We start from the raw sequence: 72,089 nt of genomic DNA, 5'->3' as shown, positions 1-72,089 counted from the left end.
GCTTGAGCTTCACAGAGGAGTTGGAAACTGCACCAGGGGAAGAGCAGGGACTCCCTGTATCTGCCTTATGCCAGGGAAGCAAGGGCTCATAAATTTTCCTTTCTCCATCAGACTGCTGTAGTGGGATGGCCATGTGTATGCAGTACTAAACGAGAGAGCAGCCGCTGCCTTGCTAGTGAGTGCCTTTTTCCAGGAGTCAGCAGGCAGAGGAGGAGGGTTAAGTTACCAAAGCTGCAGCCCGAGGCTCTGCCTAGGATCTCACGTCTCACCAAGGGCTTGAAGCAGGACTTTGTCTTCACAGCTGTGAACCTGTTTGCTTCCCCAGGTGCTTGCAACTGCTCCTGTCCTGCTCCTGTAACCACTGAGGGCACCTGTGGAAGCTGCAGTGTTTTGTGGAAGGGCATGACCAGCTGGGAGTGCAACAGCCATGCTGGCCTGGGCACTGGTAAGAGGCAGAGCATCTGGGTGCTGCTGGGTAGGCCAGGGACCAGACAAGGCCTGGCAGTGTGTGTCCAGGGTTGACTTGGCAGAGCATCTTTGCTCCAAAAGGGCTGGGGGCACCACTCTGGCTTATCCTGCCCCAGGCCTGCCCTTGTCTCTCCCTTTTTCCCTATACAGCCTCTAGTGCCAGCTCAGAGCTTTGTGGCCCCAGCACTGCAAGCTGGTCAGGATCAGAGCAGTCTCAGATCTGGTACCCCAGCACCAGCAGCATGGTGGCATCAGTGCAGTCTCTCAGCACTCTGGCACTGATGACCAGCACCACCAGCACTGGCATATCAGGGTCCTCCTGTTGCTCCCTGCTGCTTTAGGGCAGACTCTGCTTGAGCTCCCCTTACCCCTGCATCCAGAACCACTCCTGGTTGAAAAGCTGGGTTCAAAATCCCTACAGCAGGTCCAAGTAGACATAACGAGCTGTGCACCAGCACCAAGTGCTGAGAGCAGCAGCCCTAGCCAGGTGATGCTGGGGCCATCCCACAGCTCACTGGTACCAGAAGCCAGCAGTCCCAGGACTGGGAGGAGGGTGGCATTGAGGTCCTCCTGTGGCTTTCTGCCAGTGGAGACCAGCAGCCCCAGAATGGTGGCCATGCAGCATCAGGGCTGTCACACAGCTCCCTGGCACCAGATAACAGCATTCCTGGCAATGCAGCATCAGAGCTGTCCCATGGCTCCCCAGTGCTTGAGAGCAGCAGCTTCTCTAGCCCTCTTGGTCCCAAGTGGATACGAGTCTGCTTTCCCTTGCAACATTGGGCCCAAAATCCTTAGAGCCAGGTTGGATGCCACTGTGGGACCAGCTCTGCACCCTTCTTGAGTGCTGATCCTGATACCCCTCCACTAACACAATAAAATTGGCTGGTAATCTCTCTGCTGGAAGATTTCATGCTCATTTGTTGGCTTCCTCCTCCTCCCACACTTTCTCCAGGGGTAGCATTTGGAGCTGGGCCCAGACAGTTGTCTGCTCTCCAGGAGTTGGCAGCACCTTCCCCAGATCTCCCTCCTGGTGGGCTAGCCTTGGCCAGCTGCCCAGTGCTATGGCTGTGTGCTTCAGACCTCATGGGCTTTGTAGTCTGCTCTGTTTCCCCTGGGGAAGTTCACACCCACCTCCAGGACCGGGGGTCTCTGACCCTGCTGCTGGGATTGTGGTCTGGAACGGCCCAGTTGGCACCACCACCATCTCCTGGCAGTGTGGGCAGTGCCTGCCCACCAGGCATGGCCTCTTGTGCCTCAACCCCCAAAATCTCACACCCTGGCCCCAGCGTTGGCCTTCATGCAGGTGTGAGAAGGATACATCTGCTGCTGCTGCTTTGGATGGATGGGCTGAATGATCTCTGCTTGAAGTCAGGGGCTCCCCCATGCTGGGAGATTCAGCAGAGCCTTCCTGGGGGATGCTGCCCTGGCCATGGAGAAGGCTGGCGGGAGCCCCTAAGGCCACCACAGGAGCCTGCCAATCCATCTTGAGGGCCAGGGACCCGCGGTTTGCAGCACCCGGCACTCCCTGCCTCTCAGCTGCTGGCCCATGCTCACTGGCAAAGGAGGTCAAGGGCACCCTGTCACGCTGCTGTGAGCTCTGCCACGTCTGCCCTGTGCAGGCGGGCCAGTGCTAGCAGTGGGTTTCCTTGGGGAGAAGGAAAATTTTCATTGATGTAAAATGGCTGCATATATACTGGCCAGATTGCTTCTAAGGCTAGACAGGGCACAGAGTGCACTGACAGTCCTCACCCACACCAGGCTCACCTGGGGCTCATGTGCTCTGCCCATGGCCCTTAGTTTTTGTCAGGGCTGTGTTCCGGGTGTACCTGCTTCCAGCTGTGGTACAGCTGTGGATGTGTCTGACCACAGACCAACACCCCAGCCTGCCCTTGTGACCGCGATCCTGCTCAGCCATGGCCCTGCCCAGATATTCCCTGGGCTGTGTTGGACCTTAGTTCCCCCAGCAGGTCTGATCCTAAAGCCCATTCACACACTGCTGGCCTTGCTTGGCCTCTGTCCAAGGTTTGGTCAAGCACCAAACCCAGAGAGCAAAACAGGAGCTGTGATAATTATCCTTGGGCTACAAGGGATACTGACTTTAGCAGCCCTGTAATTCCCTACAGACTACATTGTCCAGCCTACATTTTTCTGCACAGGTATTATCCAAGTTGTCTCATGGAGCTGCAGTGTGCCCCATGGAGCAGCATTGACTTCTCTTTGTACCTTGCTTCTCTCCCTTCCAATTGGGCAATCACAATCATGGGCACAGTCTTTCACAATTCTCACTGATGTTGATAATACGAACTTTTAGCATTTACTCTTAAAATAATAACAAGAATATCAGCTGTTTCCATGTTGTGCACAGAATTACATGTGGGAAGAATGAACCAGGAAGATAAGGTGAAGAGAGACAACCTTGTAAAGGAATACCTGAAATAGATACCAAGTCATTTTCAGCTGTACTACTTAACTTTAGTGAGAAATGCAAAGCAGTTTTGGCACCAGCTCCAAAGATTATGCAGTAGTTGTACTAAACAAGTATTAATTAGAAAAAAGCCCAAAGCACTTACACATATATTTACATGTTCTCTCATTACCACATCGATTCCTAGCAGTGCTAAGGCCTGCAAGGAAATTACAAACATTCAAGATTTGCTTCTGTTTTTTAATTCCCAACAGAGTTACTCAGTAGCATAAAGGATGGAATAACTGTTTATTCAGCATACTGTTTTCTACTCATTTTATAGAAATTGTAAATAGGAAATGTTATAAAACTTTTTATTGATTTTTTTTTCCTGCTTTCTCTGCTCCACAACTGATGTAAATAATTATATGGCAGAGTGTGCAGAACAGTAAAGGAATGCACAGACTGTACATCTGGGGTTTTAATAATGCTGTTAAGTATAGCGTGTTGGGAGCACAAATTCTGAACCAAACTTCCAAGTTCACTGGAAAACACACATTTTTTTTAAAAGTCCATTCACGTTTCATACTAAATATTGGCTGCCTTCCTCATGCAGGCATTACAGGAATTTTATGGATTTTTTTTAGAAACAAACTGTTTCTTTAAACTTAAGGGAATACAGGTGCAGAATGTGTGTCCAGGTCCTGTAGCAAATAAATTTAATGGTACTCTGAATAACTGGTTCAACCTGAACTCTGATTATGTGAAGGAACAGTATCAACATTACACTACAGTACTGATTTGAGTCACTGTATTGTTATTGAAATAACAAAAAAAACCCCAAAACTCTTTAACCTTTGATGTAGTTGCATGTTCCATCTGGACATGCATATTCTCATCTGGAAAGCTGGCTCCTTAATCCATGAGGGTTTAACCTCAGCTGGTTTAGTGATCCACTCTATTGCTTTATTTCTTATTGTTAGTTTGCATCCAGCATCTGGAGATAAGGAAAATTAGAATCAAATACACTGAACGATTCTATTGACTTTTTTTTTTTTCTTTTTTTTCCCGCCCCCCTGGCAAACTGTCATAAAAAGAGTTGCAAAACTGAACTGGTAGAAGTCCAGGAAACAGAAAGGAAATGAAAAGCTGGAATTGCCATTCTGTCTGTCTTGTACTTTTGGCCAGCCTTATGCTGAGTTGCAATGACTATAGCTATACTCAGACTAGGTTTGCACCAAACAGATCAGGAGCTGTAGGAAGTAGAGCAGTCTCTTCTGTGGGAATGAGGATATTTTGGCAGCATATATCTGAGTAAAGCAGCTTAAAACATGGACATAGCTGCTTGAAATTTTAATCAGAAAAGCTTCTTGACAAAAAAATTACAGTAGTTTAAATAAGATGAGTTTCTCAAGCAGCACTGCTTTCCCACATAAAGGAGAATTTTTCTCCCTGCAAAAAGCGAAACATCTCAAAATGACACCACAGTTCCTCAGCAGGCTCTTCAGGTCCTCGCCATCCTGTATTCATTGAACCATTCTGGTGTATAATTTCATTATATCTGGCATCCCTTGAGAGCTCGGTGCTGCACCGCAGCACCCAGAGTAGGTCAGCAGCTGTGGTGTGTCAGGGAACACATGGGACAAAGAATCCAGCCTGTAGCAGTCAACAGGGTAACATTTCGCAATCGAAATGTGTGACTTCCATCTAATTATTTCTTTTCATTTAAATATTTTGTCTTGAAAAACTTTTTTTTCAGTTTTTTTTTGGCCAAACATCAGCAAAAAAAGGTTAACAAGCTTGCCTCTGGAAGCCTCCCTGAATATAAAAGGCACTTTAAATCTTCTAGAAGAGAATCCTGAAGTGGGGTTCCCCCACAGACTCAAATGGAAGTTCTGGCACAGAACTACCGGATAGAATTCTTATATCTACTTTAGTCTTGTCCAATACTTCTCTTTGTTGATATGTATCAACATCTGTTGCCATATTTTTTCAGGATTTGAAGAAGGAAAAATATTTATCAAGAAAGGTATATAATGAGATAGTTCATCTAATAGTTTTAAATAGCAAATAACACAGTGCAGTAGCAAAAAGCGATTATTCTCCATTATTTGTCTGGGCTAATTTTTTCTTATATAAATCTGCATGTGCAAAAAATGACCCTGCAGATCTGCACCCACCTTTACTTTGAACCTAGATGCGTATTTGGAACAAGGTAGAGATTGCTTCTGAATGATTAATGCAGCAGTAAACTGGAATCCATAAACTAGAATTTACAGTTTCAGCATCACTGCCTTAGAGAAAGAACTTTCTTATTGCTGCTTTTCTCTTGTGGTTAAGGTTCATCCTACTCTGAAAATAAAACAGCGATATTTTTTTTTCATAAATCAGTGGAAACAGGTTTATCTTTGTGATCAGCCCTCAGCTTTGCCATACTATGACTCTTTTCCTGCAATGCAGCATTATGCAGTAGTAGAAGGGGGAAGTGTCTGAGAGAGATATAGGAGCAAAGTCATCACTGCCCATATCAAAGACATGGAAGAGTCAGACTAAGTCTAGTCCATCTGTTCAAAGCATAAACCACGAAAAAATAACACTCCATGCAAGTGTTTATGGTATATTGTCCAGCCTTCTCTCAAGGCCTATGTGTGTAACTGCAAGCAAAATTACATTCATTATACATTTCCAAATAACTACCATGCTGCACGTAGAATAATATTAATTTACAGATTTTCAGAATAAGAATAAGCTTTTATTTTCTTCCTAGAAGGTGGCAGAAAACCATCAGAAAATTAGATTAGATATATGAATAACATACAGCTGAACCAAACTCCTGAACCCAGCTAACTGCAATATATGATAATTTTTTTAATCCAGGTATGAACATCCCATGACTCGGCAACACTATTTCTAGATATACCAAGTGATATATTTCCCAGAAGATAAATCCCAGCTGTATTAACTAAATCTAACAATAATAAATTGTCCAAATCTTTCAGAATATTTCACAGAAAGCAAAGCATGTGTAGCTCTCTCTGGCAGTAAGGATGTTGTTTTATGAAGGAAACTGAGGGTCCTCTGCTCCTGACAGTTTCAGAGTATCCCTCAAAGGCAACCAGAAGTTCTAGAAAAAAAACAGCGATCATCAAACTTTTGAGCACCATGCTGCCTGTGAAGGAGACATCCCTGTTTCTCAATCTATAAAGTTACTGCAGGTTAAGGGCACTGTGTTCTGAACAAAGCTATCCAAGCACAGATTTTAAGTGTTTTCATTAACTCTCTTAATGATCACACTTTTTGTTAGTTCATGTAACTCTACTGAGTATCCCAAGGTGCACAAGCTCCTTACTTAAGCCAACACAGCTGCACCCATGCAAACTCACTGTTGTAGACAATATAGCAACATAAAGAGGCTTCCATTTCTGCCTTAGTAACTTGTTCTCAATGTTCATATTCCTTGGGAATGCCTTCATATTCCTTAATCATGGACTGGACTGTAACACTCTGCCTTACTGGGAAAATTACTTATATGGCCTTGGGCCTGCTTCTTACCTCCCAAATAGATCTGCAGTTAAATTTTCACTCAGTCCCGCAAAACCTCTAAGTGTTTATGAGAAAGCAGTGAGACTGGATCATCATCTGTTAGTTTATCCCCATTTTACTTACTGTTTAAAATCTTCCTGTTATGAGACATTCAAACCTGTTCTAACTGCTGGTCTGAGTAGCCCAGCCAGGCACAGGACTTCATCAGTTGCTGTTCTGAAGCAGATGAGGGTGGCTCCAAGTCAGGCTGTGTTTTAGTCAACAGGATTATTCTGTTAAATAGTGCTAAATAGTTCTTTGAGGAAACCGAAGGATTGAAGGTGTTTTGATTTCTTTTTTTCCTTGAAAGCCATAATTTTAATCACATAGATTCATTTTACTGAATAAGCCCTTCCCTCCCCTCTTCTCCCTAGCTATTTCATTGCAAGAGAACTGCAAACCAGGTACATCCCTGGAAGAAGCAGAGAGCAGCACAATCTCCTTGCTAACCTAACACAAAGAGTTACATGGCAAAAAGTCACCAACGTAGCACAAACTGAATATCTGATTTTGTGTGCCTGGAAAATGTAAGAAGATGCTAACAAGCAACAACCTTCATCTCACACAGTCCCCTTCCTATTCTCTAAGAGATGCAGATCAGGTTTTCATCAGGTACCGATCTCTTAAAGCTCATTCTTTTTCTCCTAGCAGGCCATTTTGGAGTATTTCTGATGGAGAGCAAGCATGAATATCAAATTACACTGAATAAGTTCTCCTAACCCTCCAGATTTCTTCACTGTGGTTGTCCCTCCAACCTATCTTAGCCTTACAGGCTGGTGCTGTGTTCCTGACTAAGCTATTCCCATGAAAACTGATGAGACAGCTCAAGGATTAGGAAGATGAAGGGTACTAAAGTCCAGCTTTGAAGGAAGCATGACTTACCATAAGATTCTTTCTCTGTTAGCACATGAATAATATATCTGAAATCCATGCAGAATAGGAGTTTTTTGGCATCCTGATTAATGGATGACATAAAATATAAAGACATAGAATAATAAAACAGTATGATTAAAAAAAAAAATTAAATAATGTTAATAACTTGAGGAATGCCTGTTAATTTTTTCCCCATTTCTCTGAAGAAAGCAGGGAGTTGAGACAGCAGTTACTCTAAACCTTCCCAACCCAACCACCTCATCAGCCCATGTTGCACTGCCAAATGTGTGTGCCTCATTTCATTTCTGTGAGTAGTTGATAATAAGGCCCTTTCAGTTTTCTTTTAAACTCTATCCAAGCAGGAGCAAAAATAATCTTAATCTTCTTAATCAAGAAAGCCAAGTCACACATTTCAGCTGTCAAATTAAGACAGAGAAGCAGCCCTGTTGTCACACCTCCTGCTCTCAGGAAAGGGAAAAACAGATTACTTTAGAACAGGCTCTTTTAGATCTTAATACTGAACAGAGTTCCTCCAAAATAACTGATCACTTCAGCAAACAGATCAACATATGAGGCCCAAGCATTTACTAGCAGACAATGTCAGAATATACACTTAAATTACTGAGTTTTTAGTTTTCAGTAAGGAGTTATTTTTGGGAAAATGCCCCCAGCAATGAACAAAAAATTAAAGCAAACCTCCAAGTATCCAGACTTAACAAAAAGCAGCCCCTTGGACATATCATAAGCAAAGACCTACACATTAAAGCACAGTCTTTAAGTACACAACTTCCTTTTAACAGTAGTCATCAGTTCCCACTGCAGGCTATGATGCTAGAGCCTGAAAGACAAGCTGTACAGCTTCCCCAGAAGAGGGACTAGTTTGCATCTTTGCATGAGGGTAGGCATATGAAGGGTATGTTGAGAGGGAAGAACATGTCTGCACAGAAAGTAGCACCCACTCCCAGGGAAACAACTCCTGTCTGAAGTGAGTAGTAAGACTGTTTTAGTTTGGACACCAACTCTAACACATATTCTTCCAATATAGTTAAAAACAATAGTACCCAGTTGCCTTTAGACTGGAAATACAACAAGCCTTCCTTTCCTTACCACATTGGCTGTTAAATTTCACAGCAACTAGAAAAGAAAACAAATTAAACAACTAGAACCACATGGATGCTGTAATAGAGGTAACATGCAGATGTTTTTTATTTTGTGAGGCAGTGTCACGAAATACATGTATGTTTACATTTGGCACACAAAATTAATTACTGACACCAAAGCCATGTGGTTCTCAGCACCAAGCAAGAACATCTAACACTTTCCCTTGAAAATCAGTAAGGATTGATCATCCTTCTTAGCCTGGATTCACTATAGAAGCAGTATTGGGGGGCTGATTATTAAAAAAAAAAAAGCAAAAAAAAAGCACCTCATACCAGCTATCTGAAATGGTGACCTTCCCTCTGGCCCCTCCCTTGCTGGAAATTGTCATCTTACAAGCTACCCTTTCAACATATAAGAACTCTTTGTGAATGTCCTGAGCTGCTTTTTCGAGCTGTATTGTGCTCCTGGACTTTGGCAAGCTGAAGGTTGCTGATTGCTTTCAGAAGCAGTGATACGTGAAGACTTGATCCAGCAGAACAGAAGTGAAGAGTGGATGCTGGCAGGCCTGAGCTGGTGGGAATCAAGCTCACTAGCCCCTGCGGGCTCTGCAGTCAGGGTAGTGTGCTGGCATGTCCCACATTGCGTGTGAGTGCGCACAGCGATGACCCCAGTAAGTGCTAGCTACAGTTTTTTGCTGTTTCTGTCCTCATAAATAAGAAGGTCTGCAAATAGCAAGCATGTCCAACTGTGCTGGTCACAAAATGGCCACAGCAACCTTTTACCAGGAATTATTTCTCTTCCTGAAGGAGTCTGAAGAGCTAATTCTGGACTAGTACTCTGCTACACCAAGGGTTTTAAGCTCACAAGCCCTGGCCTGTAGATGTGGAGAGATCACAACCATGGGTTTGTAGGATTCTGTTATATGCAAGGACATGGAACCTTTACCTTCTACATTTCTTGACTTGATTACAGATAGCAGAAAAATCACCACAAACAAGTATGAAATTGCCACAGAAATTGCCACTAACAAATATACCTATGATTAATAAAAGTAATATGAATGAATCTATATAAAGCTATTAAAAGTTACTATCAGCAATCAATAATACAGTATCAATCAACAGCATGGTATCAATCAATAATAACATCAGTCAGTATTGTAGTACAACCAATAACAGCAGCAGCCAAACAGCTACATACTATTACAAATTAATATAGCTTATCATTAATGAAACAAACTTGTCAACAGTAGAACAGCAGCTGTATTTATGATAGATTACTTATATGACTATCTATAATATCAATATCCCCTGAGTTAGACAGTTTTCAGAAGGAGTCAAACCATCCCAAAAGGGGCCAACAAAGAGATCCCAGAGGGAGACCAACTATCCACAAACGAGGGGAGGATAGACTGAGCCAGTAAGACAGCAGGTGGAGTCCTACTTCCAAAATGATCCACATCACAGACTCTGGTTTCAGCCAGGTGTCCCTGAGGAGAGCCCAAAAGCTCTTTGAAAGTTCATGTGGGATTCACCATGGAAGTTCTCAGAGAGAGAGAACGTATATTTTGGATTTAAAAAACTAAATTATGTCCTTTTTTTATCATAGAGATATAAGAGGTAGTAGGACATTGAGCAGCCAGTAGATGCTGTTAAGTTTTTCTGTTTTTCACCTGTAGCAGCCAACAGATGATGATATTTTCTGTTCCTTCAGAGCAATTTTTTTTCAGAGTGTTTTCCACTTTCTCAGATGATAAGCTGCCATTACAGTCCCTTGTTTTCTGCTTATCAGGGCTGTCTGTTGGTGTCTCTAGTTTCTAGGAACTCCATCTGCACTTCAAAAAGAGCAGCTGCACTTTTCAAGGATGTTTTTATTATGGGTCACATGCCTAGTTCCCAGGTTTGCAGTTCCAGGCCAGCAGCCCTTTCTGTCAGTATTTTTGTGCAGACATCTTTTGTTCAGTAATTTCCCCTCCTAACCAGACTGCCTTTATGGCTGCTGACATCACTACCTAAATAGGTTATTTTTAATAATCAGTAACATGCTAAATATACAAGATTTAGCTCCCAGGTCAACAGCAAATTCAGTAGAAAAGTAGCTAAAAGGTTAAATCTCAGGCTAAATTCTCCAAGTAAGGAAGATGAAAACAAAAGAGGGGCATACAGAGAAACATCTGATAAGCAGGGCTAGGCAAAAATCTTCTTTCAGAAATGCCAGAATTCCAACAAAATGTCTATGAAATGTTCTGACTAGTTCCACCACTACGTGCTGTGGAGTTGCTACAGTTTTCTATCCCACAAAAATTAAGCATGTGCAGAGTCTCCAAGAACTTGTCGATGCCTGTACTTTATTTGATATTGTAAAGCTAAACCAGATGTGCAAATGAGGGCAACCAGGAGCAAGGGATCCCTCTGAATTAATGAGCGTTCTAATCTTGAGATCCCATGAGCATTACCTTTCCCTTCCACTTGGCCCACTGAGCATTCAGGACAGCAGCTATGGCCACTGTGCAGCACCCTTCTCTGGGCCAATCTGTCGAGCAAAAAAATGCATATCCACCAAGTGTCATCCACAGTGGTTTGATATGCACTTATGTATCAGTTTCTGTTAAATTATATTTTGTTTAGCAGAGATGAAAAGACAGCACTGCTGATAACACAGCAAGGGGAAAAGTCACAGGTACTTGGAAAAAAAGAGGAATCTGTATTTGTTAAAAATGAAAAGAAAATGCTGAAATGTGTGACTTGCATCAAATACACTTGTCACTGTTTTCCATCTGGACATTGAGCCATTGACCACTACCCTCTGGACGTGACCATCCAGCCAGTTCCTTATCCACTGAGAAGTCCACCCATCAAACCCATATCTCTCTAGTGAAAGCCACTAGGTTGGTAAGGCAGGATTTGCCCCTGGTCAAGCCATGCTGGCTGTCCTGGATCACCTCCTTGTCCTCCACATGCTTTAGCATGTCTTCTAGGAGGATCTGTTCCATGATCTTCCGAGGCACAGAGGTGAGGCTGATAAGTCGGCAGTTCCCAGGGTCCTCCTTTCTACTCTTTTAAAATATAGGCATAACATGTCCTTTCTTCCAATCACCAGGGACTTCACCTGACTGCCATGACTTTTCAAATATCATGGACAGTGGTTTGGCAACTATATCTGCCAATTCCTTCAGGACTCTGGGATGTATCTCGTCAGGTCCCATGGACTTGTATATCTTCAGGTTCTTCAGATGCTCATCTGACCAAGGAGATCACATCTCCTTGGAGGAAAACAGTGTTTCTATAAATTACAGAACCTTTACATGTCATCCCTTTCACGAAACTGCTGCATCTCCCAGAGTTGTTTTGATACTTGCAGTCACATTCAAATTCTGAATTCATAAGGCATTCTGTTTCTGGCAGTGAGATAAAGGAAGTTGTGGTCTAACGGTTTCAAGTCCCAAAGACTCAGGGCTGAGGCTGAATTCTGTTTTTTTCCAGTCCCACATACCACTACTCAACATCAACATACATTCCCAACACGGGTTTTGTGAGGGTAAACCACACGCAAATTATGTCTGGCAAGCTGCAGAGTGTCAGAGAAATGACACAATATGAACTCTCGTGCCAACTATCATTTTCTTTATCGGTGTGGACTAAAGACAGTCTCAAGAAATATAAGACCATGATTCCAGTTCTGTGAGGTGCCCCCGCACAGGGTGTTTGCTTGAGAGATGAGAAACCAGTGTCTGAACATCAATTTTGTAAGAACCTTTCTGTGTAATTGTGGCTAAGACACTTCCCTGTGTCTCAGTTCCTCTGCTGTTCCTACCTGAACCATGAGAAGAACATCCCACCCCACTTTCCTTGGATGTGATGAGTCATGTACTACAGTTACTGAAGCAATTTATGTATCTTATATTGTAACAGACCAGCTGATACACTGACTCTAATCTTAGGCTGACTAAAGATAATGGTTTATCCTTAGATAAGCTTAAAATAGCTGAGTACATACTAGCCAGATTGTTAAGTGATTTTTTATTTTTTTTTAAAGTAGACCTTTCTGTGAGAAACAAATGCAAAGGTAGACTGAAGGAGGCAGAGGCATGATATCATCAAGTCATAGGTTTTGTGGGTGTTCAGCTGGTTGCTTAGAGGTTTTTGACACATTCAGCAGCGTTGGTGAAACACCAGACTTGAGTGGCAAAGAAGGAATTGCTCATTCTATGGTCTAGGGCACTGACTGGCTGAAAGGGCACTAGGAAACCCTTCTAAAGCACTGCTACAAACCAATTACGAATGGAAGTTACATCTGGTACAAGAAGGGAGCAACAAGAACCACAGAGAAACTTGCACCTGTGCTCAATGGGCACTGCTTGTAGAACACCATTGCAGCTGTGTCCTGTCATAACCAAACACTGTGCCTAGCAAAATCCTCCTGCCCACCTGGCTATGCATACCATGGTGTCTGAGATGTGGCAGCCCAGTGAGCTGGCAAGGCAGATGCTACTTTAGCCTGGAGAAGAGAAGGCTGAGGAGACCTCATAGGGGCCTTCCAGTACCTGAAGGGGCTACAGGAAAGCTGGGGAGGGACTTTTTACCAGGGTGTGTAGTGATAGGACAAGGGGTAATGGTTTTAAGAGCATTTGCATAAGGCTGTCTGGCCTGCCCAAGTGGATGTGTATCCCACTATCTTCTTCTGCAAGATGCAGAGAGGGGCATTCCTCTTACCTTAATGATCAGTTGAACTCAGAGGGCATATCTATTGCTAGGGATACACACACTTGCTTTTCAAATCACTTAGTCACAGTCTGAAAAGGCTGGGGCTGCTCTAATCAGTGTCACCAGGGATTATATTTAGCTGATTAGTAATCTACTTATTATAACTTTAAACCCACTGAAGCTATTGATTGAACTTCAGGTTCATATGGGAAAAAATATCCCCCCTTGCCAATGGTATTCCTTTGATAAAGGTGGCAAGAAGATTAAATGCACTGATTTTGATGCAGCCACCTTAACAAATAACACTAGATTAAAATGTAAATACAGAAACTATTTCTATTGTACTTGCTGTTTTTTAGCACAAAGAGAATAATATCCATTTACACTAGTCATAAGCCAATTTGAATGACAGAGGCATTCCAGAAGTTAAGAGGGTAATATAGAATTAAATGAGAACTCTAGTGAAAGTGATCCAGATCTGATCTTGCTTTAATAAGGCTGCTCAATTTTACAGGCACCGTCCATTTAAGAAGAAAAACAAAACAAAACATAAGGTTACTAAAGGCTTCTAATATTTAATTCTGTGAATTCCCATCTGTGATCATGCTATTACTGGACAGCCTCATGATGGAGAAATGTTGTGGTCAGTAGCAGTGACGAGTGAGCAGCTAGGATCCAACTGAGAGAAGAGGAAGGTGGGTGAAGTGTTGTGAGGGATGCAGGTCATCTAGTAACCAGCTTCCACTCTTAGAAATGTGATCCAACACTTGCCTTTTCTTGGGAATGCTTCAGAAGGACAGAACCACAGACTTCACCTCCTTGCTAGGACTGAACAGGGGCTGCAGTCTAGCATGGCTGCTCACTGTTTGACAACACAGCTTAAGCATCTCCAGCCTCCCACTGGAGGAGCAGGGAGCCATCCATCCTCACTGTTTTAATGCAGCAGCAGCAAAGTGATGAGATGTTTCTCCTTATTTGTGGTGCTTTTATCATAGGAGTCACGCTGAACTGAGATTTATCCTTTTTTGGTTTTCAAAGAGCAGAAATGCTTCCTTACCCAGCAACTACAACTCCAGGGCTTCCAAACACTGAAGCCAAGAGAAGGATCATCAGCCATGGAGCCCCTGTAAGGCTGCTCCAAATGAGAATAAATGTGGGAGTATTGAATGAATGGTGAAAGCTTTTGTGGTCCATGAAAAAAGCAGCTGCAAGCAGGCATGGGATGGATTTTTCAGGGTCATGTGTAAGATGCACAGATCTATCAGCTTTTCAGTATGTATTTACCAGTAGCCTCAGCTAGAGACTCAGTAACCTGGCAGCACAGCACAAAGGAGAGGGGTGAAGTGATCCTACTGGGAGTAGCATTGATAAAACAAACAAAAAAAAGGAATGCTTTCACAGCAGTCAGCTGTAGTGTTGGTACATGACTGCTTCATCAAGTGCTTGTATTCAGGTTTCCCTTTTAAAGTTTCAGTCTGTTCCTCAGACCCTGCAGAGTTTAACTAGGTAACTATCCTCTCTCCTTTAAGAACAAATCAAAAGCAACAGGATGGCCAACAATGTGTTGTAAAAGTACACAGTGCTGTAAACACTTTGATCCCCCAACAGCAGTGGTTATTACAATTTGTCAAAAAAGATGCCTTTAAATTGAATGAGAAAGTTAAAAATAAACAACCAATGTGCTTGCTACCTACAATAAGCACGTTTGTGTGCTGAACTGACAGGAAGATAATCTCTAAGAGTAGGATGAGTAAAGAACATGGGTCCCATAGGTAATACTTGTACTAAGTTCCTGGGCATGCTATACTCATATCGAGAGGAGGGAAACCTAACACAAAATCTTATGTCTACATATATTGGCTAGGAGAGAAATGCTACTTGTCAGTGTCTGAAATGCCATCACTCCAGGGCTGAGCTCCAGCAGCAAGCATCCCTGTTAATTTGGGATCCAGGGACTGGATAAATATTAATTGCTGATAAAGGTTCACTCTTAAAAATAGCAGTAGAACAATGCTCTTTTTGTGTACTGGGACTCCCCAACTAATATGAAGGGGCTCTGCTGGAAAGCAATCAGGCTGATCTGACCAGAACCAGCTCAGAGAACAGAAACAATACTTAATGTTAGCTTTGTTTCATTTCCACTGGGCACAAGGGAACAGATGCTCCTCAGTTCCCGTTTCTACCTCCCTTTCAAAGTAGGATGGAGAGAATAGGATGGAGAGAACAGATGACACCTGCTATGTCACATCCCTCAACCTGCTTCCCTCTGTCCTGTGAAGGAGTGCAGAATTCAGGAGTGAGAAACTCAGCTATGCACCTCCATCCTTTTGTCTCTTTCTTCCTTTCCCTCCGCTATGCTAAGGGAGAAGCAGGAAAGCTGTTGATGTTTCTCCAGCTAACACTCCCTGTGTCAGTAGGGAAGAATGCAGAAAAAAAAAAAGGAACCCAGTCCTTGAGCAAATGCTTAAGTCTGTGGCTGTAGGTCAAGTCCTGCAGTGGGTTCTGCTCCCAACTCGCAACCTCTCAACAACCTCTCGCACCTAACAACCACCTGTATAACATCCAGCAGGAATCCAGGATCTTTCATCAGAGCCCAGGTTTTCCACTTAAGGCCATCATATAAAAAATAGACACAACCATCACATTCCTATCTAGTGTCTCTTCCCACCTGTCTTCAAAGTGTCTGCCAGAGATGTGCATCACAGGGGTTCCCAGCTCTGCACTGCCTGCAGTGCCTGGAGGATCAATGGCAGTCTTGCTCCTGAACTGGAAGGAACCTCTACTTCTCAGCATGAGCACACACAGAGTCAAAGCACCTACTCCACAAGACAAACACAATTCTGGATTATGGATTTAGTCCTAAATTCTTCAGTAAGGTATGAGAATTCAAATTTTCTGTTTGCAATGTACTGCTTAAGTGAGTGTTCCTGGGCTTTAGACCCAACCTCAGTGAAGTCTTGTGTATTGGCGGAAAGCTGGCACAAACATCTACAGCACCTTCACAGAAAACTTAAAAACTGAGTTTATTCACAAAATCTTTATTGAACTGAATAGTTCAAAATCAATAACAACAGTGAAGGCTCCTTAAGTTTAGTTGTTTATATTAATTTATACTCTTTCCAAACGCGGATAAGGTGTTTTAGAGTGAATGGTATTGAAGATGACTATGGGTCATACAGCATTCTGCCTGGTTTCTACCTGCCAGCAAACCCTAGGAGACTTTCCTTTGATTAGTTTGTTGTTGTCGCTTTTTGTTTAGGAAAAGAAAGAAAAAAAACCAAAAGTAAGACATTTCCAAGGCTACTTATCAGTGGTAAGAGCTACTCACAGGCCTAGTGAAATGACAATTCAATCATTGCAAGGATAAGAACATATAAGGTCCTTTTTATCCTGCTTTATGCTAAAATAGGGATGTATTTTGTCTAAATAGTAGGATCGCACACATTTTCATGTTTGGAAGTTTACTCAAAAATAGTATGCAAGTACTTTTAAAACACTACAGCTTGAAACAACACATGAGAGAAACAATCTGCAGGCCTATCATGCACAAGGGGTATCACAAGGTTCTGATGGACAACAGGGAAAGTACAGATTATCAGAAATTACATGATTGTTGTAATTAAAAATAGTAAAACAATTACATTACAGGAAATACTAAAAGTACAGTAACCTTTGCAGTCTGTAGATTCTGTGAGAAGAATGGGTTTAGTGCTGTATTAGTTATTACTGAAACTCAAACAGTAGTAGCTCCTTAATCTACAGTGGCACTGTATATGCATGTCAAGATTCACCGTTTGAGTTGTACTGGTCATTGAGACAGGTAACATTCAATAAAGTTGAGATAAAACATCAGCTATCAGAAGAACAAATGTATAAAATTCCCTGAAAAATTGCAGAGAAGTCAAGAGTGGCTCCTAATACCAGATAATGCAAGAGAGGAAATGTGTTTGCCCTAGAGCGTGGCAGTGTCCACCAGCGGAGCGCCTACGTTGTACTTACTCTCACAAGAATCCCCAGCCTGTCTGTCTGTCATGGGGGTTAGTTTTAAGTCCAGACAGAACTGTTCCAGCCCATTCCTGGCAAAGACTTCTGAACTGCTCTGGAAAATGTCTCCCTTTTCACAGCAATAATGCACCAGGAGCTCAGAATCTTGTGTGAACGTACATCCAAATAGTTTACAGAGGATAAAAATACACCCAACATTCATGAAGGTTTTATTCCCCACCTTTTCCCCTCAATGTGAAGGCTACTTTGCTCTTGTCCCCTTCCCGCCTCCCCCTCACCCCCTCAAATAAGAAGATGCAATCAAGGAGAAATTTATTTTGAACCAGTTCTGCAAAACAGTTCAACAATGCCATACTTTATAAAAATACTTAGTTACATAATTAAACTTATTACTATTTATATAAAAAGTGTGAATGTGAATTTTAAACTCTGTTAGGGTAAGAACCACATCAAGGTCTTCAGGTGAAACAAATAAATTTTCATAAACATACAAACTCTTTTGGAGAAGTCTTATAATACACAACCATTTACAATGAACACGCTCATTAAGTTAGTGTTTTATTCCTTTACTATACAAGTGTTATTACAATGAACTGTTCCATTCAGTAATTAAAAATCCAAACAATGCCAGTTTCATTTTTGGCATTTTTTGTTATAACTGTATTAATACATAAACTCGTATGATTGTGTTATTAATTTTAAAATATTTAGAAAAATTAAAATGCCATTGTATTTTTTGGGTTTTTTGATTATTTTTTGTGTGTTTTTTTGTTCTGCTTTTATTTTTCTTACATAAAGCCCTTTTAAAATTTGATAACCGCAGATGTACAGGTGATGAGCAATGATGAAGGAAAATGAGAAATGATGGCACTGTTTTCACAAAGATCTGTTTGGTAGTTGGATTCGATGTAGTGTAAACCCATGAAGAATGTTAAGTTTAGTACCAGAATTGTATGACCAGCTTTTCTGAAATTCAATTGTTGGATAGCTTTACAATGATAACATGAATTCCAACCTGGTAGCTAAGTTAAGAATTTAGTGTTTCAAAATTAAAGTACATAAGCTTGATCAGAAATTCAAGAACCTCATGCAAATTGTTGAGTAAAAGACATGGATGTTATTGCTTGATATGTCAGTAGCCAAAGAAAAGAAATCTGGATGTAGTGTCAGCTGGGCTGAGTACCAGCAAATTTCAATGTCACTATATTTGGACAATATTAAATATATTTTATCCCTTTAGTTTTTAAACTTTCACATTTTCTTTTATGTTTAGTTAAATAATTCTGTAGGTAGGGCAGAAGTGGGAAGAGCAACTGTGTGTAAGTGTGTCTTAATAGTCAAGAAAAGCAAAAGTGCAATCAAATCCCTGAACTAGTGGTGACAACTAGCATTTGTGGCACCTATCCTTGTTAACACCTATAAGCCACATACAACAGTACCAAACCTGTCTCTGAAAAAGGACTAAGAAGTGGCCATTTACCAGCTTCAGCCTTGCTTTCCTGGTGAGCTTTGTTCAGGTAGTCTTCCCATACAAAACCTCACAGTGGGATTGGAGCTTAAAAGATTAAGGGCTTTCCCCCCTGATTGTATTACATAGCTTCAAGTTCAAATATCATCATACTTTATCAACACAATTTTGTAAAATATTACCTCATTTTCTAGTTACTTTCATTATTCTTAATTAGCTATGCAGAAAGAAAAAAAGAAAAATCTCTCATGCTACTTTCCAGTTATATTAATACAAAGATTAACACAGTGCATTATGCTCTCTAATTTCACTATTGAGGTCTATCATTTACATCATTTGTCGTTCACTGTTCCAATTTTCTCTTTTAACCTGCCTACCCTAATTAAGTCCATGCAAGAGGAAGCTTAAAAATCGAGACTATAAATCAAATACAGTTGTACCATCTGGTTTTTTGGAGGTGTGGGGGGGCACACATATGTAATATATAACACAGAGGTTTTACAGAACTGGAATAGAATTGCTTGGTCCCACAAAATTCTTCTGCTTTAAAAATGTGTTAGCCCAAGGTCATTAATTCCAGACAACCTCCTCTTTAGTAGAATGATTATCAAATGTTGGAAAAAGAAAGGATTTGAAACATGTTTTTTCGGCTATTGTTCACACCAATGCTCATTTTCCACCCCGTATTTTCAGTAAGCTTCCTTTGGACCCTGAAAATAAGTTGGGAAAGAGATAAAAAAAAACAACCAAACATGTCATTGGTAATTAGATTATAACACTTTAAAAGTGGTTTTGTGCAATTGCATTAGGAAATTCCAGTTTGCCATTAAGAGCATGCAAAGTAGCGAAGATTTTCTTTCCTTTGATTCCTTATGGACATCAGGAATTCTTTGCAAGTCTTTTACATTTGGCAGATTTGTGCATGTTATATAGACTGTTGGCTTATAAATTGTCTCCAGGCTGGTACTGTGGTTCTGTAGCTGTAAAGTAGTCCTCCAAGAAAGACTGTATATATTCAAATGTTGGTCTCTCGTCAGGGTCCTTCTTCCAACACAGTTTCATTAACTCATGGAGAGACTCTGGACAGCCTTGTGGGCAAGGCATCCTATATCCACGCTCCACTTGCTCCAGAACTTCCCGATTCACCATCCCTAAAAGGAAAGCATGTTAGCTCTGAATGATATTATGCAAAGAGCAGTTTCTCCAAACTTTTTCAAGTATCTCCAGCCGCAATGCACATCAATCTACCATGACAGAACCTTTAATGAACACACTTTATAATTAATGATTTTTTTACATTTTGCATTAAATATGCTTCCTGAAAATTATTTCATTATACTGGTAATTCCTCAGTACCTGATCCTTCTTCCATTTATACACTTTCTCATTTGTATACTTTCCCACTGCCTTGGGCCTGGCTTTTCAAATGGACACTCAAGCACAAGTACCTTCTGCTTGCCTTAGGTTCCATTCAAGGACCACTTAATTTGAAACAAGGCCAAGAAAAGACATTTTCTACCTTACAGAACTGCCTCACAAATTCCAGTCACAGAAAATATCTGACAAAAAATGTTACACATCTTTAGTTTCAAAAACTGGTCTAGCATGTTCACTCTACTGATACACACTGTAGCCTTGGAAAATGTCAAAAGTGTAACTCTCAGGGACAGATAGAAGAACCTAAGGATAACCACTAATCTGAAATGAATTATCAGTCACATTTACAAATGCTGTTAGCTTAGAACACTTAAATGTATATATATAATAGTTAGTCTGTAAATGAAACAAAGTAGCTTTGTGAACAAAGCAACCAGTGAAGTGTGACTAAGTTTTTGCCTCTGCTCGTCAACTGTAGGCTCAGGATGAAGGCAAAAAGTACAAAAGGTAACTTCAAAAGCACAGAATACAACAAAGAAAAGAAAAATTGATTACATTTTTCCCTTACCTGGATATGGCACTCTCCCCTTTGTTACCAGCTCTGTCAGTAAAATTCCAAATGACCACACATCTGACTTGATTGTAAACCGACCATACAACGCTGCTTCTGGAGCAGTCCATTTAATTGGAAACTTAGCCCCTACAAACATTGGAAGGACAGATCATTTTCCCTTGCTTGTGCATAATTTGGGTACACTTAGAAATATTTTTAAAAGACTACTGCATGACAAAATGTTTACATTTTGCTTTGTTGACAAAATTTGAGGTAGTTTAGTATTTGAAGATTTCAAACTGGAAACTGGTTTCGAAGTAGACGGTAACTACCAGTTACAATTTTTGGAAGCTGCTAAGATATCAAGGATTCTTAAGTATGCTTAAAAAAGTGGGATGACCTTCAGAATCTGATGAGCAACCTCTCTAGAATCTCAGCTCTCCTCTAACTGCAGCAGATTTTACTTACCTACTCCCCCCCAAGTAACCCAAATTTTTTTCAAAACACAACTGAGTTGCCAGATAATTTTGAACATTAAGAAGTTCACTAAAATGGCACTGAGGCAAGGGGACACCTAAACATAGCTGTGAGAGCACATTTATATGCCTAATCTTTATTCATGCAGACAGACTACACAGACACATTCTGATAAATGTAGCAGTTCTAAGTAATTTGAAGTTAACTGGTTTTATTTATTCAGGAAATAAATTGGTCTTACCTTGTCTTGCAGTGTACTCATTGTCCTCTATTAACCTTGCTAAACCAAAGTCTGCTATTTTGCACACAAGATTGTCTCCTACAAGAATGTTAGCTGCCCGGAGATCCCTGTGGATGTAGTTCATTCTTTCAATGTAAGCCATGCCATCAGCAATCTTTAAAAATAAAGTTTTATTAAAGATTATTTTTCATGACTATATACATTTCTCCCGAGCATTAAACTATACCCCTTTATTTTTGCTCCATTCTCATTGTGTAAGTTTGGGAAGCATAGCACAGGTATAGAGCATAGCAAGAGCTTGCGGCAGCACTGATTAGAGCATGTCTGGCCAATTGGGAACTAGGCTGTTGCTTTTTGTCAAATTACAAACCTACAACAGAAGATGTTAAGACAGAACAGCATCAAATATCTGGAGCATTCAATATTTACATGTAGTTGATATCCGATAGTTTTAAATCTCTTCTCTAAGTACAAAATACAGTTTTCTTGGTTTATACAATGTACCTGAGCAGCCATGTCCACCAGCTGTGGGAGTTTTAGGTACTTCCCTTCTCCTTCTTTAAGGAAATCTAGCAAGCTGCCTGTAAAAGATGACATATTTTTTGGAAGAAAAAAAGGAAAAAAGCCCAAAACATTAATTTGACCTGAAAAAATGAATGGGATTTTTTTTTTTCCTAGACACTGACTTACACACTCATCTCCCCAAATCTACTTTTGGAAACTTGCCATGTAACAGAACACTTGACACAATGAGTATGCCTGTAGTTAACTCTGGCCTGACAACTATTTAGTACAAGTTTTATTCAAGTATTTTGGAATCCATTTCAATAATTCAAGTAACTGAACACTACTGGATGGTTATATGACAATGCATAAGGATTATTCCCAATATACCTGCTATCAATGTCCTTTCTAGTTGGACTTTTTTGCACAGTGATATTTAAAATTAAAGAACAAAAAACCTCCTAGCCATTACTTGATTTTTTTCTGCTAGCTCCAATTATATACTAGAGAAATGATTCTGAAATTGTTGCTTTATTTAGTTCCTGTATTTTCCTTACTGGGGAAAATAAAAGTATCTTCCATTCTTTACAATATATTATCTTCTCCATTTATATAATGCAATTGTGTTCAGAACCTCTGCTTTTACAAGGTTACATCCCAGTTCTGACATAAAGCTATAAAGCATTTTTTTCCAGATTGCCTTGCCTTGATTTTTGAACAATAAAAACTGATTTTGCACAACAGCTTTAAGATCTGAGAGAGAGACTGTCTAGCATTATTCAAGACAAGCACTGCTGGAAAAGAAAAACAAAAAATTTAAAAAGAAACCAAACCCAACTGATTCTGTCACAGTAAGCACAATCTGTCTACAGGCAGGTGTATTCGCGTAATAATATTCCCAGCTATAACTTTCAATTTACATGTAAGACGCAGTACACACTAAAAAATAAGGTGAAAAAAATCCAATCTGGTACTTGGAAGATTACTGAGGGTGACACAGAGTGCAAAAAAATCATTCCTCCACCCACAATCTAAGTCAGAACTGCTTCAAGTAGGTCAAGCGTTGCTCATTTTAATTTAATCAAAATTACCACTTATATTTCCAGTAAGCTTAAACCTAACATTAATTAAACATTTAATTTGTTGCTGGGATCTTAAATAACCTTTTAAATGTAGTATCTCCAAACGATTCTGTCACACACCTTTTGTCATGAATTCAGTGACGATGTAGATGGGCTCCTCAGAAACAACCGCATACAGCGGAACAAGCTTGTCGTGGCGTAATTTCTTCATGATCTGAGCCTCCTGCAAGAAAGCTTCTGGCATCATTGTACCAGGTTTTAGTGTCTTGATTGCTACTTTTGTGGTTCCATTCCACGTTCCTAGAGAAACAAATCAGATTTTATTCTCCACTATAACACTGAACAGATACTTGGCTGAAACTGTTTGCTTTTTGCTTCTGTTTTCTTAGCTATCAAAACAATTAATTACAAACTAGGACTATACTGACTATTAATTTTACCTTTAAATGACTGATCAGAATTGGTATTTTTTCCCTTCAATTCTGTATGAGATTATCTTTTCAGATCTGAAGATCAATTTACTTAAAATACAATTAAAACATTCACATGAGCTACCGAGAAGTGCCACATTAAGCTCTTACCCATCCAAACTTCACCAAAACATCCTTGGCCCAACTTAACTTCCAGCCTCAGAGATTCTCTAGGAATTTCCCAGGCATCTTTTGCCAGTCCCTGTGTTTGTGGTTTCACAGTGGGACACACAGTTGTTAGCTTATGACACAGTCCATCGGCATGTTCTGGGAAACCGAAAAAATATAAAAGCAACATGTTGATAAAAAGAACTAGTCCATTTTTGTTTGTCAAAATAAAACCCAGAATTTTATAGCTGTGGATTTTAAAAATAAGCATTTCTTCTTCCTCACAACAGGCACAAGGTAGTATTGGGACACTAGAACTTGGGCTTACCTCTGTAGTGTTTCACCAACTTCTGTAGAGATTCAAATTGTGCTCTGGTTGTGATATAGTATCCACCATTGTCAAGTTTTCTGATTTTGTAGTGTTTCACATTATCACCTCTGACCTCATCCCAGTCACGTATGGAAAGGGAGTAAGCACCTAAGAAACAAGTTACACTTGGTTCTTCACCAAAAATTTAACACCATATTAACCCTATCTTCCCCGCTGTCATGATACATGTGTGCACTGGCATATGCAAAATGCGACAGACATGAAAATGCTCATTATATCCACCCTGACTGAGGCAGGGGGAGGAACGGGAGAGAGAAGAAATATACATAAACATACATACCTTTAGTGGTTTCACTCTCTCTTACTAAGAAAATACCACGCTGGTTCCCAGGATTTAGAAGTAGCCTTTCTGCATCCTTCCTGCCCATCTTACCAAAATACCACCTAAAAAATGTTAAAGGAAATATGTGCATGTAAAATCTTTCTATGCTTTGGTAGTCATATAAATACAAGGTTTAGAAATCTCAGGCATTGACTGGACTACTAATATCCTAAAGCAGTTACAGATTAACAAAGGTAATGACACCCATGTATGATAAAGATGACCTATTTGTATATGACTTTCATCTCTACTGTTTGCAAAACACATGTGGAGAGGCATCTATCCAAGTTTTTTCTGATAGCTTAACAATGGGCATTAACAATACTTAACATTGAAAGAAACACCCTCCTTCTGGTTAAGAAGTTCACAGGTCAAGCTGCATCAGATGACACACTTTGCGAGCACACTCAAAAACTGCAGCAGCTGAAATTACCTTCTCTAAGTAGTTTTGGCTGTAGGTCAGAAAACAGCATTTAATGCCAAGGGGATGTGCATAAATATCATCAGATCATCAATCATTCAGGTTGCAAGGGGTCCTTGGGAGGTCTCTGGTCCAGCCTCCCACTGCAAGCAGATGAGACCTCGCTGCTCAGGGTGTTGTCTACTCCAGCCTTGAAAAGCTTCAAGGACAGACCCTGCTCAGCCAACCTGGGCAATCTCTGCCCCTGCCTGGCTGTCCTCAGGATAAAAACGTTTCTTCTTAATTCAGTGAAATCTCTCCCTTTTCAACTTGCATTGCCTCCTGTCTTTCTCTTCCTCGGTAGAGGGAGCACTTTCTTGTCCTGATTATTTAGAAACAACCCTGTGGTGGCATCATTTACTTCTCACAAAGTGCCACAAAGTGTCAATTTCAAACATTTTCATTTGGCACTGTCCTATCCTCAAGCAAACCTGGCTTCACAAGTGTTGGGAGAAGAATAACAGTATTGGAAACTGCTGCAAAACAATGATTTTGTGAGTGAAACTTGTGGGGGAAAACTAGGTAAGGAAGGATCATTGTTTTGGCCTGTGAATGGAATGGCTTGTGCGGTCACTCAGGAATTTGCAACTTATTCTTACTTTCTATTGCCTTTGCAGTTTGACTGTTTAAGAAGATGTGCAAAGTTATAATTGGATGCGAGAGTACATACACTTGAGACAATTTGGATGCAACCTATAATCTTACTGAAGCAAACTTGAACCCTAGTTAATTACTTTACATGAAAATACCTCTTCCCCAGACTACTACAACAATTTACAGACTAGACTGTAGAATGCTATTTTATTTCACCACCTATAAAATAATAATAGGGTTTACTTGTTCTTGTTATGAACATTAAATATGTATATTACAGCATAATTCAAAAGGCACATGGATGATATGGACCCCATCACAAGCAGTTTGTGATACAAATGCCTTCAGGTTTAGAAAAGACCACCTAAAGAAAATGTCAGCAACTTCTGGCTGTGTATTGCTTTTGCACTTTTACCTCCAACTGCAATCACAACACAAACCTTATAAACACTATCAAAGCCCAGGCTAACAAATGAACTCTAAAACAAGTGTAGTGGTGCTACTTAATAAAATTAGCACTATTTCTTTAAAAGAGTCGGTTAAAAAAAAACTTCCTCACTCATCATTCCTGACTCTCACTTCCAGTAATGATATAAACCTATGACAAATCCCACCACCCTGTTTTGCCAGTCTTTACGAGAAGCACTGCATTCTTAATTTGCAAAGGGCTATCATTTCCATTCTACCACCACTGCAGCTGCAATGACAATATGCTTTTATTGCATAGTTAAAAAAAATCCCCAAACCAACAAAACTCTCAACTTTTTTCCCCCCCAAATCAGAAGTCAATAATTTTAAAAGCAGCTGGAAGTCAAGGGCATAAAATAACAGTATGTTATTATTATTTGATGCAATCACTTTTTAATAGCAAAGAGCCAGGTGACAGCAGCAGCCCATGCTAAAGTCTCAGCTTGAGATTCAGGAAACATCTTGGAAATTGGGCAGCTTTCCCAGCAATGCAGTAGCAAACACAGAAGTGTGCATATCAAGTATAAGGGAATTGCTTACTGGCAGTACCATGCCTGTATAATGCAGCAGGAGCTGTAGAGCATTAAGTTTCTAGTACAACAAATATAATTAATCCCTTGGATAAAGTATAACCTGCAACTGTACCCCAACTCACAGTTCCCACAGTAACTTTACGTGATTCTGTAAGCACTCTGGGATCTTTGTTTGTAAATAAATGTAGGAAGTACTGGCACCCAAGGCAATTCAATTTTCCTAATTCATAGTAGTCCTTAGCGCGCCTAACAATTCAGTCACCAAAAAATTGTTATAGATTAACAGATTAGCAATAATGCTCCACACAAATGTTGTTTTAGAATTTAAGATTAGGTGCTACCATGGGTATAGCTGATCTAGAATACAGTTTTGGCAAGCAAAAATATGGATAAAACCCTAGGGTTGATGGTGTGTGTACTCTTTGACTTAAAAACATCCATTTTTGCTTTACACGAAACACAGCGCACATCCCCCAGGTCTTCATTATTGCATTCTTCCATCCTTTTTTTCTTTAGCCCTACATATAGCAGGCAGGTATAAAACATTTGCATGAGTGTCCATCTCACACTTACTAATAATTACACCTTTGACATCATCCAAGTAGCACTACTATCCTTTAATTAGTAGCATTGTCCTACTTTACTCTTAAATGTTCCATGTACTGAAAGGAATAGTATCACCACAGGGCACAAAGTGTAGAATGGATAATAAGAACAGATTGACAGGATATGTCTTACTCTTCTGCTTGAATGGAGTCTGCAGGAGCTACATAATTGCTTGGGATGTAGCCTGTTTTTCCTGTAGCAATGGATCTTGCTTCCCACCAGTCTCCTTCCCTGAAATGCAAGACCAGTTATCTCTTCCATGTATAAAAAATACATCACTCCCTGGCACCCGTAATATCTTCACATATTAAAGGCAGGTTAAATTTAGGTAATATGTTATTTTAACTACAAAGGCATCTAAAATAGTTTGTTCTGCACCTAAATATATTTTTCTTTTCATTTTAAGCAACATGTGTGCCACTTAGTGCAATTTTGCATTTTAAAGATGTGAGGTTTGGGTTTGTTTAAAATGTAAAAGCAATTTATTGATATATGCAAAATATAAACCTAAACCAAAACGTTTTATGGCAGATAGATGTAAATAAACTTCCCAGTTCTCTGCTCTTTAACTGCCTCTCCCAGATCATTCTGCTTGTATGCTGACAGTGAGCAATAAAAGAAACACGAATTCAACTAATAAATTTGGAGAACTGGATTAATGAAAACTGCTACATGTATGACTTAGAAATACTGCCACAGACAAAAGTTGTGTGTAAAGAAATCTCCAAGGTGAACAAATTATTTCCTTTTCACTAGACTTTGAGAAATCAGGCTGTAATACTGTAAAGCTGCCATAATTGAACTAGAACATCAAATCACCCTAAACTACCTGAGCGTGGATTGACTGTGGAGACCAGCTAGACGCACTTCTATGGAGAGATGTCCCTGCCCACAGGCAGTGCACTCGCCTCCAGCACTTGCAGCGCAGCACTGCAGGCTGCACACACCTCCTCGTGAGATACAAACACCTGTCAAAGAGAACCTGCAAGGTGCAGAGCCTGGATGGGGTGGGACAGCCTGTGCCTCTACCTCTGCTGCCCCGAAGGTGGTTGCTGTACCTTGCTGGAGCAGGAGTGGAAGTATGCTACCCAACCAACCACCCAATCAAGAGAGAGAAGGCTTGGGGCTGCCCCAGGCACTAGAGTTCTACATCTGCACCCAAACCCTGACCTCAGCCTGAAGGTTACTGTCCTACCAGTATTAATACTTTAACCCCATGCTTGTTGAACATTGAATGCATTCAAGAAAAAAAAAAAATAAAAAAAAAATTTAATCTACTCTTCACTGAAATAGGATACGAACATTTCAAGAAGAGCTGAGGATTCCCAAGAACAAGTAGGTGAAGTTTGTGAACAAGAACACTTACGTGTTATTTATTATCTGGAACCGTTCACCTTTTTTAAATGAAAGGTCATCTGTAGTTCTAGCTTCGTAATCATATAAGGCCACAAATACAGTAACGCCACCTTAGGAAAAAGAAAAAACCCACACATGTTAAAGGAGTGATGTTGCAACACTTGACTGAGGGACTTGTCCATGAAACAACTCATCAATTTTGAGTTGGACACAACTAAGCACTTGGGGTTCCATCTCATTCTGGAAGCTGGATCAATAATCAGCTCATTTCTGAAGACAGATGATAGCCTATAAACAGACACTCTAAAAACATGCCTCCACACTCCAAAAAAACCCAGCTTGACATACTAGTAATTATAGCACTTCTATACAGACACCCGCACAACAAATCAGCAGTACAAAAAGCTGGCTTCTTTATTAAGCAAGCTTCTTGTTAAGAAATGCAATTCTAGAAGACCCTACAACACTACTACAGTGATCCACCAGCCACCATTTTTTACAAAAGTAGTTTCCTGTGGAACTTAGCTATAAATAACTGATGTGCTCCCAACTTTATGGGGTTACACATCAAGATCTACTCAAGGAATTGAACCAGAAATAAAAGTATTCTGCTGGGACAAAGAAATTTCTCTGTTTTAGGACTAATTACTTTTTAATTCCATCAAGTCTCCCCAGCAGTGAAGCAGACTCTTGCTGAGGATGATCCATCGGTGCATTATTCTAGAGAACATGGACCAAGATAAATCACAGGATGAACAGCTGCACTCCACCAAACCTAAGGAATTTGCTTCCCCATCATACTTCTGGTACAGGGCATATTGCTGAACATGTCTGAACATGTCCCGCAAACAGGACATATGTGAGAGATGAATGGTAGGGAGGCTCCTGTATTTACGGTAGGAAAACTTTATCTGTACTTAAAAGAACTAATCTATAAAGCTGGGCTAAAAGAGGGTGAGAGCAATGGGAACAGACTGTATGAGATATACAAATGATAAGCAAAATTAAAGAACTATGTATCATAAGTAGGAGAAAGTGCAAGTAAAAAAACCCGCATATGGGCAATTCAGGAAGACTTTCTAAGCTCTAGAAATGCTATTTCACCGTCCACAGACATTTAGGAAACCTAAAGATAGTCCAAGCAATACCTTATTATTGAATTTATAATATTACATCTATACCATGCACATCTGTGCATCAGGATACACATGAAAGATGACTAACACAAACATGTTGCATCTAATTTTAGATCTTACAATTAACATGCTAGTGATCAGAAAGGAAGAATGTGTATTGTCTACATCTAATATTCTCTTGCAAAGTACACTTTCTGATACAAGCTCCTAATCACTTAAATATTTTCATTTGATTTAGAGTCTTCCTGTGATTAAAGTCTCTCAGCAGGCCTCAGCTGGAAATGAATTTACAGTTCCTCTAGGAAAAACAGAACAAAAAATCCCCACAGGAGGTTAGACTAATTGAGGGTTTTTTTCAAGTGTGATTTATGAACGGAAAATGAATTAGAATATTCCCTAGAAGTCAACAGTGCCTAATCTAAGTTAAAAATTGACGTATTTCTACCAAATCCTGCTGGCATTACTACATTATTTTGATGATGCAAACCGTTACAGGGAGCAAGAAAACTGTGGCAATACATACCACGTCTGCACAAAGAAAAGCCAAATGTTATGGAAATAAACCAGGCAGTTCTTCAGCACATGAAGAAAATCAATACTCTCAGTTCACAGAATCACAAGGTTTTTAACTGCATTTAAAGAAAATTAAAGACTCCAGGAACTTTGAAACAAACTGTACAACATCTAGGAAGATACTAATGTGGGAACAAGAGAAAGATTAATTCCTTTAGACAGTATAGCACAAGAAAAAGTAATGGATACAAATGTAAGCCATGCAATAAAAAATAATTAGTAATGGTCAATATTTGTGTAGTCTTCAGTATTTTTAAAGAAAGATTTGGAAAAGATAACATAACCCTTGCAAAGGTTTGATTTCAAACACTTCAGTTTCATTCTCACTCACAACTGTTATTTATTCCATAGCAAAGAAAACAAAACACTTCAGGACACAGCATCAGCACAGAATGTTTTAAACAAACATACTGCTCAATTTTTGACCTTTTTTTGAAGAGGTTTTCTTTGTGAATCACTGCAAGGTGATCTAGTTTAGCTGTTCAAGCTATTTGCGATTATAACATTTCCCTTAAAGATTATCCTTTCATTAGGTCAGTATTCCCATCTTCTAATCGAGAACTGGTTTTGGCGAGAAGACTTTACATTCTTATTCAGCATGAGGACTCCAGAGCACCAGTGCTTAAACAGCTTAATGGAATGCAAGAACAGCAGTCCACTTTTCTGGTTTGATTTTCAGTAGTATTTTATGAATTCAAAGTATTTGATGACTGAGAATGTGTGATACAGGGGCAGTGTGACTAATTCACATTTCTTCTCCTTTCCTGCTCTAGGGAATAAAAGATGGCTCAACTCTATCAGCCACACTATAGGCTACGATGACAACCATATCATCCTCTTGTCAGACATCATGGATGGACTGGGAAAGTAATACTGACACTTATGTCCTGTTTCACAAGCCCATCTATTTTCTCCTTTTGTGAAACAAAGGGCCATAGAATGCAATCCTGTGTTTTATTTGTCCCAAATACAAAAAGCTTACAGCCAAATGAAGTTCATTATCTGAGAATCATAGAATCATCCTGGTTGGAAGGGACCCAGATGATCATCAAGTCCAACCATAACCTAAATCCCCCTTCCATAACCTAATTTACCCATTCAGTGCTTAAATCATGTCACTAAGCATTATATCTCTTTTAAACACTTCCAGGGATGGTGACGCCACCACCTCCCTGGGCAGCCTGTTCCACTGTCCAACCACTCTTTCGGTAAAGAAATTCTTTCTAACATCTAATCTAAACCTCCCCTGGTGCAGCTTCAGGCCATTTCCTCTCATCCTGTCATTGTTCACTTGAGAGGCCAACTCCCACCTCCATGCAACCCCCTTTCATGTAATTGCAGAGAGCAATGAGGTCTTCCCTCAGCCTCCTTCAAACTTATATATTCACAAAAAACACCCAATTTTGATTGATCTGAAAATCAGTACTGAATATACCAAACAATTGCTGGAGCAATTTTATTTACTTATTGTTAATGTGTGCTTGTTTGTGGATGGGCTGGTTTTACAAAACGAGGAGGAATAATTATATATGCAGTATCGTTTTACTTGATCACAAAATGATGGGAGCATTTGGGCAAATTAGTGTGCCTGCTGACAACAAAATTTGTACTGACAATTTGTAGACAACCTTTTCATGAGAAAACTACCAGCAGGAACAGGCTACATCCCTAATGCCTGGTAATGCACAGGACTGTCTGCACACATTGCTGGAGATTCCCATGTGAAAAGAGAACCAGATCTAGTACGAAGAAATACAGAGAGGTTCTCAGAGGAGATGAAGATTTCTTTACGCATGACTAAAATTTCCTTAGCGGAGCTAATGAATAAAAATAAATGCTGCCCTTATTTAATTTCTGCATACGTTCATCCAAAACGGGGATTCAGAGCTGGCTCAAAAACTTTTGAGACAGGGTTGATGCTTGTTTCAATTATTCGATTTTTAATTAATTCCCAAAAAGGGAAAACAAGGTGATCATTACCTGACAATTCATATTTGGTTTCCTGAATTGCTTAATGTCAAGCCCACAGTGGGTTTTCATGGCTCTTCAATTTCTTGTGTTTAAAGGATTTTAAATGCCACTGTAACACAGCAAACATTTAAGCACTCTAATTGTTCTAACATTAGAGGTTTGTGGGAAAACTACAAGTAAGACTAATTAGGAATTATTACCATGCTTTCTGAAGTGTCTGTGCAAAGCTTCTAGAATAAATTACTCTTTCCTCTCTCTCTCTCTTAGAAAAATAAATGACAGCTTCCTCTCAAAAATATCCAGCAAAACTAAGCAAACCACTGAGCTTAGCCATGTGCACAAAATCAATGTTTATGTAATGAAGTCTTAATATTTTGATATAAAGGTGGGTTTATAACATCAAATGTGCATATTGCTATAAAATGCTGCATCTTCACAGATTTTCTATCTCAGCCAAGAAGGTCTCTATGCCTCTTAAATTTTATTTTTACATTTTCAACTTTGGTTTTAATATGACCACCAACAACGAGAATTCTGCTCTTTTGTTTCACACATGTTCATATAGTAAAGTATACAGAGTATACTGCATATCCATGAGTGCTCTGAGTTGGTTGATGTTGTTGCTCTACCACTCTTCATAATATTCAAAAGTTCATGGCAAACAGGAGAGATGCCTGAGAACTGCAGGAGAGCCAGTGTCACTCCAGTCTTCAAAAAGGAAAGAAGGATGATCCAGGAAACTACAGACCAGTCAGCCTCACCTTCATCCCTGGAAAAATGATGGAGCAGCTTGTTCTGGAGGCCATCTCTAACCACATGGAAGAGAAGAAGGTTATCAGGAGTAACCAGCATGGATTTACCAAGGGGAAATCATGTCTGACTAATCTGATAGCCTTCTATGATGTTGTGACTGAATGGATAGATGCAGGAAGACCAGTGAATGTAGTCTACCTTGACCTTAGCAAGGCTTTTGACACTGTGTCCCACAACACCCTTGTGAGCAAGCTCAGAAAGAAAACAGCTCCATGGAGAAGTACCTTGGAGTCCTGGTAGACAACAAGTTATCTATGGGACAGCAATGTGCCCTTGTGGCTAAGAAGGCCAAGGGTATCTTGGGGTGCATTCAGAAAAGCGTGGCCAGTAGTTCGAAGGAGGTTCTCCTCCCCCCCCACTACTCTGCCCTAGTGAGACCCCACCTGGAGTACTTTGTCCAGTTCTGGGCTCCCCACTTCAAGAGGGACAGGGATTTACTTGACAGAGTCCAATGGCAGGCTACAAGGATGATTAAATGAGTGGAAAACCTGTCTTACGAGGAAAGGCTAAGAGACCTAGGACTGTTTAGTCTAGAGAAGAGAAGACCAAGAGGGGATCTTATTAATGTATATAAATATCTGAAGGGTGGGTGTCAAGAAGGAGGGGCCAATCTCTTTCCAGTCATGCCCTGTGATAGGACAAGGGGCAGTGGATGCAAACTAGAACACAGGAAGTTCCACCTCAACATGAGGAAGAACTTCTTTCCTCTAAAGGCTATGGAGCACTGGACACGCTGCCTAGAGAGGTTGTGGAGTCTCCTTCTCTGGAGACTTTCAAGACCCGTCTGGATGTGTTTCTGTGTGACCTGCCCTAAATTCTGTGGTGGTCCTGCTCTGGCAGGGGGGTTGGACTTGATGATCTCCAGAGGTCCCTTCCAACCCCTACCATTCTGTGATTCTGTGATACCCTGTTTAGCTTTGCAAGTTAACAGATCCAATGTTGCATAAGTAACTTATAGCTAATCAAATAAGTCTGAAAATCAGTTTAAAATGTAATTTTCCTGAATTTGAAGTGTTTTTCATTTTGCACCTCTCTCCAAAAGTTCAAAGCCATTACTCCATGTACATCCCTTCAACAGCTTAAAACTTACAACACAATTTTATCAACTGTTCCCATTACTGCCTTTAATAAGACTTACATTTGTCTGTTCAGTGATCCTAAAAAACCCACTTTAAAACCAAAAACCAAAACACTAACCCCCTGAGCTCTGGTCACTAGTAAGTATGGGCTGAATTATTATCTGAGCAATAAAGATATTGAAAATCAGAAATCCTTAAAAGGCAATTTATTTTAAATTTGCAATTTACTTCTGTATGGCAAGGGGTCATAGTATTTTTTTTAATGACTGTCAAGCTATATTAACAACAATAACAGCGATAATAATATAAATAGCACCATTTTATGTAACGCTCACCTGTTAAAGTACTAGGATATGGACTTGGCACAGCTGAAAACGAAGATGATGCTCCTCCAAAGGGTGTCATTCCTGAAGGCCCTCCAAAAGGAGTCATGGAATGACTATTAAAATTAACTGCTGATCCCTTTATTGACGGTGACTGTGTTGCTTGGCTGGAATCTGATCCATAATGGCTCACGTGAGAAATAGCAGGTTCTGGAGTATTATCAGTTCTGTATTTCATGGCTGGACCTTTATCTTCTTTGCTTTTAATGCACCCCATGGTTGCTTCTGTGGGAATGAAAAAAAAAAAAAAAAAAGGTTAATCTCCATGCTGTGTTTTTTCAAAATTAACAGACAGGATTCCCAAGAAGTTACCAAAAATGCTGATTTATTACTGTTTAAAAAACCCAAACCAACCTGCAATGATTGCTACCACATGCAGACTATTAACTCCAATGAGGAAGTGTTCTGGAAGAAAATCTAAGCCATTCCTGCACTAGAGAAGATCTAATTATTTGCCCTAACAATACCACATACTAACAGCACACTTGGAATATTCTTCATTCCAGTCTCTTGATGGACTGTAAATGGTAAAAAAGAAAAAAAAAAAAAAGAGGGAAGTAGGCAAGATGAGGAAAAGATATCAAAGACTTCTACAGCAGGGTGGAAGGCAAAACAGAGGTCAATTACATAAAGCAAATCCAAAGCAATGATATGAACAAAATGAAAGTGGCATTTCTACTTTATTTTTTAAGCAACTATGCAATAAAGTTCTGAGTTGCTGATGGTATTACAACTAACATCTTTAAAGACATAGATAAGTTTTCATCCATTGCTATACCCCCAGATACAACTCATAAAGAAACCTGGAATATCCATTACTACAGGATAGGGTTAAGCTCTAGAGCCAAACTAGAATTAAAAAAAAAAAAAAATTAAAAATGGAAGAATAATAACAACATCTGTAGTGGTTCGGAGATTGAATTGTGTCTGGACCAGTGGCAATTTGTAGCCCTCCAAGGCTGCCACCAGCTCCCACTACTATGTGAGAGCTGTGTACTAGGGGGACACTCACTGCCTGCTGATGGAGCTAATCAAGAGAGGAGATGTGGCACCAACACTTAAAATGACTTCATCTGAAGAAGTCACCAGCTGCCATTTATCAGATGGTGACAAATGATAGCAGGCGTTTTCTGGCTCATCCCAGCTGGGAAACAAATCAGGAAGAAAACGGGAGCATCTATTAGATGCAACACTCATCTGGCATGGAAATTCTTATATCCTTGGGAAAAAAAAAAGAAGTTAAAAATCTACTTTAACTGCATAAGGAGAAACCTCCATAAAAACAGGAAATCAACTGCTCAATACTCTTTAATGAAACAGTTAAAAAAACAAACAGCAGCAGTCTGGAAGCATTAAAATATAACTTTTGATAACTACATCAACAGTTTCATAGACTCTTAACTAACAACTACGGAAAGTTTCCCATTGTGTATCTATGTATTTTTTTCCTTTTCAGTTTTCTCTTATCTTGTTAACTATTAGACACAGAAATAAGGGACAAAGTATATCTTATTAACTAAATACACATTAATGTAGTCACACTGAGAGAAACTAATTCCCTCAGTATAACTAACCATTACAATATTAAAAATACTGTAATTTCTGCAAGAACAATGAATCAGAGCTCCTGGAAAGAAGGCCTGTAGCCAGTGAAACACCATATGAAACTGACTGTTCATAATACTAAGAAAATTCACCCTGTCAATTCAGCCCCGATGCTATAATGTAATACAATTACTGGTGCAGAAACAAGCAGCAACAAAGTCAAATACCTGCATTTTTACAAAACTTATCTGAGAGTTTTACACAGAATAATGAAACATCATAAAGCACATCAATTTTTTTTTTTTACTTTTGATACTCTTATTGCCAACTTAGTAATCCTGCAGAAATTTTAATAGAGCAAGACTCAAGTACATGCATGAAGAACATAATGTGTCTAAATACTTTACAAAAAAAGCCTTAGAACTTACAGTACAAAAGCCAGTTATTAAGTCTCAATACAAGTCAATCAAACATCTAATCACATTATTTTAATTTCTCTACCACTGCAAATAGATGCTGTAATTGTAACCATTTTTTCTGGCCATGTGGCTGCCTAGTGTGAATTCCTGCTTTACTCTGAGCCCTATTCCTTTGATTCTCTTTAAAAAAACTGCAGTTTTCTGCTACCATTGAATTTACCTTTGCAAAAATGTATTTGCTGAGAGTATTGATTTGGTTCAAAGTTAAGCATCCCACATGACTGAAAAGTCCAATGCACTACTTATGTTAATAAAGTAGACTAAAAGGGAAATGTATGAACATCTGTACGATTAAGTGTTCACCACAAATATTATTTCTCTTTTACTTCTGGCATTTGATTAACTTGCAAGAGGCTGGTAACATTTCAAGATTTGCAAAAAACAAACAAGCAAACAAACAAAACCCCAACAATTTACCAATTCTGATAAAACTGTCAGATTTTACGCACAGTATTGCTGAATTGACCAAATGGCTGGTGACAAGACTACTCTGTACTGCAGTTGTAATTGGTATCAGCCACACTTGCTCACCTGTGTAAATTGTGTTTAGCAGCAAAAAGTTACCATTGCTGTACTTGAGTGCCACAAAGAAAAGCCCTTATTGAAGGTCTGAATTCATCCTAGATAAACAGAATCAGCCTCTCCCTTGATCCCTCCCCAGCCACTTCACTGTTAAGGTAATCTTCTTTCAGGAGTTAAAGTGATTAATAACAGCGATTCAATCAGCACTTCTGAGAAAGACATCCAGAAAAAAACAGACAAAAATTTAAATGCTCTACTTTATAACTGCACACCCACCAAAAAAAGACAAGGAAGCAAACCCCCGAGCTTTCAAAAGTCAAAGACATAGGTGGAACTTACTATAAAATACTGTGTATGGATTTGTGAGGAGATATTAGAGGAATGAGGAGAAAGAAGATGACATAAACCAAGAGTGAGCAGCAGGGAAGGGAAAAATGATTGGCCACAATATAGGGGAAAAAGCCAATGACTTACTACTGTTAGTCTTGTAATAAAATACTAGAAGTAAAAAAAAATAATTCCTAAGCAGATCGTATGTAATGTTGGATTTGATTATTCCAGTACTCTATTTGTTATTAAAAATGTATGTAACTGAAATAACTTACAACTATTTTTATCACCCTTTGTCTGACCAGCACAATCAAGGCATATATTTCTGTCATAAAACTAACAAATTTCTTTCTGAAGCATGGAACTTTTTTTAGAAATAGATACAGATTAAAAGTTCCTGTTTGCTCTGTAGAAGTCCATCTATTCAAAGAAATGCTGGCCCAAAGTATGTTATTTACAAGCCCCCTGATCCATTCCCGTCAGTTAAATCATTAATTTAGACCAGACTGGTGTCTGCAGCAAACTACTTGAGTAACTTCAGCAACTTGTTCTTTCATGTGCTTGGTGGGCAGGTCAGGAGTCAAATTGCTGGAGGTCTATCAGGTGACTATATTCAGAAAGGCATCTAGTTCTGCTTTCCATACGAAAACAGTCCTGTGTTAGGATATTTTCAAGAAGAAACAGAAGCTAAAATGATTATTAGAAGGACAGCTGAAGGTTAGCAGGCTGCCCATAAAAATCAATAGAAGATTGAGAGTACTCCAGGAAGCAGTCATCAAATGAGATTTTGGTGACATCTAATTCGACTTGGGCTTTTTTGAGAAGTCATTGTGGTTCAATATTCTACAAACAACTCTCAGACAATGACAGCAGACCCTTAACAACCCCTCTGCTAAAAAAGAGAGCTCCAAGAAAGTCCATGCTGCCCTCTTCCAAACTCCATTTTATAGCAGAGTGCCAGATCATGAGGAAAGCTTTGTTCACCAACAATCAAAAAGTGTGGCCAGTGAAGTCTTCATGGGCTTTTTCTGCTTTCCTTTGAGAAGGATCACCTACGAGCCCAAGAAACACGAGATTTTCCTCAAGAGCCATCATATCCTAAGATACTGAGAAACTGTTCCCTTGAGTTGGGTGCAGCCTTTTTCAGCCAGCCTGCAGAGGTGGGTGTCACAAGGGAACCACTTCACTGGCGGATGTATCTTGTATCTTGTTTCCAGTTGACAGTTACAACAGTTACCTACCCATTGCTTCCTTGGGACACAATGTTCCCAGGAGTGCTTCAAGGCAGGTTTTCTACTAGCACGAAGGAAGATGCTAAAGCTTTCTTTGAAAGATTATTTTAACAGGGAGATAAACTGGAAATCTGTTATAGCTAGTTGCCCCAGAGCGAAGCAGTCTGCAAATGCCTCTAAACTCCATCTTCCCCTCATACTCTACCCCTTGGAATCAAGATTTTGAGGGCTAGATGTTAGACTCTGAAACCTCAGAAAGCAAAATCTGGGAAACATTTGTTTCACTTGCTGTCATTGATTTGATAACAAAACCCAATAGCTTGAAAAAAAACAAGGAAAATGAGGAGTTTCCTCCTGGGGCCATCTGGAAGTACTCTTCCGATCTCCCACTTCTGCTACGATTCATCACTTCCCCACATGCCTTCTGGAGACTTCACCATGATGTAAGGCCATGAATGACAGCCACACAGAGCTGTTCTGATGTGCCAAAAAAGGGAAAGATGCTCTAGGGGCTTGCTCTCTTTTCAGGCTCTAGACTAAATCAGGTACTAAAACTGTACAAGAACTAAATGTAAGAGGTAGGGCAAAACAAAAATAACTAAGGGGAAGGATGGGTGGCAACATTTCTTTTTGCTATTCCTTTCGATTACTGAAGTTGTTCACAGAGCCAAGAACAAAACGTAAGTAATTTTTCACCATGAAGAGTCAAGTTTGAAGAAAAAGCAAGTCAAATCTCTTTCCAGAAGAACAAAGCAAGACTGCAACTATCTTGCCTAAAAAACCCAACAAAAACCACCAAACAGCCATGTTACATAACATAAAAAGAAATTTAATTTGAGGTTCACAAATTGCTAATAAAAAGACAAAAAAAACCACTGAAGATTTCCACTGCTACTCTACCTTCACTCCTCAGTGTTAACAAAAATAAAGGCTTTTTTTTTTTTTTTTTTTTTTTTTTTTACGTCAAGAAAAGAAGTGCCATCATTTCTCAAATGTCAAACAACCATTTTACAAAAAGGTCGTCAAATTTCAACTAAAGTCATGATTTAAAGTTATTAAAATTTCATGCGACGATGAAGACAGGATATTTTGTGGAAAGTCTGCTAATGGATCCATTAGCTGACAGCTGACTATTTGCTCAAACAAGTGCAGAGCTAACTAACTCCCTATGTCACCGGAGACACGCAGCCTATCCCGGCTTCTCCTATACTGGGCAAACAATGCAGAGCAGCCACTAAATAGGTGGTTTCAGCTGGTGGTATCAAAAACTCACTTATTAGAAGTGACACAGACTGAAAGAAATGAAGACAACCAGAAAAGAGGCCAACAACCCCTTTGGCCAATACTTTAACATTCAACTCATTCACTCCATTTGTAACAGGTCACTGCTTTGGTATGAAAATATGGGTGGTCTTTCTTGTCTACAAAGCAACTTGCCATGTTTGCAAAGGAACATACACTAAAGAATTGCCCTGTATTCTTTGCAGAGTACATGCATTTTTAAAACGTGATGCAGCTTTTACCATGCAATATAATTTACGCTTTATGAGCTGTCATAAATCACAAAGTTTGCTTATTTTACCATGAACAACCCATGGCATTTTGAAGAAGGATGTTCTACTGGATTCAGCTTTATAATTAGCAATAATATTAGTGTAACGAGACCTTAGAAAGTCTGTATCATTACGCATTTAAAGTGCAACTGACATGGCCTTGTAATTAATGATCTAGCAAGCAGAAAGTGAAGACACAGGAAGAAGCATTAAGAAGACACTGAAGCAAGGATTTAAGTTACTAGAATTACAACATTTACCACACATCTTCCAGCAGTTCTACCCAGAAAAATACTATAAAACAGCACTGTTAGAACTTAGGTTGCCCCTATAAATAAAAACACATTTAAAAGTAACATCCTCTTTAACAGTGGCTAATGCAGTCAGATATTTTTGATCCTAATGTTTCTACAGACCAAATCCTGCTTTTATTGTGACTATACAAACATATTCAAGGACAAAATCAGGGGCTGCTGTGGTAATGTTTTTTGATCAGAATAATCCCCAGACTGCTAATAAAGCTACAGCTACCAAATCCAACATAGCAAACAGAGGATTCTGTACAAAGAGAAAAAAAACAATTAGTATAAAATTAATTTTCTAGTTGGACATTTTGTATTTCAGAGTTAAAAGCTGTTGGAAACACTACATATTTCTGTTCTATCTCATGTTGGAATCAGGATTTTAAATTTGCATTAATGACTGAGACCGATCCTTCTACTGGAGGAGCCAGTTACCTGGCTGGCAAGATTGCTACAAAACTGTGCTCTGAAAAAAACACTAGCTGAAAAATTAGGATAATCAGGAATTGCATAAAAAAGAATAAGGTAATTCAATCCTTCATGTCCTTCCATGATTTCTTGTGTGGGTTATTTTGTGGGTTTTTTTGGGTTTGTTGTTGTTGTTGTTGTTTGTTTGCTTGGTTTTTTTTGTATTGGAACACCAGAAATTTGATGGAAGTGTGCTTCCTTTCAGGTTTGAACAGCTTACATATGGAATACTTGATCAGATGTATCGACCTTGGACACTGCATCTATGAAAGAGACTGAGGATTTCCAGTCCTCTAAATTTGAATTGTTCCAGACAAAGGCCTATTTTTTGAAAAAAACACCTATTCTCCTCCTTGGAACTAACAGGTTGTATGCAGGCATTACAACCCTTGTCCCAACTCACACCAGGCCCTACCATCTGACTGCAAGGTCCCATCAGATGCTAGATTACAAAGTTGAAGGAAAAACTAACTACTGCAACAACAAGTTGTAACAAATGAAGTGGAATTAAGGATTATCAGTGAGTCAAAGTCAGGAGAGATGTGAGCATTCTCAGCTTTACCTCTCAGTCACATCCTCCTTTTATCTGGACCAAACACATAGGATCTTCTCCCACCCATTGTGTGTTTGGACAGCTGAAACTGTAAAGACAGTCTTTCATTTTAAAGACAGGCAAAAGCCACAGAAGTATATTGGGGACAATGATCATGTCATGGATGATGCATGGCTGGCTCTGCAAGATACACTCATAAAATTGTGTTTATTTATAATCACAGTTTTGCCTACACTACCTGAGATAGTGTGGATTTCCTTTGACCAGATGTGGTATGCAAGCACAGCAAGAGAAGGTGGCTTTTCCAATCACACCAGTAAGTGTTCAGGAAAGACAAACCAGAGGTGGAAGAACGCAACTTTAAAGTCACTTCTAATCAAAGATCTAGTTCAGTATCCTGACATCAATAGTGGCTTTTGCTTCTACTCAGAAGCTCCGCCTTCACCATAGGCCTGGGCATGGACTCTAACAATGCATAAGGTTTTTTCTTTGTAGGAAGAGTAACCAGCAGCAGATGCCTTGGAAGAGAGGAGCAGGATGAGCACAGACTGAGACTTCTCCAATCTTCACCAACCTGTAGCTCAGAAGATGCACAGTTCAACAGCTAAGGACTCAAGTACACAAGTAAAGTCCTACAGATATGACCCAGCTTATGAATTTAAACTAATGTAGTTAGGTCGCTGCAACATCTGCACAGGATTTGCATTAATTCCAGTATTTCATTACTTGTTTTACGCTGCCTGGTTTAAGTCTAAATAATCATATCCAAGAAAGTAAAAATAGTTATTACTATAATGATATAGATTTAAACATTATAACTTTCTGTTCTAGACAAGGCTTCTGAAAACCCACAGGAGGTGAGCATCACAGCCAAGACCAAGAATGAGATCTTTCAAGTGCGACGGTAGCAGTCTGACTTTTAGTCTGATGCTCCTAAGCAAGGCTTCCTTGTCAAAGCTGTTCAAGCATCTGAAGAGTACACTTCCACCATCAACCTCCTTGTCTTCCACTTGCTCACATAAGCAATCTCGATTCAGCTGGAAGCTGCCTACCTTGTGCACAAGGCAACAGAAATCATCAAAGAAAGAAGATGCTAGGCGGAAAAAATAAAACAAAAAATACTCAGTGCCCTAAACCCACCTGCATTAGGCACAGAGCCTGGCTGAGGGTACCCAACTGACAGCTGGAGAGAGCTGCTTCTAATTTCCACAACACAGAAAATACTTGTCAAATGTAAATGTCTAAAGGTAATTTTTAAAATTTACCAACTACTGAATAGAACTTCTATTTTAAGCGAGGTTGCTTTCAGGACCTATTCTAAACTTTCAGCAAATTCTCAAGCCAGTAACCAGCGATGTCCCCCAGGGCTGTTTTGGGTCCAGTCTTGTTCAGTATCTTTATTAATGACCTAGATGAGGGGGCTGTGTGCTTCCTAAGTAAATTTGCAGATGACACTAAGCTGGGAGGAAGTGTTGATCTGCTTGAGGGTAGGAAGGCTCTGCAGAGACCTGGACAGACTGGATCAATGGGCCGAGGCCAGTTGTATGAGGTTTAACAAGGCCAAGTGCTGGGTCCTGCACTGTGGTCACAACAACCCCATGCAAAGCTACAGGCTTGGGGATGAGTCATTGGAAAGCTCCATGCTGGAAAAGGACCTGGGGGTGCTGGCTGACAGCTGACTTACATGAGCTAGCAGTGTGCCCAGGTGGCCAAGAAGGCCAACAGCATCCTGGCCTGCATCAGGAATAGCGTGGCCAGCCAGAATAGAGAGGTGATTGTGTCCCTGCACTTGGTATTGGTGAGGCCACACTTCAAGTACTGTGTCCAGCTCTGGGCCCCTCACTACAAGAAGGATGTAGAGTTGTGGGAGCGTGTCCAGAGGAGAGCTACCAAGCTGGTGACAGGTCTGGAGAATAAATCCTAAGAGGAGAGGCTGAGGGAACTGGGATTGTTTAGTTTGAAGGAGGCTGAGGGGAGACCTCATAGCTCTTACAACTACCTGAAAGGAGGTTGTAGGGAGGTAGGAGTTGGCCTCTTCTCCCAAGTGAACAATGACAGGATGAGAGGAAATGGCCTGAAGCTGCAGCAGAGGAGGTTTAGACTAGATATTAGAAATAATTTCTTTACTGAAAGAGTGGTTGGACAGTGGAACAGGCTGCCCAGGGAGGTGGTGGTGTCACCATCCCTGGAAGTGTTTAAAAGAGATATAGATATAATGCTTAGTGATATGATTTAAGCACTGAACGGGTAAATTAGGTTATGGAAGGGGGATTTAGGTTATGGTTGGACTTGATGATCATCTGGGTCCCTTCCAACCAGGATGATTCTATGATTCTATTGTTCATATCCGGAAAAAGTGAAAAATAATTTGTACTTTTTTTGTACAACCAACATAAAACCTGCCAACAAACCTAAGACAGATGATGCAAAACGAGGACACAGCATGGATGGATTAATTTTATTTACTCCAACAGTCAAGATCACAAGGGAGAGATTAACTAACATATCAGAATTGCAAAAAGCAATTTTATGTGCTGAAATACATTATACATATACACAAGACCATTTTTAAAATCTAAAGTTCCAATGCACAGTCATACAATTTCAAGCCTGTACCACACAAAGACATTTTCTCTGACAACAGAGATGCCACAGACAAAACAACCAATATATTGTCTAGACAGTATTACTACTGCTCCATTGTCTTGAACATTTAAGTACACAGTCAATAAACAAATGGAAGCAGAAAATTACTTTTTAAAAATTTATTTATTTTGTGGAATAGGTATTTTTTTAATTTGAAAAAAATTACAATTATTTTAAAAATGAAAAGCCTCATATACTCAAGAAATCTGGCCAGAAGATTATTTCAGATTAAAATATTGACAGTTAAGATTAAAATACCTTGTCAAAGCTATCTAGCTTGTTTCAAATAGGATTTAGAAACTGATTCATTCATAGAAAGATTTTATTTTCATTGAATTCTATCTGGAAAACAACAAAAAATATGCCTGGTATCACCTAGCCTTTTCAAACATTAAGTTTTCTATTTAAGTATATTATTTCTGAAAAAAATGACTCCAAAATTTATTTAAAAAACAACTCTTCAATAGTGCTTACTAACGTAAATGAAAATAACCAAAGTTCTGTTTTCTGGATCTCCTAGTAGGAAGTATGCAAATATTTTCCCAAGAGACATCTATGTTAACAGAGAGTGAAGTAAAATTTACATGGTAGAAGAATAATTTGCAGTACTTTGTTCTGAAAATTATATGAAAATTTAGTAAGCAATTTCTTTCAAAGTTGAAGTACACCTGAAAAAAAAAAGGACTACAAAACTTGCAAGCTCTGGGAAATATAGAGATAGTGAAATTCATATGAATCTATAGTAATCTTCATCTTCTCAACCAGGCATATGGCTGAAGTAGCAATACCATGTTAAGAGGATAGAGGAATTCAATGTCAGCAAGAATCCAGTTGTGATTTCATTTGGTCCCTGTTCAACTTATAAAGAAAGGAACAGTCACAGAAATTTAAAAGATGAATTTGAAAAAAATACTATAATAAATGACTTATATTAACTCAAATCATAGCAAAGGAACACCATTAGGTAATCTCATGGAACTTAGACTTAATTCTTATGGTGTGTGTTTTGACAAAATGTTACATTACACTTGCACACACTTGCTTTGTAGAGATGAATTTTCCCAGCCATTGTTTGCCAAATGTCACTCAAAGTTGAAAGTAAATACCCCTTTATTCTTAAGCTATGTTATCTGAATATAACTGACATGATTAGCATGTTAACAAAAATCAGTAATTAAAGTATTTAAATCTAATTACTGACAAAATACTGCTGCTCATTTATTCGAGGGCCATATACCCTGATCTCCTTCAGCAGTTCTTTGCTGAACAGGAATTTCAAGAAGCTGGCTGGAAAACATCAACCTTTTGAAAAAAAAAAAAAAGTTTAAGTATGTATAAACAATGACAACTACACATGAACACTGTGCTTCATAATTCAATAGCTTCTGTTTTCCCTTCAATGTAAAAAGCAACTGAAAAATACAATTAAATTACAAAGAAATTCAAAATTAACAAAAAAATGTAAGATGACATCTGCTAAATAATACCCTTATTAAAAGGAAAATGCTGGATGACGTTTTAACTAAACAAGAAGTATTATCCTAATAGCTATCATTACTGCTGTTATAGTGCTTCTATACTGACAGATAAAATACTGTTCTTAGGCAAGAAGACCAGGAGAAATTACCTTAATTAGCTTGTCAGGCATCTTGCACAATAGAGGCCACAGTACTGCCCTAAAAGAATTTATCTTCTCTTTTTTTTTAATGGTTTTGAATGTAGGCACATGCTCAAATTCATTCAAAGTGACCTGTTACAGAAAGTTCACTCACACAGGACAAGTCCTAAATTTTACACATAGTAACCCCTAAATGTAACATGCCTGTTGTTGCATTTGAATTTGAGGCCAATGTCCAGCCAGCAATCTTGTTACACTTCTGCCTTGGAGCCCTACCACCACCCAGCTTCTGTTCCCTTTTGAAGTAAGTAGATCAGAGCTCTCTAACACTGCCCTTGACAATGGGGGAGATTGATGCAGTCCCACTAAACTCCAGTCTAGCAACTGGCTTTCCAGTCACTTCAACCACATCTTTTCCTCCCAGGTACCCTAGTTTTTTCAGTGTCTGTCTTTAACAGGGATCACCAAGAATAAAGGTGGTATTCCAGGTGAGGGATATTTCAAGAATCACAGAACAGTTGGAAAGGACCTTCAAAGATCAACTCATTCCAGCTGCCATGGCCATAAGCAGGAACATCTTTCACTGATCAGGTTCCTCAAACTCCCACCCAGCCTGACCTTGAACACTTCCAATGACGTGGCATCTACAACTTCTCTAGGCAACCTGTTCAGGATCTCATCACCCTCACTGTAAATGTTTATTTCCTTTTATCTAAGGTAAATCTACCCTCTTTCAGTTACCCCTTGTCCTATCACTACAGGCCCTGGTAAAAAACTTCTCTACATCTTTCTGACAAACTCCCTTTATATATTGCAAGGCCACAATTAGTCCCCCCAGAGCCCTTTTTTCTCTGGGCTGAAGAACTGCAACTCTGTCAATCTTTCTTCATAGGAGAGGTGTTTCTGATAATCATCTGATAATCTTTGTGCCCCTTCTCTGGACCTGCTCTAACATGTCCATGTTTGTCTTCTACTGGGGATCCCAAAGCTGGATGCAGTACTCCGGGTGGGTTCTCTTGAGAGTAGAGCAGAGAATTACCTCCCTGAACCTGCCAGCCACACTTCTTTTTATGCAGCCCAGGATGTGGTTGGCTTTCTAGGCTGTGAGCACACATGGCCAGCTCATGTCCAATTCTTCATCCACCAGTACCTCTGCTGGGCTGCTCTCAATCCATTCATGCCCAAGTCTGTAAGTCTGTATTGATACTTGCAATTGCCTCGACTGAGGTGCAGGACCTTGCACTTGACCTTGTTGAACTTCATTATGTTCACACAGGCCCATTTGAGACTCCAGTATTTATTTTGGCAGCAGCCACTGTCCCTTATGATTCTTAGGTCTTTTTCAATACTGCTTTAGAACAGGCATTTTCACATTCTGAAAGCATGGCCCACATCCTTCTTGCTACAAGTATGATAATATCTTTTGCTGTATTAATCAGGCAAGACTCTCAACTAAGCCAGATTACTCCAATCATAGAGCTGCAAAAAAAAAATTGGAAAAAAAAATATTAAAAATATACCAGTCATCTGAAAATGGTTTCAACAGGACATAGTAAAAGTCTCACCATTATCCTACTCAGGGCTTCTGTTCTGGTTTGTTTTGGTGGGTTTTTTGGTAATGGGAGAAGGGCCTAGGGTAAGAAGCTGAGAAGCTCCCTCAGCCCCAAAACCCAGCCAAGGAGCCATTAGAGAGACAACAGATGCGCCTCAGCGATTAACATATGAAAGAGCTGATATAACACCTGAGCAGAGAAGCACTTAGAGGGAGAAGAGCTGTGCAGTTGGAGGAGAGCAGCGGTGTTGGGGAAGGGAAGTGGTGCTGGAGCAGGAGAGCGGTGCTGGTGGTTGGTGAGGAAGAAGGGGAAGAAGGTGCCTGAGCAGAAGTTTCCCTGCAACCCATGGTGAGAGGGCAGCTGTCTCCCTGCACTCAGGGAGGAACGTGGTGGAACATTCCCTGGAGGTGCCAGGAGAGGTGAACTTGGCCACTGGACTTGGATTTTATGGCCAGCGGATTTGCTGCCAGTGGACTCTGATTGCACAGCTTTGGAAGACCCCAGCGCCAGGGGAGTTTGTTCCCGAAGCAGCCCGTGACTCTGTGGGAAGCCCAGGCTGGAGCAGCTTCGGACCCCGTGGGGACAGACCCCACGGGGAAGCAGCAAAGGACTGTAAGGAACCCTTCCTGAGGAGGAAGGAGCTGCAGGAACCACCAGCCTGTGAACTGACTCTAAACCCCATCCCCTGTCCCCCTGTGCCGCTGGGGGGAAGGAGGGAGAGAAATCGGGAACAAAGGGATTTGGGCCTGGGAAGAAGGGAGGGCTGGGGGTAACATATGCAAGCCCTGCTCTTTGTGTTGTCTGTGTCCTGTGTTTGTTTGATTAGTGTGAAATTAAATTATTATATTTTCCCCAGGTTGAGTCTGTTTTGCCTGGGACCTTAATTGGTGAAGAACCCTCCTTGTCCTTTGTCTCAACTCAGGAGCTTTGTCCTCGTTATCCCAGAATGTGTGTGTGGCGGGAGTTGAGTGAATGGCCACGGGGCTGCTCCTTTGTTGTTGCCCTGCTCATCATCTATCCTACAAGCACCCGGCAACATGCTCTGCACTGTGTATGGAACTCAGCCACACAGCAACTCTACCTTCCAAGCTTATCTGCTTCTGCAGGACCAAGATACTGCTGCTGCACCTCAGCAAGCACACTGTAGAAGGAAAACACCAACTTTACTCTCGTCTCGGGAGGCAGAATTGGCTTATTTGTAGGTCACTGCCATTTGTCCTAAGCCAGGGGTGGCTTCCACAAAACAGATGCACCTTCTGTCTTCAACAGAAGTTTTGTTCCAAATGTGGGCATTTAGCTAGTGATTTTGTGAGCCCACTATCAAAAACCAAACTTCGTAATTATCTCCTTGCAAAAACAAGGTGTGATTTTCCCTCACAGTCATGATGTTTCATTTGCCTAAGGAATCAAAATAATCAACTATTTCCTGCTCCAAAGTGACATGTGCGGAGCATATCAAGCTTGCAGTGATGGCATATAATTGAAAACTGCATTTTCCTCTACCACTTAAAACTGTTGAAAGGGCTTTAAACAAAGGTCATCTAAGAATTTCTGAAAATTATGTCAAAGACAAACATTTCCTGAGGGTGTTCTTATTTGATGGAGTGAAACAAAGAAGAACTATGTTAACATTTCTGTGATGGGGAGGTTTATCAAAATACAGCTCAAAAGAATCTTGAAGTCCCCAGACATCATCTAAAGATATATTTAAGATGACATCAGTTTTCTGTCGATCTTTTTAGAAGGTTTTCTATATTATGCAATGGGCCTTCCCTCTAATTTAGCATTTTCCAGCTCAGATTACTCCCTAACATGCAAGCAACACAAACCAAGCGTGAACTAGCCAGCAGCATGTAAAACACATTATCAGCCACCACTCTCTGAAGATGTGCAAAGTGAACACAAATTATACCTTTGATAAGTAAGTTGTTGTATAGGACACTAAATAAAAGGGTGTGAGAAGAGGACAGGGAAGAGACCCCAGAGCAACAACTGGAGTGCTCCAACTTCTTTTTAAAAAAAGAAACAGAGTATTAGTAATCAAAGAGTAACAAGCAGAGCAACAGAAACTTAATTTTGAGGTATTGCATGTAGGTAAATACTGTCAACCTACAATCTGGTACACCATAGCACAAAGACATCCTTCAGCTTATATTAATGGGTACAGATGACACTAAATAAATACGCAGGTAAAATGCCTTGGTAATTTTGTATTCTCAATCACTCTTGTACCTGGTTTTCAGGAGTACACAATGTATACTTTGAAGATTCTCTTCAAGCTAAATAACTACTGTTTAGTAGCAAATTTTCTTGTTCCTAACCAGTAACCAGAGCTTTTAGCAATACTCTTTTGACTCCAAAAGTATTGCCAGAAGGAAGGACCAGTTCCATTTCAATTAAATATCAAAGGTAGAAACACTGATGGTTAGGGATTCAGCAGAGGCATGCATGTTAAACAACTTAATCCTCAGTAACTTTGATGAGTTATTTAAATGTTGGTCATAGGTCAGAAGGATTTAAGTTATGAGTAATAACAAAGGAAACAAAACATTAACAAGATTTTAAAATAAATAATGCTGCCTAAGATAGAAGCATTGTAATGACAGAACTTCTCATCTTCAAAAATACACAGCATGCTTAGAAGAGCTGAAATATGTACGTTGCTGCAGATGACTAGCTTCAACTGAAAATGTAGGTGAAACCAAGTATTTATTGAAAAAAAAAAAAGCAAATATTTTAAATAATTCTATTTTATCATGTACCTATAAAATAAAACAGGAAGAAAGCCTTGTTCCATGTCTCACCTAGTGGGTAGAGGAGAAGTATTTTAGGTTCTTTTATGTAATTACCTTATTAATTTCTGTGTTCTGGTTCTTCTTATACTGATCTAAAGTAATGGTTTACAAAAACATAAAAACTCATATTTCTCACTTCTCATAAGCTAAAATAGGAAATTGTAGCTGAGAGACAGTTAAATGTGCTCCTTATACAGCAGAAATGGGCTTTCTTTACTAAGCCTCAGATCTTTTAAACTTCAAAAATTCCTTAAGTCCTCACCAGTTTTATCAAACTTAATGCTTCTCAACATCATCTTTCAAGCAGGAAGCAACAAAATACTATCACCCTGCAGATTAGTTTTAAGAATCAATTTTGCATATTTTTAAACACCATCTTCTAGACTAAATACAAAATGAACCTGCTGAAAAACAGGTTCTGCTGTTTGGAGCAATTTGTGGACTGGTCATTACAGAAATCCACTGCTATTCACAAAGAATAATACTAAGAGTGATAACCCTGAGGCTCAGAAGTATTAGCAGAAGCACCTTCAGTCACCAGAGAAGTGGCTTGGAAGAAGGGGCCAACACTCATCTTCCTACAACCTCCTTTCAAGTAGTTGCAGAGGGCAATGAGGTCTCCCCTCAGTCTCCTTTTCTTCAGCCTAAACAGCCCTGGTTACCTCAGCCTCTCCTCATAAGACTTGTTCTCAAGACCCTTCACCAGCTTTGTTCCCCTTTAGACATGCTCCAGCACTTCAACATCTTTCTTGTACTGAGGTGCCCAAAACTGGACACAGTATTTCTGCTAAATACTGGTTGTAACTCAACATGAAGACAGGATATTGTCCCCAAGCAAAGTCCTACTTGATATCAAATGGAGAGCTCAGCAATTGTCCCTTATCAGGTTTGCATTTCCTGCTCACACAACACCCAGGATTAAACTGCCAGACTAAGGATGGGGAGAATTACCCAGCCATTTCCAACTCGTAGAGACTACTAGCTTTTTATGTCCCCTCTTGCAGGGAAGGTATTTTTTTCTAGCAGTGCCTGGCAACGTCTATTTGACAAATGCTCTGATAGTGTTAAGGGCTGGTGATGTGCTTCATCTGTCCTCACATCTTCCCGCAGCATGTCTAGCTGTGACTTCTGATTTCTCCTGGTTTTGTTAAGAGAGCTGGGAACTGTTTTACATGCCTGTCGGTACAAGGAAGGAGTCCACACAGAATCTGTACAGTATCCATTTCTCTCAGTTAGAAATGCCATTAACCCTTCAGTTTCCAACCAGTGATTGCCCCTAAGTTCCTAATGAGCAACAGCTCTGCCCTTCACCTTTTTATCTGGTGGAGGAAAATGGATACAGGTTTTTACAATATACATAACCTGAAATGTTGTGTTATTTTCTAATCCTAAACTACTTTTCTAGAATGTTCAGGCTGATGTAAGAAATAAAAAAATACTCATTTAAGTGTAAAAAAAAGCCGACAACCAAACAAAGCAAACAACAAAAACACACAAACAACAAACAAACAAACCAACAACAAACTTTCAGAGCTCCATCAGCCTTTGTCATATAGCTGAATATAAGTATAATTAATAGGATAGAAAACAGAAGAGATTAGAATCCCATTGTTATTGTAATAATGTCTTGGTTTTGATTCAGGTATGATGAAGTCTGATGGCAGGACTTGATCAGTGTGACCAAGAAGACAAAGTTGCCACAAATAATGGCATAAAAAGCAGAGATACCAAATGGAAAAAAAGGAGAAAATCACAGGAGATTGCCACTGACAGGAATCAAGACCTCTACACAAGAAAAAAGAAAGCTGGGGGTGGGGAGATGAAGAGTTTTCAAGTATGGCAGAGTGTGCAAGCATGACACAGTACAAGAAGTACTTAAAAAGGATACCAGCCATTCCAAGTGTCTTCTCCAGACAAACAAAAATTAAGTATCTACACTACACCTACCTTTTAGTCCTGAAAATCTGAAGTCTGCATCACCTTGCACAGTCTTCCTGTACAGTCAGTGGAGAGAGACAGGCTCCTCTAGAGGAGCAATGATTTTAAGGACACCTACATTTTTTACTTTTTTCCATCCCTAACATTTCACAGTAAGTTTAAAACAGAAAGAACATTGAGTTATATGCTCTGCTCTTGTAATTCTGCTAATCCCTGTCAGCATCTCTTACCCCCAAAATCAAAACAGTTGGCAACAAGACTAGTCAGATAGCCTCGCAGAGCTAGATGGTTAGAAATTAGGCAATGTGAATATACCCTACTCATTTAAGTTTCAAATCTGCCATAAAAGCAGAACAGCTTCAAACAACACAAAATATGAAACAGGCTACAGAGTGACTTTAAATCTCTGAAACCTAACTCAGGGAAGAAAACAAAAGGCTTCCACCAATTGTCGTGCCAGTCAAGCTAGTGACCTTTTAAATAATTCCCTAGTTTAAACTAATGACATTTATATTCAGTAATGGACTTCAGGTGGAATTCATCTTCCAAATTTAGGCATCCATCTGGGGGTGAGATGAATCATGCAGTGAAAGTGCTTATTTCTCTCCACTGACTATAAAGGGAGCCTACAGAACTAGCTTACGCATAAGGCAGCCAACGCTGGAATTCACCAACCTGTCTCCTGATAGCTAATGGTCAAGTTTCCTTTGCACAGGGTGCCTCATGGTCATCTTCTATCACCAAATCAAAAAAATTAGGCTAGAAAAGTTTCTTTCAACAAGGTGAGAAAACAACACTGCCCTAAATTAGCATCTAGAATTTGCTTAAGTTGCATGTAAACATTAGCAGTCACTATCCTCCCCTTGCACAAAAGTTAGAGGTCTGTTTATGGAAATATAAGCACACCTTTAAAATATCCCCCCTCCAATCTGACATCTTTGTACAAATCTTAACACCCGTTGAATATGAAAGAACTATTTTACAATAATTTAACCACATACAAAAAGCTACCCAGAGGCCTGTATCTTCATAAAATGATGCATAACTGCATGAAAATATGTTACTAGTTCTACTAATTGCCTAAACTTTAAGAATACTTCTACAGAAAATGAGGACTTAGAATTAAAAAAAATCAGGAACACTGTAAAGTATAGTACTAAGTCAAAATACTCTATTAAGACTAAACCAAACAGTAAAAATCTGTGAACTGAGTAGGTACCACCTTAACAAAAGCAACAGGACACCTAAATTAAACAGCAGCCTCTTTTTTCAAATAATGTGAATCTTCCCAAATGCAGTATTTCTGTCCAGCACAATGTTCTCTTTCTATTACTTCTTAATTTATAAGTTGAGAGGTCCCTTGATTATTTCAATAGTTACTACAGACACAAAGTACATTTTTCTCAATAAGCTGGTCACATACAACAGAGAGAGACAGGGGCTTACCATGTGTGGGGGAGGGAATGACAATACAAAATCACTACAAAGGAGTCTGAAGGGAGAGCACAAATAACCAGCCTACAGACAGCCCAGACAATGCCTTTGTTCAATCAATACCCACTCAAAAATGCCACTTCCTTAAAACTTCTCTTTCCCTAAAGGGCCTCTATTATGCAAGAAGCACACAAAAGAGATGTGATCGGAAGTGTCTATTACATGACCAAAAAGTACTATGCCACAGTAAGAGGACAAAGCTGTATGAAATTAAGCCATTGACTGGCACGTATCTGCAATCCTGTCTGAACACAATCCTGGCTTCATGGAGATCCTGTATTTTGGTGGCACACACAAGGTCACACAAAGAGAAGAATATGTAACCACTGGCCCTAAAACACATGCTAAATAGGTTAGCACCCTATTTTGGGCCAAAGTTTAAGTGCTACTGCTAGAAAGGATTCTGGAAAATGAGTAAGAGAATTAAGATTTTAAAAAGGAAGAGGGCTTTATAAGAAAGGAACGGCTGTACTGAGCAAGACCCTCGTTCGTGTCCAGTCAAAATGTCCATTCTAACAGCAGCTAATAATAGATACCAAGCGAAGCATGTAAGAACACAATAAATATATAGTAATACTTCCCCATAACACCCCCCGAGCCCCCAATACTTTGCAGAAGCAGGATTTCCTGAGCAAGAATAGGTATTTGCATTTGATTCTTCTTCCACTAAACGACAGTTTCCCTTTGCACTGATGTAATGTTTAGCCTCCTTAAATTCCTGAGGCAAGAAATCCTATAGCTTAATTACACGTTCTGTGGAGAACAACCTTCTTTTGTCTGTTTTCAATTCATCAGCTGCTAGTTTCATTAGATACCTCTTAGTGTGTGTGCACTAAAAAAAGACAGTGATTAAACACTCCCTATTTATGTCCCATTGGCTGCTGAACACTTTACAGGATTCTGTCACACCACTTTTCAGTTACCTTTTCTACTGTAACGAGTTTATGCTGCTCCTCTTATAGAAACTCATACTGCAGAGTTGCTCTTCCTTAAAACTTCAATTACTTGAAGGGCAGGGCAGAATTACGTAAGATAATTCAATTTCATATATATATTTTTATATTTTTTTTTTTAAACAGTATAGCAATTATTCTCTTTTTCCTAACCACTTCCAGTGGCAAGTCAGCCTTGAGATCATCTTTTTAGATGAAAAGGCAGGCTTGCTCCTCCCCACCTCCAAATACACATGAAGCAACTTATGGGAAATTTCATCTGCCATGTTAATGTCCAGTTGCTGAGCAGTGTCAGGTCCTTGTGCAATGCTAGGGTCTGCCTTTCCATCTGCTGCCCATTAGTGAAGTTTGTGAGCTCACTTTTCTTCTATGTCTTTTATAAACTTGAATATACTCCATTAACATAACCCTGGAGAATTGTTACCTGGGACCCCTCTCTACTCTATTCTGACTCTACCTTTCTTATATTTTAGCCATTAATTTAACTGCATGCAGTCCTTTTCTCCTATGGCTGCTTCAAAATTCTTCAGTGGCAGCCTCTGTCAAATGCCTGTTGGACACCCAAGTAAACTATTTCTGTCAGATATTACTTATTCATGTCCTTGCCTTCAAAAAAGCCTCCAGTGAGTTTGCAAAATATCACATCCCTTCACAGCAGGCTCTTTAACTCTTCCTCAATACATCATATTTATCCATGTTGTCTTCATCATTATTTTGACTGATTTACTCAGTACAGATGTCAGCCTTACTGATCTGTAGTTCCCCTGAAGCCCTTTTTTTTTTAAATGAAAAAAATAAAACCAGTGTTGCATACAGAGTAAGACATTATAGATCAAAGATAAATGAATATATACCTTAGTTAGATGTTATATTTATTGCTTACTGTCTATGGTATTGTCTATGAGCCCTGCTTGCTTGCCGTTCGGAAAGCTGTACTTCCAAGTGCAAAAGCAAGCCTCTCTAAAGAGATGCAAGTATTTTTTTTTTTCCTTAGAAGGTTTAAGCAGTATCTTTGGAAACATCAGTACATGATAAAGATTTACCACAGCAGTATCACTACAAACATTTAGTTGTAGCAAAAGAACTCTCTTATCTTTCCAGCCTTTAAATGATAGTTCCATAAATATACCCTCCTGTGCAGTAGTAGCCACTAAACTATTTAATAGATGTCCTAATTACCACAAAACACAAAATGAACTTCAGAAAACAGTTATTAATTTGCAAATGAGATCATGATCAAAGGGAAGTATAACTTACAACATCTTGCTATAGGACTGAAATTCAGAACTTCTATGGAAATAAAAACCAACAAGCAGGCCACTTAAGACAAGAACTAAACTAAGCCAATTTTCAATACACAAAAATGTTTTTATCTTCACCTCCAATTGTGTGAAATTGCAGTCTTGTTTCACAAGGTTTCTAAGTGCCCTCTAAATTTCAAGTCCAAGTTCACCCAGTTTTTCTTCAGCATAGCACTTTCATCTTATGTTTTACTCACAAATTCAAAGAGCTGAACATGAGTGCCACCTTACTAAACTGATCAGGTGTCCTTCTGTGAGGCAGGCTCAAACACTAGATTTCATTCTGTCCATATTTCTACTCGGAAGCTGTTAAAAATAGTGATGTGTTTAAATCCATACGAAACTCTTTCAGCTCCTTTTTCACCTCTATATTTTGTATTAGTCTAACAGCAGTCTGCAGTTTTAACACCAACAGAACAACAGCATGGATTCATCAATTCAGTGTGTTTAGTCAAATGTAGGAAGAGTAACACTTCACTTTATCACCACTGGTAAAGAGTCCACTGGAGGAAGTGTAGAGTTCACATCCTAAGTTTTTACAGCATAAAAAGGAAATAATTTAAAAGTGACCCTGTCACAGATGTTGAAAAAACACCTTTCCAAATATGAGTTAAAAAGATTTCCTTGACTTAAAAGCCTCTGGTGCTGCTCAGTCTTCCAGGCAGCAGAGACAGTATCCTCACCACTGCTGCCATGGGAGTGGGGAGAGGACACAGCAGACAATAAAGCCATACACAGACTTGATACTAATAGCAGAAAGCTAAGAAACCCAAGAAAACAATGCATTTGCAAAGAGTTTTCTCCCTTCTTCCCAAGCTGTCATAAGAAAGTTGGGAGAAACAAACAAACAAAAAATTGGTTGTCAACATAAATAAACACAAGTGTTCAGCCTTTCAACACCTGTGTCCTGTTTCATTTCAGCTACCACACTTACTGTTGTGGCCCTCTTAAATCCTTTAACAAAAATCACAACAGATGAAGTTGGAAGGCATTTCTGGAGGTCATCTACTCCCAGCTCCCCTGCTGAAAGCCATGTCAGCGACATCGAGTTGTTCAGAGACTTGAACAGTTGGGTTTTCAGTTATCACCAAGGACAGAGATTCCACAGTGTTTTTGGACCACCTGCTCCCGCGTTCCGTCATCCTTACAGTAAAAAATACTGCAGGTTTATTTATTTTAAAATGGAATTTCCTGTATTACAATCTGTGCCCATTGCCTCTCGTCCTGTCAGTGCACACCACTCTGGATCTGTCCCTTTTATTCCACCCCATCAGGTATTTACACATATAAGAACCCCCTGAGCCTTCTCTTCTCCAGGCTAAGCTGTCCCAGCTCTCTCAGGCTTTTCTCACAGAAGAGATGCTCCAGTCTATTAGTCACCTTAGTGGCCCTTTTTTGAACTTGCTCTGGTATGTCCATGACTCTAGTACTGGAGAGCCCAGGAGCAGATCCAGTACTCCAGGTCTGGTCTCACAAGTGCTTAGTAGGAGGAAGGATCAGCTCTTCAACCTGCTGGTAACTCTCCTCCTAATGCATCCAGGACACCTCTGGCCTTCTTTGGCGCAATAGCACGTTGCTGGCTCATGTACATCTTTTCCACCAAGATCCTCAGGTCTGTTCTGCAATGCTGTCTTCCAGTTGGTTGCACCCCACCATACACTGGAACCTGTAGTTGCTGCTGGTCCCCAGCAGCAGAACTTGGCATTTCCCTCTACTGAGCTCCATGAGGTGTCAGCCAAATCCATGCTATGTTGACAGGTCCAAATCAACTTCTGGTCTTTCATATTTGGAAATTGTTTTAGCTCCTGCTCTTCACCTTTTCCAATTTAAGTGGTGGGTTGTTTTTTTTTGTTTGTTTGTTTTGGGGTTTTGTGGTTGTTTTTTTTTTTTCTTTCTTTTATTTTCTTTTTTTCTGATGCACTTACTCATTAATAGGTGAGTGTCTACTAACTGGGATGTCCTTAAAACAACTAACAATCTCACTGCACTGCATAACAAACCCCCTTATTCCAGCCAGGCACTGAAATAACAATGCTTCTTTTTTTCCTCCACAAATGTATCTAAACTAGTAGCAATGTTGTTGCAGCTGTAAAGGCCTAATGATCTCAGAGAAGCATGGAAAACACACTCCTCCCCACCCCCAGATACAGTCGTCTGTTGGGAAAACACAAGTTTACCAGGCACACTGTGCAACCATCATGACTGTAAGAATTTTTCTCTCCTTTAAAATGAGCATTTTGTTAATAGCATCCTTTCTACACATCTCATATAGTTTCAATACATTTTGTCAGGCTCTTGTCAGAAGTAGCTTCTTTTCTCAGATTTGCTGGCTTCCTTGAAACAGAAACATCAGGAATTTCAGGGAGCAACTTTTCCACATGTTTTTTCCTTAATTTTTTCACCTCTCCTCCCTTTGGAACTGCAGCAAAGGCATATCAGACCTCAAACTACAGTAAGAAAAAGCCTGTGCTGATACTTACTGTAGAAGAAAGCACACAGATCACCAAACCCTCTGCATTCAAGTGACAGTGTACGTATGTAGAAGGTAAGCATCCTTTCAACCTCCACCAAAATTAAAAATGCATCAAGTAACTTTGGCTGGCAAAGAAGCAATGCAGTTTTCCTAAATTCTGTCCACTTCTAAGTATTTCCAGGTAGTGGATAAGCCAGTAGCTGGGTTTGGTTAAACAGTAGCTCAGCTCTGTAAGACTCAAAAGTAATGGCAGGCTACAGTTGTGGTTTTACACTGCATCTATCATACACCCCACAAAGTGTTTCAAACACACGCTGTGGCATAAAACTGAATTGGAAGAGCAGACTACAACATGAATCCCATATTCTTGCACCAATTTAGCGATGTACTGCCAAAAAAGAGTCAATTTTAAAAGCCGTGTTGTACACTTAGCCAGGACACGTCCACTGTAGTTCTGACAGACCAAGGACGATCATCTGACAACAGTTTCTGGGGTACTAATGCTCTCTGCAGCCAAGTAGTTGACTAAAATACTTTAAAGAAATTTGGACATCCTCCCAATCAGATTATAACAATTTTAAGGCAGCTGAAGCCCTGGGCCAACACTAGTTGACAGCATCCATTTAAGAACTCTTTCACTCTTGTGCAAAGTTAAATCAACTTGGCACCCTCTCTGGTAGGCAATTGTCTACTTAAAGTATGAGCACTATTCATCCAAGTGAATTGCTGCATTAAGGGGACAGTTGGCTGGCATGGGGAGGACGGGACTGATTGACAATGCGCCTTAGTCACAAAGAAGTTGTAGCAAGAGTCTCTAAAAACCAAAAAGTAGTTAAGACTCTGAATAGATGAAGCTAGCCGAAGACACAAAGTACAGGATGTTTCCAGGAAGATGCTGGTGGTTCAATAAGCTTCTCCACTATGACTAATCTTAAAACAGTTCTTATGTCTTGTTTAGTAAATTTAGCATCTCAAGTGTTTTAGAGAATTTAAGTTTACTACTTAACCCCTTAAAACCAGCTAAATATTGCAATAGCAGTTTTTTGTGGGTTTTTGTTTGTTTGTTTGTTTTTTCATGCTACATGGCTAAGAGCTCTGTGGATCTGTATTCTTCCCGGGGAGAGGATTTTATTTCACATGTGAAATGTTAATAAAGAAACGTGGAGCAGTGTTTAAGAACTCATTCTCAAATTATTCTAAGGAGATTAAAATGTCCCAGCCTCCCTTCCCTTTGTGAAATTTCAAAGGGAAAGTACAAGGAAGCCATACAGAGCCGAGGTCAAAATAATCACACAGGCTGTTGAATTAATTAATGATCCCAACAGATACCAGAAGCATTGAAAGAAAAACTTGATACACAAGAATGACAAACTATTCATTTCACAAGATGCATAGCAGAGTATTACATAAGTAATCATTATATTTGAGCTCATTTTTTCAAATATTATTTCTTCATTGTTTACTTACACAATACAGATATAGTTGCATAGAGCATAAAAAACAGATGCAAAAGACACTGCTGTCTACTGTGAGAGTCAGTAGGATTACTCCAGTTATCACTGACAAACACAGGGGATAACATCCAGTCCAACTGTAGGTGTAAATGAATTACCCTCTTTCCACCTCAGCAAGACTACAGAAAGCACTCAAGATGTCAGCTTGATGCTGAAAATGCAAACAAAGCCCTCAAACCCCCTCCAAACTTGCCATATAAAGCCTATTCAATTTTAAAAGCATGTGGATCCCTTTTAACTACTTAAGAATAAACTTCTGGAAAATTTCCTAACAGTTTATTAAAATTGTTTGAGTTTTCTCATGGTCTCATGTCTTACGCCACACAGACAAAACGGTTCATAAAGATTCTAGCTTCTGTAAAATATTTTTTTGTTAAAAATAAGTTAAATCCTATTTACTGCTCAAGGCAGCGAAATAGTGTAACTGTACTATTTAATTGGAAAAATGAAAAAGCCTTGAGATCAATTGCTAAATTAACTTATCTGTTTAAGCTAACAGATCCAATTTCATTGCCTGTAAAGGCAGGCAACACTTCTTTGTCTTCATTTTATACTCTAATGAAGTCTAAGTCAATAGAGGTGCTTCTACTTATCCCAGAGGACAATTTGGTCCTTTTGTGTAAAACTAATCCAGCTCTCTCTGAAGTCGAGAGGAATTCTGTGCTTGACTTCAGTGTGAAAAGGGATCAAGTCTTAGAAGAGTAAAGCTAAAATACTGGTGAATAAAAAATAGGTTCAGATTTTCCACTTCCTAATTAGCTAAGAAAAAATTCTAAACATACAATTGATTCAATGAAATGGACAATTAAAAAAAATAATAGAAAAAAGCCTAATTTCTATTTCAGATTAAAGCATGTGAAAAGTTATTTTACATGGCAATGCTTTTAAAAAGAGAATATAATCCCATTCAAATATTCTGTACTATCTGATGCATCTTCCTTGTCTTCAAGTCTAGCAAATACTTCCAGAAACAGTTTAATGGCATGGATTCCAAGCTGTAGAAATCATGCAGAAATAACACTTACAAACTTTTCAATTCTCCATCAGTGCTGTTAGGGATTCCTCAAAGACACCAGTCTGAATACGATTTAATTCCGTCACCTAAATTACATGGTTACTTGGCTGTATTATACTACATATAATGCTGTAAACAATGTTTACTTCTAAGTACTTGTACAACAGCAAAAATAAAATACGACAAACCTGCATAGCTAAACTAAGTCATATGCTGACTGACCACACACTGTGTTCTAATGGAAAGTTACCCTTCTGATAGCATTTTAAAAAATATTTAAAGCGGAGAAAGATACCTCTTTTAAAATTGTAACTCAATTTATATTAAGATCCAAATTTACTGGTAGGATAACCTATATTAAATTTAAAAATTATTCAAACTATGTTGTTAGCCACCAAAATCTTAAATTCAAATCACCAAACCAGCAGATCTCATTCATAACCACCTGTAAACAGAATTTGAACATTTAAATGCCTAAAGTAACATAAACCGTTACAAGTGTAGCGGATTCCTCCACTCCCCGAAGTGATATTATTTAGATATTGGTTCACCAGAATCTGAGTAACATTTAGGGAAGATAAGGTTAAAAGACAGAGGAGAGATTTTTGTTCGTATTTTCAAAGACTGCAAGAACTTGCAAGTATGAAATCCATTAATTCTAACACCTTAGAGGTTTTGGCAACAAAAACAAACAAAAGCTAACATTTCTTTTTGTAAATAAACCCATCAGACTTAAAACAAAATGTGTTTTGCCTTTAGAATTACTGCCTTCTATATCCTTATCTAAAGGGTGAAATATTAACTTGTACCTTAAAAATGTAATACTGGCTATTTATATGAATTTCAATCAGAACTTCCATTCAAATGCTGCTGAACCCAAATTAGGAATTAAAACAAAATGTCTTTCATATAAATTTATATCTTTTATTGCTTAAGTAATTTTATATATATATATATATATATATATATATATTTAAAGGATTATTAAGACACTTTATATTATTAGGTTAAATATACATGCAGAAAATCCATGCCCTTAGCAAAAAGCTAACAAGATTAGCATTTCCCTAATACATAGCCAGGGTCAATGTATTTTACTGACCAGTAAGACACTTGCTTTGGGAAAAAGAAATAAGCAGCACAAGAATAAAACTAGGTTAAAGTAATAATTTAAAATAACCATATAAAATCAAGCTGTCGTGTTTGTCAATACAAGTCACTATATTACTATGGCTGTGGTATCATCAAGTATGTACCAAATTTAAGTAGCATTCCAAAGGTATGTCAGACCAAAGGTAAAGAGGGAGGGGGAAATCTAAGAGCCCTAGATTTAATAACCAATGCAAATTAATTCTAGAATATTTAAATACACCTACTTTGTATGAACAAGTAAAACGTTTCCAGGGAAATCATTTTTCATCTATGAACTATCACTTGTCTCATTTTACGCACATCATGATAGCCTGAATCAATCAGTTCTACAGGTTTCTACAGCATACGAGCTAAGAAATATTTCCTAAAATGAAAGATTGATAACTTTAGCAAATTACGTAATATATATCATTATTCAGCAAGCTATTTTGAAAGCTTATACATTTAAATAACCTCAACCACTATGATTTATGAATTGTGTTTTAAGTGTATAACTGTACTTAAAATACAGTATAGAACTGCACTTGCAAGTTAAAAAAAAAAAAAGTATCCATAATACTATTGCATCTTAGCTTCTAAAGCCATATAGAGGTCAAAAATTTTTATGACTTCTGAAGTTCAGAATTTTGATCTTGCATTTTCTTCACTCATTTGAAAACCACAGAACTTAAAAAGAGAAAACAACAAACAAACACCAAAAACCGTAACCCTTTTTTTTCATCCCCTACAGAATATTAATATGTTAGTTACTTTTCAGGCTTGAAAAAGTGTGGCTGCTGAGAAAAAGAACTTTACTCAGGAAAATTTCCCCAGCTGACTAGTAGTAACAGCTCAGGAATTACCCTGTTTTTTCTGTTTTCTTCATGGGTAATTGTTTTCAAAAGGCATAGTATTTTGCTCTATGCTGTAAGTGTTCCTGAATAGAGTATTTAACTTTACTATGAAAACAGAATTAAACATGAGTGGCCATAGTGAGACCAGTATACTCTTCTCTCTCTAATGCATGTTTTTTAGCTAGGGATGGATAGGTTGATCTGGCCATTTCTATTATACCTTTCAATAATCCTTTAAACAAATATTTAACATTGGTATCAGTTAAACAAACCACTCCTTCTCTTTGCTTTCACGACTTTGTCATTTTATTAATGCATCTTCTACCTAGAACTTACAGCAGCAGAGAACCCCCCAAAAAACCCCCAAAGAACATACTTTGGCAAAAATCCCAAATATCATATGCCTTAGAAACCACAGAGCACACTTAAATTTTAAGACATTACTGCTGGAGGAAAACCTGAATACTTTTTATTTAAAAGAGGCTGAATCAGAACTGCCCTCAGTTGCTGAATGAACTAATTCTGAAATTTTCCATTTAACTAAACTTCCAAAAACTTTTACTTGAGACATTAAGAATTTAACCTGAATTGAGGGGAAGGGGGGCGAGGGGGAAGGAATAAAAAAGAGATATGTTTGCCTAGATGGGCTTCTGGTTTGATTCATGGTAACTGTTCTTCCAGTAGGCTTTACTTATGAACATATGCATCAAAGAAGAGAGGCACTGTTAAGATTTAGGCTAAAATCCACCCAAACAAAAAAACCACAAGTACAGGACAGCCTTCTCACAAGGAAGATACACAACTCACCCAGGCAAGTCATCACACGAAGTAGAGAATGGTCTTTGCCCTATGGATCTTATCTAAGCCTTGCTTATGTTTGCATTAGGAAGAAGACAAAAAAACAAATCTATATTTTCAGGTTCCATTGTCACTGAATTATTGCAAGATTTTCTACTGAGAAAAATTACCTACAAGCGCCTAAGATACATTATTACTTATGTTTGCAGCTTCATCAAAGCACCAATGTAAGTTCACCTCTCTCCAGAAATGTGGAGAACTTCAACTGAAGTAGTGGAATCAGAGTTAGTCTCAAATACTATGTATCAACAGAAATACCAGAAGTAGTAAAATACTCTGCTGGTACATTCTGTTTTCAGCTCAAGAAGTTACAGCAAAGGGGACACAAAATGCCCACTTTTATCACCATAAGCTTTCCTCCCATTTCATCTCACCCTAGCTTAGTCCTCACATGAGTATGTCTTTACAGATTTTCAAAATGGGAAGTTTGCTTTTAGGTTTGTTGAAAAGTTTAAGGCATCTGAAGACCACTGTTTTATACAAATTTCAGACCCACGTGTCACACTTACTTTTCTCACAGAATAACCTTGCTAAACTTTTAACTGCAACACTACAAATTTTGCCTGCTAACATGCTTCTGAAGACCTTGGTTTGGAAATCAGTAAAGTAAGGTTTTAATCTCAAACTGCAAACATTCAGAAAAACAGCATTAGAATCGAGGCAAAGAAAGGAGATAAAAGATAACTGAAAAAAAGAACTTGGAATTTGTACTACTAACTGATTTATTTTAAACACTTTACAATGAAATACCGAACTTTTGTGTTTTTGTTCAAACTTCATTCCTCAATATCATCTCTTTGCTAATGTTTTCTTTTCCCCACCGTTTGGCAAATTAATGCTAGTTTCACATAAATGTATAGTTTGAAAATGAGAGTATTTTCTAAACGTTAATTCTGATTTCATCTTACGGTGGAGCATGCTTTGACCAAAGCCTTAACAATATTCATCTTTGAGGCACGTGTTCATAAAGTCAAGCCTATTAAAAGGCCAGCTGCTATGAATAAAACCAAAAGTCCATCTAGCCCAAATAGGTCTGAGCAAAACTAGAAGTTTACCACTGGTCTGCACTGTCTCAGACACTGGGCGATCTTGGACACTCAGGAAAGGAGCCTAGGAACCAGGAACACCTGTGGCCATCCTTAGCACAGTCTTTTAGTTTCTGAACTTTTGCTGGCAAAATAGAGTATTTATGTTGAATGAGCTAAGCTGGTAAAAACCAAACAGAACCAGGAAGAGTGTGGAAAGGAAGAGCAAGGTGTACAGAAGGACTTTGGAAAGGGATTTTTTAATTCTTCTGTGCTTACAAGTGCCAGCCACGATTTTAGATTCCAATAAAATGTTCTTGTAAAGCTAAAATATACACATAGCTCAGACCTGGTTTTCCTTTGTAACATTTGAAGCATAAATATAAATGTTGTTACCTAACCATACTTGAAGTAACTTATTAAAAATTAATTGTTCACTATTAATTTGTTTTAAGTCTTCTTTTTCCTGGCTGACTGCCAGGTATTTCTTAGTACCCTCTAATTACTCTTGGAATACCTCACACAAGCACTGCCTTTTCTTACAATCATGAGGGCATTAAGCATGGCTGAAAATTTCAAAACCTTTAGCCTGATACTGTATTTTTCTTCCTGAAACTGAACGTTATGCACACAATCAAAAAGTTTGTGTGAAGTACAGGTAAACAATTGGAATGAGGACTGAACACAAACATCATCCTCCATTCCAACCTTCTTTTGCTACAGGGACATCAGTCCTCATAAGCATACCTGACACCTGACTGTATTTATTCACACCATGAATGAAACACTATTACCATCTCACTTTTGCAAGATTACCCGGTGCTTTGGGCATGTGCAAACAAAGAAAATTAACCCCTCTGAACCAAGAACTTCCAATACGAATACTGACTTTCAATGGCTGATTAAAGCCACAAAATGCTCCTGGAAGTTTCCCCAAAACAGAGCTGAAGGCCCTGATTTACAAAGATTTACTTATGTGGATGTGCTTACTCAACTCCACTGTCAATGGAAGTAAATTAAGTTACTCACTTTCATAAGCCTGGTCTAAATAATCCTAAAATCTGAACCTAAGGAATGGCTCAACACTTCTAAATAAACATTTATATTTCCCAGACTCCTCTAGGTTTCTGGTGTTAAGAAAGCCACAGAAACACATATCTTAACCCACAAAAGCTTGTCATCACCCTGAAGTACCAATCTGAAAGACAAATAATTTGAAGTTCAGTAGCACCATTAGAATTCAAAATTACATAAAACCTTTAAGATACAGATGTAGTCAACATAGATACTTCCTAGAGTCTCATATAACACTATCATAATAGCATTTGCCTTCCAAAAATACAAAGACAGAACATAGCCACCTTAGCAAACATGTTACCTAATTTCCTATGCAACCTCTTAGAGTACCCAAAAAGCTGAAATACAGACGATGCCAGTCTGAGGTTTTAATGGTCATTGCTTCCTCAGTACTCTCCAACCATACCCTGTAACATTACCTAACACTGCAGTCAAGAAAAATCGAAACAAAACCCCAGTCTCAGCCACAACAGTCAATGCAGCCTTGGATCTGCTTACTGATGATCCCTACGGCAGCATCCTGCTGGGCTGCGGGGCTCGGATACAAGCCAGGGCTAGCAGTCCTCACAGGGGACCCTCAGCTCATGAGCTCACTTGAGCCAAGCACAACTTTGAACCACTGACTTTTAGAATATGGCGCGAAACCCGGTGCTCTACACAGGGGCCTACCCTAAGTGATAACAGAAAGAGTATTTTCTGGCCTGTTTCCAGTTATGCTTTAGATTTTTAAAGAATAGGCATTTAAATCTAATGGGAACCAAACTCATGCATAAGTAATAACATTTACTTATTTAACTTCTAGCATTATTACCATCTTGATCTCTGATCCTGCAATTAGCTACGCATTTAACTTTACCTAAGGCTGCAGTCCCACCTGTTTCAATAACTTGCTTTGGTGCCAGCTTCTGCTTTGATCCATTGGCACTATTAAAGATAAACCTCCATAGGTGGAAAAGGCAGTAAAAATGGCCTATTAAAACCTACAATTGAACTTGTCATGCAGTCAGTTGATAACATCTTTTCAGTATGACTTTTTTCCCTACCAAATTCAGCATACACATAGAGGAATTAGTCCAGGTTCGCCTTCACAACCTGGCAAATTATAATACAATCTGGAACCCTACAGCTCTAAATCACTGGTTTGAATGCAGCTGAGGACTATAGCAACTGAAAGAAGTTACCATATGGCAACGGTAAAGCTGTTTGCGTTAATAATAATAAATTAGTGGCTGCCACATCATAAAATCCATTACTGTAAAACAGCATCCTGCTGGCATTCTCAAGGAGAACAAAAATGAGATAAACACCGAGAACGAGCTACCTACTTGTATTTGGAAGTGGTTCCTCCAGGGTAAAAACTAAACCATTCTGTTAGAGTAGTTTGAGAAACTACATTTCTCCTTCACTTATCAACCTGTTCCATCAAGTAGTAGAGGACTCCCAGTACTAGAAGCCTGAAATCTTTCACAAGGGCTTCACAGAAGTCACAGACTGTGTATGTATACACAGATGTCCAATCTGAAAAAGACTGCTTGATGCGATGCAACAGAATAAGGATGTATTCCTAAAGTAGTCTTTGTTTTAATACTGACACCAATTTTTAAATTAACATCAAGGCAGTTTACTCAAACTGTGATCAAAGTATGAGGTGAAACAGTTGGATCCAAGTGTGGAACACAGATTAATGAACATATTACTTTTAACTAATGGTGTGAACACAAGGAATTACCTAGTGAAAATATACAGCTTTTATCCGGAGATAGCACATACAGAAAAGTAAAACCATGCAGTTACTTTGTTCATAAAGTAAACTTTGACCACATAAATTGACATGTGCCACACCGCAGACTTTCACATTGCTGTCACATGACAGCCATCATCTAACAGAGCAAACAGAGTGCCCATTTCAATCTTTGGGAACTGCAAGAAGCGCGGAAAGCTCAAAATCAATAATATTCCTCTAGTGCAGAAGTGTAGGTCTGTGCCCCACTATATGAATACTGCTAAAAAACTCAAAAAGTGGACTGCAGGTTTTTGATAATTCTGGTATATGGCATGCAGCACACCAAAGATTTATTAAGTCTATTTTTCTAGTGATTTCAAATAACATAGCAATTTAAATATACTTTCAATTTCATTAATTGTTTCACAGCCAAAGAACTGTTGTGAGGCAATAAATATTCCTCTGAAAATCTCTCTTCATTATATGACATACAGATTAAGCCTACCTTGGGCCTTAATCCAAATGAAGTTCTTTAGATTTCCAAGAGTGGTACTGGGGTCCACATATTAAAAAGTTACTGAAAACTGGACCAGTAGCTCTGCAAGCAGCAAAACCAGGGAGGCCCCATTTCCTGCATCAGTTTCCAGCTTGAGATGACTGCACTCTCTGGAGTGCAGATTAAGAGCTCTTTTCTACCTGACTTCCTTACTTTCACTAATTTTGTAGAAATTGCTCACCTGGGAGACCCCTGCTGCCAAATTTATTTGAAATTGGCTAACAGCCAGAAGAGTTACTTAAAAGAAACGATGGCACACAGGTACCACAGTCGCATTTGAGGAAATGCAACCTCACCTCCTGAGGAAATAAAACTAACAAAACACATGGAAAAATTAATGACAATCACTGCTCCCAGCTGTTGTCACCATTTCACACACCTGGTATAGCTAGATCTTTTCCTTTGAAACTCAGCACAGCACCAGCCAGCCACAAATGCTACCTCACCACGAACTTAATCCCAAAATCCTGGCTGTGCAAAACACACCCATAGTCTCCACTCCATGCCCATGTTCAGGAGAAACTTCCTATAGCTAAAGGTACAGACATGCATCAAAAACACGTGTGGAAGTGCAAGGTTTTGTTGCTTGGAAAAGCACAGTTCTTACACCTATGAAACCTGCTGAAAGGAAGTTACGACAGAACTGTACTATCCACTGACAAGAGATACCACAAGTGTAACTGACAAGGCCTTAATTTCAAAAAATGAAAGAGAAAGACTGTGAGTTAACCTTTCATGTCTTGCTTCCGTGACTAAAGGTCAATTTTGCTTGCAAAATTTGCCTGAAATTTCATTCAGTTGTCTACGAATTATTAAGAGAAAGCCAACACAACTAATTTGAAAACATGCTTCAAGTCGTCTACCGGTTTTGGATAATTCTGCCAGTTTAATCAAATCCAAGCATCTATTTTTCAAATATTCACCAGCCTCTTCTTAGGGTTAAATCCAGCAGGTATGCCTGAAAACACACCTTCTCAACAACCATAACATCCAGAGGTATTTAAAACCTAGTTTTCCAAAAGCAAAGTGGCCCGTATCCAGACATCTGGAACGGACCATTCTGAACTGAATGCGATAAACCCGTGTATTTGGAACACTGGATCATGGAGGAGAAGCCATGCGAGCCCTTGGCCGGAGGGGCGAGGGCAGGACTTCACCCACAGCCAGCGCAGAAAGTTGGGCGCAGCCTCCGCAGGGACGGGGGCCTGCCTGGGTCCAACACGGTTTTTATTATTTTATTTTTTTATTTTTTTAACCGTAAGGAAGACGAGGAGGCTTGACGAAGTGTTATGATTGAACATTTAGTGACTCAGAAATGTAAAGCTGTCGTGTTCCTTACTCGATGCAGGGATACAAACCGGAACATCCAGGGGAAAAAAAAATAAATTGAAAAAAAAAATAAAATTAAAAATAAAATAAAATAATTGCAGGCAGGCCAAGGTACAGGCGACTCGCAAAGCAATTTCCTGAATCTCGCCCTTTCACATCCTCCGGCCCGGCCAGCTCTGCCTGCACCGGGAGCCGAGCGGGGACCCGGCTCACAGCGACCACCGGCAGCGGGGAACGAGCAGCCGCCCCGCCGCGGCGGCACGGCAGGCGGGAAGGGGCCGCGGACGGAGCCCGGCGGCGGCTGGGGAGGGGGACGACCCACCTTCCCTCACAAACTTCCTACCCCCGCCCCCCGCAGCCAGCCCAGCCCAGCCCCGGGCGGCGCGCAACGCCGCGGCTCCCGCCCGCCCGCCCGACCCCTCGGCCCCGCGGGCGGGGGGCTCGGGCCCGGGAGAAAGTTGCTGAGAAACTTTCTGCCGAGGAAGGGGCCGGGGGCGAGGGACGCGTCCCCCCCTCGCCCCGGGGCGCGGCGGCGGCGGCGGGGCCGCCCGGCGGGGAGAGGCCGTGAGCGGGCGGGCGGCCGGGGCCTAGCGCCTCGGCGGGCGCCGCCGCCATCGCGGCCGCCTCTCCCGCGGGGCGGGGGAGCAGGGACGCGGCCGGGTCCTCACCTGCCTCTCCTCGGCGTGGCGGGCGGGAGAAGGAGGGAGGGGGGGAGGGAGGGAGGGAAGGAAGCGGGGCCCCCCCCGCTCCTCCCGGAGCCGCGGCGACCCGGGGAGGGAAGGGGGGGGAGGAGGAGGAGGAGGAGGGGAAGGGAGGAGGGACGAGGAGCAGGAGGAGGGAGCCAGGCGCTCCGGTGCGTGCGGGGAGCCGGAGCCTCGCTGCGGGAGGAGGAGGAGACTCTCCGCCCCTACGGCCGGGCTCTCCGGCGGGCACGGCCGCCCCTCCTCCGCGGCGAGCTCCTCCCCGCCCCCGCGGCCGCCCCGCCAGCTGCGGCCGGGGCCGTGGCCCCGCGCCCGAGGCGGAGGCGGCGGGGAGGAGCCGGGCGGGCCCCGCGGAGCCGGGCGGTTCAGCGGCGGCCGCCTGCTCCGCGGAGCCGCGCTCCGAGCCGACACGGCGGGGGCGTGCGGGGGTGGCGAGCGGAGAGCCGGGGCTCCGGCTGCCCCGCGGCCGCGGGGGCGAGGCGTGGGCCGGCGCCAGCCGCCTACTCCCCTCCCTGTCTCCCTGGGGTGGATGCGGGCTCGGGTCGCGGGACCCTGCTCTGGGCGGCTCCGGGGGGTTCGGGCCGCGGTGCCGCCCGCGCCGCGGAGCTGCTCCCCCCGCGCCCTGCCGCGCCCGGCCGCTGGCCGCGGCACAAGCTGTCGGCAGCAAGCTGAACCCGAAAGGTTTCGGTCCTTCGGCGCGGTGTGGGAAAGGCGAGGGAAAAATAACTTAAAAACTCCTCAGCCAGGGATTTCCAGGTGGGCCGCGGCGTTAGGCTGGGCACGTTTTCATTTCTTGGCCTGAAAAGAGACGCAGGAGCGGTCCTGGCGAAGTGTGGGTGCTGCGGGCGAGCGGCTGGTCCGCCCTGCGGCTGCGGATCCTGCTCTCGGGACGGGGCAGCCCCGCACGGCGGAGTAAACCTGCCGCCTGAACGCCGGGCAGGCGGAGAGCCAGCCTGTAAATAACGCACCACTGACCCCCTGGTATTTCTGCGTTACGGGTTTCCCACTCCTCGCCGCTTCAGAAGTCGGCGTTTGGCATTTAAGAAATAAGTAACTGGTTTTGTGTCAGGGTGGGCTTCATGCGGAAGGGTCATTCAGACGCATCCAGCCTTCCGAATCGCGGACTGCAGGAAGGAGGAAAGAAGAGACAAACAGCCCTCAAGAACCGAAGTTATTGAAGTTTACATGGACAAATGGGCAGTTTGCTTTCAGCGTTATCTTTTATTCTTTTCAGCTCTGGTAGCCCGATTTGGCACAAGAATAGCCTTTGTATCTCTTGCCTCTTTCTTTGGTGCCAGGGCTGCGAACCAAAGTTGTATTGATCACTAATGTTAAATAATATTTTTTTAATCTTTAAAAAATATTTGAAACATGATGTTCCATGTGCCTTCTACGGAATGCTGCGGACTACAGCCATTTGCATTTTTAAATTTAAGATAAAGCAAATAAACATATTTGGTTTTACAGGACCATAAATACACTAACCACTTAACAAAATATATATGTATATATAAACCCACAAAAATGTTTTAGATTTGGAGACTCCTTACCATAAATCATAGCAATGTAATCCTGTTAGAGTGGCTGAGTTTATCGTGTTCCTGTTCTGCCAGGAGCCTAAATCACATTACAGAGAATTGATTTTTAATTTAGAAATCAACAGCAAGTTTTACAAATTGACCTAGGCAATGAATTACTTAGCTGAGGAGTGTTTGCAGCCTGGTTGGAGCTCTGGGTCTGCCAGGGCTTAACAGCACGGACTGGGCTACTGGTGGCCTTGGGTGACAGCAAAGTTTCACCTCCAGCAGCAGTCTTTTTTTTTCCTGTACTTAGGCAGGCGTTGCTGTGTGGTTACTTTTACAGCCCAATGGTAAAACTTGCATATCTGACAAACAGAATGAGCCCTAAGTGTGTTGTAATTTTCATTATCTTGCAAAGTTACTCATTTTTCTTGAGAAATTTCCAGCTTAGGGCTTAAGCTGTGTAGTTAGAGGGATATTGGCTCTTGCCAGCTGTCACTGTAATTTGACTTCTAGGTTTCAGGTCTGGGCTGGATGGGTTACACAGCTGTCCTTCCTCCCCGCACCTGGCTGTGCCTGTGTGGCACTGAAAGGCCATCACGCCTCGCTCTCCTGTTGCCTTCTTCCCTTTGCACCAGTGTAAAGAATGAATTGGTGGGTTTCTGAAGGACTGAGCCTTTAGCCTTGGCCTCTGCCTGCTGCTCAGTGTCTGTGTGTGCTATCTGTGGCCATAGGCAGCACTGGGGCTGCCCCAGTGCTCAACTTTGGGCAACTGTGGAGAGACTGGCATGCTTAATTTCAAGCACAGTGTGATTAAAATAGCAGAGCAGTTGGGAAGAAGACAAAATGACCAGGCTCATAACTGAGAACAAGCTTAGACCCACACCATATGGGTGTGAAGTAACAGATTAGGGTTTGAGTCTGGAGTCG

The 72,089-nt window shown here is 40.2% G+C and overlaps 1 protein-coding gene across 1 annotated transcript; it reads right to left on the bottom strand.

Annotated features, from left to right (window-relative positions):
• Positions 1–17,431: 17,431 nt before the first annotated feature.
• YES1 (YES proto-oncogene 1, Src family tyrosine kinase) lies at positions 17,432–69,817 on the bottom strand. The gene is made up of 12 exons (XM_051610485.1): positions 69,607–69,817; positions 34,054–34,326; positions 28,157–28,256; positions 26,923–27,021; positions 24,088–24,191; positions 23,745–23,894; positions 23,420–23,575; positions 22,959–23,138; positions 21,757–21,833; positions 21,253–21,406; positions 20,550–20,681; positions 17,432–19,755 (listed from the first exon to the last, which is right to left on the bottom strand). The coding sequence occupies exons 2-12, from the start codon at positions 34,316–34,318 to the stop codon at positions 19,547–19,549; spliced, it is 1,626 nt and encodes a 541-aa protein (XP_051466445.1). The 5' UTR covers positions 34,319–34,326; positions 69,607–69,817; the 3' UTR covers positions 17,432–19,546.
• Positions 69,818–72,089: the final 2,272 nt, after the last annotated feature.

Source organism: Apus apus, chromosome 2, assembly GCF_020740795.1.
Source record: "Apus apus isolate bApuApu2 chromosome 2, bApuApu2.pri.cur, whole genome shotgun sequence".
Classification (NCBI taxonomy): Eukaryota; Metazoa; Chordata; class Aves; order Apodiformes; family Apodidae; genus Apus; species Apus apus.
This window is presented reverse-complemented; position numbering and strand designations above follow the sequence as displayed.

What these genes read in the sequence shown, in the direction of transcription:
- YES1 (XM_051610485.1), bottom strand. Translation starts at nt 34,318, where the DNA reads ATGGGGTGCATTAAAAGCAAAGAAGATAAAGGTCCAGCCATGAAATAC. An exon ending in GACTCCATTCAAGCAGAAGA is followed by an intron (nt 24,192 to 26,922) that starts GTAAGACATATC and finishes AACATTTTTTAG; the next exon opens with GTGGTATTTTGGTAAGATGG. An exon ending in GTTGGTGAAACACTACAGAG is followed by an intron (nt 23,576 to 23,744) that starts GTAAGCCCAAGT and finishes TCGGTTTCCCAG; the next exon opens with AACATGCCGATGGACTGTGT.